The following is a 72,089-nucleotide window of genomic DNA, read 5'->3' as shown; positions in this document are numbered from 1 at the left end:
AGTTGACATGAAATTAAATAATGACATGAACTAGTGTACTGCACATCTTGTCTATATTTATATATATATATATAAAAGACCTTTTCTCGTCCAGTTCGCTATTGAGAAGGACTAGAAGTTTATGACTCGTGTTTGTAAACCCAATTTCCAATGACAGCGACACAGAGTTCCATAAGTTTTCCACAAACATTATTTATTTTAACGTTCTTCTTAAATTGGCTTATCCATTAATCCAAGTTTCTTATAAAAACAAAATAAAAACTCAATATGTTCGCAATTGGCGTATAACAAACAAAACTACGGTAAAAAATCTATTGCTCCGCGTCCTCTTTCTTTCCGTATATTTTATATATATTTTCCGTATATAGAGCCAATACAATTCTGCCCTCTTAAGGGCTAACCAAAGAGGACTAATGAATAACAGCATACATTGATTACCAGGAAAAATTATCAATAGTTAAAATACCAAGTCTCCACTTCAAATAAGTATTATTTAACCAAACAGGAAATATTTATGACAATAAACATAGAAAATTACAATTAGTGCAATATTGCTTTTACAATATATATAAAAAGGTTCAGAGGTTCAGCCTTATCTTATCTTATCATATCATAGTTGTTTGCGTTTGGACCCGGAAATGGTCCGAACGTCACGTGTGACGTCAGACTTAACAAGCCCATTGTAACCACAACAACTGAATGTAATACCTACCAGCCCCGACTTCTATACACACCCGTTATCGAGCACGCCAATCAACATGCCTAAACAGGGGTACCCGCCATGAATCTCAACTCAATAAAAGAGACTTGATATACAACACGATAAAAACCTACCTTATGACCAGCACTGCCCGCGACGACCCCAATTAGCCGCTCAGAGACCAGTGTACTGAGCATGGACTGTGGCTAATAAATAGCGGTGTGGCAACCAGGCACCGGAGCGAACAGACACCCGTATTCAGCGAACACGACTTCAACGAAATGTCCATGAGCACAAAACCCACGCCGTACAAACCCAGCACAGCGAAGAAAACCAGCACAAACACCAAACACCTGCCTTACCTTTATACTCACCTGCCTTACCTTTATACTCACCTGTGCCGATAAGCAACACCGCGGGGGGTGCTCTTCCACATACTATTAATGATAATGCCCAGCTGTTTTTATTAATATCATATTTTATTGCACATGTAACTGTTTTAGTAAGTAATTTATTTATGAAGCACATTTACATCCAAAGTGCTGTTTTGTATATACTTGTTCTTTCTTACTGTTATTTTCATTATTTCTCTGTAACTTGCTTTGGTAATACGAATGTCCTTATTTGTCATGCAAATAAAGCTTCTTTTGAGTTTGAGTTGAGAGAGCCGTAACCGAGCTACAGAGAGAACATGCAGAAAAGAAGCAGTGCTCTTAGTATAATGACAAATAATTGAGAAATAAACTATAAACTTGTTTAATTATGTTAAATCTGATTCGTTCATGGCGCTAACTGAGCTTTTCGAGCGTAACTTACATCAAGAACAAGTACAGGGAGCGACTGAGGGCTCTGGACCAGGACCAGGAGCTCCGCGTCTGCCTCTCATCCATCCCTGCCAGAATAGGGTGATTGTGTGCATCATCCCAGGCTCAGGTTTCCCAGTAAAAGTAAGTCACGTTTACCCCTCCCTCCCTAAATGACACCTTATGGTGTGTGTCCGTGTGTGTTAGCAGTCCGAGGGATGCAGAGTGTAAGTTTTTTAATACATTTAAGACTGGGGTGACTTGAGATTTTGCATACTTTTAAAATGTGCCGTGACTGAAAAAAGGTTGAGAAACACTGTTCTATATATATGGAACTATAGTATGCTGACCAACCTACAGGTAGTGCCAAACCCATTTAACAGGAATTTCATCCACTTCTAATAAAGCAACTATCCGCTTGTTAAGTGGTGACGTGTCGACCTTATGATACGTCACATCCGGGTCCAAGTTGGCTGAGTCCCTCGTATTTTCAATATGCCACAGCACTGTGTCCCGTACTGCTTCAACAGGGCCGAGTCGAAAAAAAAAAAAAAAGTTCTACCCAACTGTCTTTCTACCGCTTTCCTAGCGATTAGATATACTGAAGCAATATTTTTGTTCATAATTTATTGTAAAAAGGTAAACTGTAAAATTGTATATTCATTACACGTGTTTCAAGCTTTTTTTAAATTTCATATAATAATGTGAGATTCTGGATTTTTGATTTTCATAAGCTATAAGATATACTGATTAAAAGTAAAACCAAAGAGTTAGAAATGTCAGTTTTCATGTAAGGAATTAAAAATATGACCACTTACCTCTTGATGAGGTGACATGAAATGAAATAATGACATGAACTTCTCATGATATTCTGATTACCTGAAGTGCACTAGTGTACTGCACATCTTCTCTTATTTGTATCTTAATTAATGTTTATATAGACCTATAGACCGCTATTGAGAAGGACTAGACATTTATGACTCGTGTAATGTTTGTAAATCCAATTTCCAACGACAGCGACACAGAGTTCCTTAAGTTTTCCACAAACAAAACATAAGTCTGGAGCAATGATGTGGAAACAAGTCAACATTGATAATTCTTTCCTAGGAAGTGTGATAGAATGGGATGGTACCAGGTCCCATAACTAACACAGACAAAAAAAAGATGCCATTTACACCTTACACAAAATCACATAAGTCTACTTTCAGGACTACAATGGTCCAGAAATATTGCAAAATCACCAAATATTACAGTCAATACCTAAACACAAATGTTACTTTAATAAGTAATAAACTAAATCACCAGGGTACGCTTAATAAACCCAAAAACAGAACCAGTAACTGGTGGAGCATTACTCACAAGTCTTTGATCAGACAATTCACATATGAGTCACTGGGTTGGTTTTATTGGTCTCCCAAATCTAGAGAAGAGTGAAACTGCTTGGTTACTCTGAGTTTGTGTGCAAACCACCTCTTCAATCCTATCGCTGTTTAGAGATTCACTACAAGCTACAGTGTGTGTAGCAGCTAAGTGTGTAGTGTTGTGCATGGGGTCTTGAGTTGTGCACTCAGTTGGCACTGTTGCTGGCTGCAAATCACCACCCAAAGCATTAAACGCACTAACTCCATCAGGAGCGTCATGACTGTCCAGTTGATTATCATCAGACGACTGCATAAGCCAAGCCATAGTGCGGGCTTGAGAATCATCATTAACATGCACTGGAATAGAGTTTAAATCACAACCTGCAATGTCAAGCTGAGAAGCCACTGAACCAGACTCACTCCCATTCTGTCCATCCAGAGTCAAGAAACCAATAGGAAGTAACAAGTTTCTATGCACAACCTTCTCTCGGCCTGTGCAGATGTCTTTGATTCGGTACACATTGATCTTGGACCTCACTGACACAACATCGAACGGAGTTGAATTCCACCTGTCGGCAATCTTTTTCTTCCCTCTTTCAGCACGATTGGCTAATAACACTCGGTCACCCACAGCCAAAGGTGAACCCCTGACCTTGCGGTTGTAAAGCTTAGCATGGCGATTCTGTTCACCAACAGCGTGCTCCTGAGCAATTTTTGCAACTTCAGACAGGTCTTTCTTTAGCCGCTGGACAAACTCATGATGGCTGACTACACTGTCATTTTCAAGGACATGGTGAAACATGACATCAATCGGTAGACGAGGGACTCTGCCAAACATCAGATAAAAGGTATCTGTAGTCTCATGAACTGTGCAATTATAGCTGAAAGTCAACATTTGCAGCCTCTGAGGCCATTGAGACTTACATTTTGGAGGGAGAGCTCTTATCATACCTCCAAGGGTTCTGTTGAACCGTTCAGCAATTCCATTGCCCATAGGGTGATACGGGGTTGTGTGAGACTTGTGCACACCTGCCATTTCCAATAGATCCTTGATGAGCCTGCTCTCAAAGTTAGCCCCTTGATCTGAGTGGATCCTCCTAGGGAACCCGTAAATGCAGAAAAAGTCATTCCACAAGCGACGAGCAACCTGCTTGGCTGACTGGTTTCTACAAGGAAAGGCATGAGACAACTTGATCAAAAGGATCAGTGACCACAAGAACATCAATAGTTTTCTTGTCATTTAACACTGCAGTCCAAAAATCAATGCACACCAATTCCATTGACTCTGAGGTGCGAATGTTTTCCAGAGGGGCACGAGCATCTGGCTCAGGGGTCTTACCCAAAATGCATCTTTGACAGTGCTTGACATAATACTCTACATCTCTGGTCATGCCTGTCCAGAAGAACCTTTCGCTGGCCAGGGAAAGAGTTCTCGCACACCCCCGATGACCAGCTGCATCATGCACACCATGGAGTACTTGTCAAGTCAAGTCAACTTTATTTATATAGCGCTTTTTACAATAGACATTGTCTCAAAGCAACTTTACAAAATCCAGGACCAACAGATACAAAAAACCCCTGTTGAGCAAGCCGAGGGCGACTGTGGCAAGGAAAACCTCCCTGAAAATTACAGGAAGAAACCTTGAGAGGAACCAGACTCAGCAGGGCCCATCCTTCTTGGGTGGCCTGGAGGATACTTTAAATAAATACACGATTTACACAGAGCATACGAACACAGAATTAAATGATCTAAAAGTTATAACTGGTAATAAATAGATAAATAGATCAATAATAATAGAGTTGTTCTTCGCTGTAGTCTTCAATAATGTCTGTAGTGATTTCTTGTCATTCTTGGTGCAATTACTCCAGACCCGTTCACATCCGGCAGGAGCAGCATAGTTGTCACGGCAGTCTCGACTTTAATCCTTAACCTCTGCGGGTAAACAGGTTTCCATCAGAACACCTTTGGAGTAAAACAACAAAGAATGTAGTTAATAATGTACAATGCTAGTTGAGTAAAACAGTTTTACAGAGAGTTTTAGACTCCGGCAGCCCTAATTATTACAGCATAACTAAAAGGGAGAGCGAGCAGGTAACAAGGTCATGAAGGCTTTCACAGGACATCAGCGCCCACCTCTCCTACCCAAACCGGAGTGATCGGACAAGAGAGGCAGAACGACAGCAACCCAACATCCCTGATCACCACAAGTTTCTATGACCAAGAACCCCCAAGCTCTGCGCCTTTGTCTATACTAATCAAAAGCCTGAGAAAATAAATATGTTTTCAGTCTAGACTTAAACATTGAGACCGAATTGTCCGAATCCCGAATAGAGGCAGGAAGATTATTCCAAAGTTGTGGAGCTTTGTAAGAAAATGCTCTTCCACCAGCTGTGGTCTTTTTAATTTTAGGAACTATAAGTAACCCTGCATCTTGTTGCCGGTTCAAGCCCCGCCACCACCAAGTTGCCACTGTTGGGTCCCTGAGCAAGGCCCTTAACCCTCAATTGCTCATCGTGTTCAGCTCATTGTGTAAGTCGCTTTGGATAAAAGCGTCTGCTAAATGCTGAAAATGTAAATGTAAATCTTGTGAACGAAGTGGACGCGCTGGGCTGTATTGATTAATAAGTTCACTCAGATACTGTGGAGCCAGACCATGTAGCGCTTTATAGGTTAGTAAAAGTATTTTGTAATCAATGTGGAATTTAACTGGCAGCCAGTGTAGAGATGACAGAACAGGACTGATATGATCAAATTTTTTAGTTCTAGTTAGCACTCGAGCTGCTGCATTTTGAACTAACTGGAGTTTGTTTATGGATCTACCAGAGCATCCAGTTAGAAGAGCATTACAATAATCTAACCGAGAAGTTATAAAGCATGGATCAGTTTTTCAGCGTCATTAACAGATAGTATATTTCTTATTTTAGAGATATTACGCAAATGATAGAAAGCAACTCTAGTAATATTATTAATGTGTGTATCAAAGGAAAGATCTGAATCTATTGTGACACCCAAGTTTTTTACATCTGGGCTCGGAGTAACAGAGAAAGTGTTTAGGTTTAGCACCAGGTTAGACAACTTGTCTCTTGCAGCTTTAGAGACAACAAGTAAAACCTCTGTTTTATCTGAATTAAGTAAAAGAAAATTACACGACATCCAGTTTTTTATGTCGTTTACACAATCTTCTATCTTACTGATTGTGTCAGTATCATTTGGTTTGGCTGATATATACAGCTGTGTGTCATCTGCATAATAGTGAAATTTTATGCCATGTTTATGAATAATTTCACCTAGTGGAAGCATATAGAGTGTAAATAATAGCGGTCCAAGTACCGACCCCTGTGGAACACCACACTTGTTTTTTCAGGGATTCAGGGATGACAAATTGGAAAACTTTCCCGTTTGGGTGACGATGCCTCTTTACTCTGTACAATATTAAATTTCTGACCTTTATTTTTTACCAGTGCTTAAGGAGTCTAATAACACAGGCAGGTTCTGACTCTTTCTTGCGTCTAGAAGGTTTCTTTCGCCGGAGTACATAATGCAAAGCTCTGGCCACTGTGGTATCTTGTTTCTGCAAACTTAACAGTTGACTGTGTGGGATGACAATGGACGGATCTTCCTGGGGTAGTTGGAGTGATGTTGGACTCACGCAAGACAGCTGAGAAACACCACCATTGCAATAAGCATCGAGAACTGCCGACACTTCTTCAGCATTAATGGAGCCACCAGTAGGGTGAAGTGAATCTTGCTCCAAAACTGCTTCACACTCAGTGTGTTGACTCTCTACAACTAAACAGTTGTTGGTAAGGTGAAAAGCATCCTGCACTGTTGCTTTGACAACTCCGTTGGCTTCATCCAAGAGAGATGTGTAGTGCTGGCTAATACAGGACTGCACAAATGGTTCACGGCTCAGAGTGTCAGCAACAATGTTTTTCGTCCCTGGAACATACTTCAAGTCAAAATCATAAGCAGCAAGCTTGGCCACCCATCTCTGTTCACAAGCATCCAATTTAGGTTTCGTTAGGATGTAGGTCAGAGGGTTGTTATCCGACCATGCAGTGAAATGCCTCCCTTTTAACCAATGACTAAATTTTTCGCAAATGGTCCACTTCAAAGCTATGAATTCTAGCCTATGAGCTGGATAGTTTACTTGTGACTGTGACAGTGTCTTACTGGCAAAAGCCACTGGTCTCGCGACCAAGTGAAACCTGCGAAAGGACAGCACCAATCCCATCAAAGGATGCGTCCACGGCCAGAATAAAGGGTTCACTGAAATCAGGATGGGCCAGGGTGACACTATCTGTGAGGTCATGCTTCAGGGTGTCGAAAGCAACTTGACAATCAGAGGTCCAGTCCTCATCTGAAGGCTTTACAGGGACAGATCTTTTCTTAAATTTCTTTCCTCTATGAGCTTTATTCTGAACTTTCTGCTCCGAGGTCAGTTTGAAAAGTGGTTTGGCTTTGGCTGAACAATCTCCATTAAAATGCTGATAGTAAAGGACCATGCCCAAAAACGACCTAATTTTCTTTTGTGATGGTGTGACACCGTTGCTTTCCATCAGATAAATTTTCTGGACATTACTAATGGCTTCCACCTTTCCAGGATCAGTCTGGACTCCTAATTCACAAATGACATGGCCAAGAAACTTCACAGACCTTCTCAGGAAATTGCATTTCTTTGGTGCCAGCTTAAGATTGTGAATCTTCAGGCGAGAGAAAACCATCTCCAAACGTACCAAAGCCAGCTGTTCGGTGGGAGCAAACACCATAAGGTCATCCAAATAGCACAAAACACTGGTGAAGTTCTCATCTCCAAAAATAGTTAACATCATCCGCATGAATGTCGCAGGACTGTTCGATAGGCCTTGTGGCATGCGATTGTATTCATGAGGGCCAAAGGGTGAAGAGAAAGCTGTGTACTTCTTGTGCTCTTCATACAATGGAACATTATAAAACCCAGATGTCAGGTCCATAGTAGAAAAGAAAATATTACCTCCAAGAGCAGCAAGAGCGTCTGCCTGGTGAGGCAATGGGTGTGCGTCTTTGACCGTCCTTGCATTAAGCCATCTGAAGATTCGCAAATCACCATTTTTCTTCCATACTAGAACTAAAGGTGACGCATCTTCACTGTCAGATTTTCTGATGCCTTTCTCTTCCATCTCATTGAGAGCTGTTCTTAGCTTCTTATACTGACTTGGTGGCACTCGTCGATAGGGAAGGCAAAATGGCCTGTCGTCTGTGAGGTGTATCTTATGCACAAAGTCAGCAGCTTCTCCACAGTCCATGTTATCACTTGAAAAGATACAAACTTTTCAATGATTCGCAAAAGTCTGTCTTTCCACAGGTCAGATACTACACATGAGTCCAGGTCTAACTCCTGCAGTTCGAGCTTCTCCAACGCAACTTTTATATCTACACCAGACCTGACTGGGGAGGTATCAAGAAGACATTGAGAGTGGGTATGAATTTTATCAGAGCAAGACAGATCCTCCACAGCAACACATGGGAATACATCTGCAAGTTTTGTATTTCTCTTCAGCATTACAACTTCACTGGAAGGGTTAATACGTTTCATTGGTGGCCATCGATCTCCCCACATGGGTGTGATAACTCTACCAACCAAGACATTCCTCGGCCTACACCTTGCTTGGGTCGGCTCAACAACCACAGTGCTGCCCACTGATATGGTTGTAGATTCTGGTAGTTTGCCCCAGACAAGATGCTCGCATTTTTGCTGTAATGAAATGCATCGCTGTAGTCTCAATGTACCAACCTTGTCAGGCACAAACTCACCTCTCCACTTTTGAGTGTTAGAAATGAGAGATAGGAATTGATGAAAGTCATCATCATTGATGCCACTAGGTTCTGACATTAATCGCCAATAGCCGTCTGTCTTTCGCATCATGTGAATGAGGGCCTTATTTGCATTGCTTCCCAGTATCATTTCATCAGTCTGACCAGGGACAACAAGTACTGGGACAAGCATCTTGCAATCATATACAGTTAATTCAATATTATACAGCACTTTTGGGGCGACACTATGTCCACCACACCAAATTATCATGATGTCATCAGCTGAACATTTTTCTATATTTGGATTGTGTTGCAGAAGACGTGACTCAGCAGACTCACTCAATGTGCATGCCATGGAACCGCTATCAATCATAGCTTTAAACATGACTCCACCTGTTGCAGTGACTGTAGTATAAAACAAACTGTCTGATCTGTGAATCTTGAGTAAACTCTGAAATATGACTGTCTTATCTAAGGGTGCAACTGAAGTAAAAGACTTGTACACTGACTGATAGTCATCTGAAATGTCACTGGGAGGGTCACAATTAGGATCCGCACTGTCCTCCCCTGAATGCAGATCCATTAGTTTTCCATCTGTCTGGAGGAACTAGATAAAAATAAAATCTAAAAATAAAAATCTGCCAGAGGGAGCGGCGAACATGGGACAGAATCAAAGTGCTTGCGCAAAAGGCCATAAATGGCTTCTGGATTCTTAACTATATCAATGCCACTATTCCTAGTCCCAAACTTGACAATGTCTCTAGCCCTACCTCTAAGATGTAGACGTATCTCATCAGACTGCTGATCTATCGCAACATCCCCCTTTTTAATAATAGTTTCTCATTAAATCTTCCCGCTCACGCACTGTAACGGAATCTGAACTATCCCCTCTAAAGTTAGGAGGCGCTTTCACTTTCCTGTGTGTGACATGCTAAACTCTGTATAGAGTTCAAACTGCTGAATAAGTTCATGCTGGTTCTGATAGAAAGGTGTCAGACTCCATGACTTGACGGGTCAGGGCTGTTTTGGCAGCAAAAGGAGGACCAAAACAATATTAGGAAGGTGGTCATAATGTTATGCCTCATCGGTGTATGTATATATATATATATATATATATATATATATATATATATATATATATATATATACATATATATATATATATATATATACATATATATATATATATATATATATATATAACAATAAAAGTTTACATCTGCAAATTTAAAGCTTGGTTTTGTGGGACGATGTACTTGCATTTTCACAACGTGCAAATCAGTAATAAGCTAGTTTTAAAGCTATACTGGGAGTGACCACCCCTCCCACAACTCCAGACCACACCTCACACCACACACACCACCTCATACACAAACGCTGGGATTTTTTTTTTTTTTTAATTACGCAATTTTGTGACTCTTGGTCTTCACTAGAGTCGATGTACTGAATGTAACCCTTAATTGCTTACTGTCACAGAACTGTAAGTCACTTTGGATAGAAAGCATCTGCTAAATGCTGAAAATGTAAATATTGTTCTGTCTCTTTTTATTTGCTCAGTTTGTATATCTTTATAATAATTTAAAAACTCACTAGCAACATGATGAGCAACAGAACAGACTGGACAAGCAGATAAAGAATTGTTAGTAAACTCTATCTGTGTATATTCAGACATGTACACTAATGACACTCTGTGTTTTTGACCCGTTGGCTATTTAGATATTTTTAGTCTGTTTTTCTGTAAAATTGACTCAAGTTGTACAATAAACTATTTGGTGCCTTTTACTGGTTAATTAAAAAAAAAACTTCAGCACTGACAGACTTTGGTTGGACTATAAAGATACAGAAATAGACATTTGTTAGATTTGTAGCTTTAGGTTTGATGCTGCCACAATCTCATGTTAAAGCGTGATGAACAGCAGGATTTCTGAATCATGTTGTGCTGTAGATGATATTTCACTTTGTATCAGATCGATTTCTTATTTATGGGACTCTATAAGTAAAACTATTTCTTGTTCAGAACATTATCAAGATCTCAAATCTCTTTATTTTTATCGTTATATATCATATTCTATTTATTAACACTACAATAACTTAAAAAAAAAAATCAGCATTAATGATCATTTTACCAAGCATTCAGACTTTCATTCAAATTGCAACTTGGAATGAATAATCTTGTTGTACTGGGTACAAATTCATCATCAAGCTTTAACACTAACACTTTCCTTACTGACCTTAACTGCAGTAGATTTGTTTACATGTCAGTCATGAAAAAATCTTCAGTCTCTATCAGGAATTTCGATTGAATTTATTTTTATGTGTTAAGAGAAAAATAAAACATGTACATTCCATCACTGACTAAACCTTTTAGTGATTGAGTTTGCTAAAACACTAATGTAATCAGATCTTAACTTTGTTTTGGTTGATAAACTAAATAACACAATATAATTTTTATCTGTACTATATATTAAACAATAATATTTTACCACGTGTTAGTTACATTTTTGTATACATAATAAGTTCCACTTTCTGAATGCAATTCAAATTGGATGTTTAATAAATTAAAGATGATAATACGTGATTAAAATTGTGTATTTATTGCTTTATTTTAAGAAATATGCATTTCTGTATCTACCACCCCAGCAGTTCCTGTGTATCCACCAGGGGGAGCCACCCTACAGCCTGAACAACACTTGTGGAGCTCAATGCTGTTTTAAGTTCTTTATAAGACGTGCAGGAATATGTGGAACCCTTGGTGTGCGACCACTTTTCAGACAGGAGAGTGGGGGGCATTATAGGTAGTTAGATTCACAGATTTTCAATTTAAAAGAAATAGCAGGAGCACTAAAATGAACGTGGGAGATTTTCCTATTATCACTTGGGCATCAGGATCTCCTCAATTCCAGGTTCTGATGTGCTTTATTAGATCTTAATTAATATTGCTAATTAAAATCCTGATCCTCTGATTTATTTGTTGCATGAAACAGTGTTTGAAAGGTATCGAGCCCTGACACATATTAAAACCTCATCAGAAATAACACAAATGAGGAGAATATTAATGAAGAGAATGATGAGCTGATTTCTCCCACAGTTTAAACATGAGGAAGCAGAAGCAGCTGCACAAACAAGATCATAAACAAATCAGTCCAGAATAATAATAATAATAATAATACATTTTATTTATATAGCGCTTTTCAAGATACTCAAAGACGCTTTACATAAGACAAATAATCAAAACAAATACGTACATACACCATACAAATCATAGTACAAAATCAAAATAGTGCATCAACATCAAGAATAATTAAGATAAAAACAAAGAGAGCAGCATAAGACAGTTCATTAAAAATTAGCTAAATTATGAGAGAGAACAACAAATATAGAACAATTTCTTAAAATTAGACAGAAACAGGACAGATTCACATGCAATCAGGAAACTGAAAACTTTACAAGTTTTAGGATCTAGGACTTCACATTTCTGTCGTGATCTAAGTATAAAAACTATTAAAAAGAATAGCAAAAATAAAAGCATTTATTTCGTGTTGTTACAAGTTAAATGCCATTTTGAAAAGATGAGTTTTGAGAAGTGACATGAATTTGGACAGGTCAGGACAATCTCGTAGGTGTTTGGGGAGAGCATTCCATAAAGATGGAGCAGCTATGGAAAAGGCCCTGTCACCCCAGGTCCGGTGCTTGGTCCTAGAGGGTATGGACAGTAGGTTAGCCTCAGAAGAGCGAAGGCTACGGGAGGGAATGTGCTGATGGAGCAGGTCGGTGAGGTAGGATGGGGCCTGATTATGGAGAGCTTTGTGAGTGAATAGAAGAATTTTGAATTGAATGCGTTGAGCAACGGGAAGCCAATGAAGTTTTTGGAGAACAGGTGTAATATGATCACGGGAGCGAGTATGAGTAAGGAGGCGAGCAGCTGAATTCTGGATATACTGAAGTTTTTTTAGGATTTTGTTAGATGTACCATAAAGGATGCTATTGCAATAATCAATTCTGGATGTAATAAAAGCATGAATCAAGGTTTCGGCGGCAGAAAAGGAGAGTGATGGACGTAGACGTGCTATGTTTTTTAGATGAAAGAAAGCAGTTTTGGTGATGTGATTTACATGGCGGTCAAAAGAGAGGTTGCTATCAAAAATTACACCAAGATTTCGGATGTTAGAAGACGGAGACAAAGTGTCATTATCAATGGTAATTTGAAAATTTTTTGTGGTTTTTGCCAGGGTTGTAGGACCTACGATGATCATATCTGATTTTTCACAGTTTAATTTGAGGAAATTAGCTTTCATCCACAATTTCATTTCAGTGATGCAATTTGTCAGAGTGGAGTGAAGTTCAGTATTAATGGATTTGGAGGAGATGTAAAGCTGAATATCATCAGCATAGCAGTGGAAATGTAAACCATGCCGACGTATGATGTCACCAAGGGGGAGCATATAAAGAATAAACAAAAGGGGACCTAACACTGAGCCTTGGGGAACGCCTTGGGACAGTGCAGCAATGGCAGAACTACAATTGTTGATATTAACAAACTGTTGTCTGTTTACGAGATATGACCTTAACCACAAAAGGGCAGTACCAGTGATGTTGACAGAGGATTCAAGGCGGGACAGAAGAATGGAGTGATTAATGGTGTCAAAAGCTGCAGTAAGATCAAGGAGGACGAGAATATTAATTTGTCCAGAGTCTGAGGAAAGAAGAAGGTCATTTGTGACTTTGAGGAGGGCTGACTCAGTGCTGTGCTGGGGGCGGAAACCAGACTGAAATGATTCAAATAGATTATTGGAATTTAGGTGATCTTTGAGCTGTGAGGCAACAACACGTTCCAGTATTTTCGACAGAAATGGAAGATTGGAAATGGGCCGAAAGTTACTCATAATGTTAGAGTCAAGTCCAGGTTTTTTAAGTATGGGAGTAACAGCAGCCAATTTGAGTGATTGAGGGACTGAGCCAGAACTAAGAGAGGAATTGATTATCTCTGTGATAAGTGATGAGATAACTGGAAAACAACCCTTAACAAGTTTTGATGGAGCAGGATCCAAAACACAAGTGGAGCTTCGCATCCCTGTTAAGATCTCAGATAGGTTTAAATGAGACACAGGTGAGAACTGAGACAGAGGCTGGGTAATAAATTGAGGTGAGATAGGCGGAGAAACAGAGATGACAGGGGAAACTGTCAGAAAATTGTGGATATTCTCAACTTTTGTTTGAAAAAATGAGAGGTAAGAGTTACACTTGTCAACTGTAAAGGAATTGGTAGTATTGTCAACTGGTTTGAGAAGTTTATTTATTGTGGAAAAGAGAGTCTTAGGATTTGTTGATCCAGCATGTATGAGTTCGGAATAGTAAGTGGATCGGGCTGCCGTAAGAGCGTCTTTGTAATGTTGAAGATAATCAGAATAAATCTGATAATGTACTGTTAGACCGGTTTTCTTATAAAGTCTTTCAAGCTGGCGTTTACGGGATTTCATTTGGTGAAGCTCAATTGTGTACCATGGTGCAGAATGACTAAATGAAACAAATTTGGTTCTCAAAGGAGCCAGCTCATCAAGACATGAGGCGAGTATGTCATTATAGTAATCGACAAGGTCAGATGAATTACTAGACAGTACAGGACAGACAGACATCTTTTTAACAAGAGAATCTGAGAAAGCAGAGGGAGAGATATATTGAAGATTCCTGAAGGATATATTACGTTTAGCTCTAGTGATGGGCTTAGTGACCTCAATGTCCATGATGATTGTCAAATGATCAGAGACAGTAAGGTCATGGCTGGACGGCTGATGAACTAGGACACCAGTAGAGCAGACAAGGTCAAGAGTATGACCTTTTTTATGAGTTGGAAAATTTATATGTTGTGTGAAATTAAAACACTGTAACAATTCCAAAAATTCCCTGGCAAATTTACAGTTGTTGTCATCAATATGGATGTTAAAATCACCCATAAGCAGTACAGAGGATGAGAGGGCACTAAGCTGGGTTAAAAAATCTGAAAAATCAGAGAGAAAGGAAGCGTATGGCTTTGGCGGACGATAAACTACAGCAGTGACCAGAGGAGTAGGCCCTGACAACTTGAAAGCCAGGTGTTCAAAAGAAAGAGCAGCAGGAAAAGACAAAGTGGTTATTTTAATATCATCCCTATAGACTGCAGCAACACCACCACCTCGCCCTTCCATACGAGGTTCATCAATATACGAGTATCCCATTGGCGTGGTCTGATTTAACGTAAAATAATCCAAGGGTTTATGCCAAGTTTCAGTGAGACAGAAAAAGTCTAGTTCACTGTCAGATATAAATTCACTGAGTACAGTACTTTTTGTGTTGAGTGAACGAACATTAAGCAATGCCATTTTCAAGTGGTATTGTTGTGTAGTTGGCTGTGAGGAACGAGGAAGAGAACGGAGATTTGCTAAGTCCACTCCGCGTTTCCTATCCCACTCCGTGGACAGCGTTGTCATGGAGACTACACCGCTACTGGTGTGCAAGGCAGCAGCGCTCTGATGACGTGTTTGCGGAGCGACAGTGCGCACGGCTGACCAGAAGGATGGAATAGCGTTACCGTTTCGAAAGTAAACAAGCTTTCTCCGGGAGCCCCTGTGAATATAACGAGGCCGGCGAAGGAGTCCAAGCTGTTTGATGACTGAAATACACGATGGTAGAATATTTCTGGAGTAAAGATAATCTAATATATTTATAGTGAGATGTGCTTCATACTGAACCAGGAGTTTATATGATGTCTTAAACACACTTGACTGTATTAATAATAAAAAGCATTAAAGTAAACGCATGAGCTTTATAAGGTCTGTTCCTTTAATATATAATGAAAGTGAAGGTGAGTGCGTGTGGGCGGGGCGCGGGAGGGAGGGGGCGGGGCCAACGCGAGTGACGTCTTATAACCAAATGACGTAACGATGCGGGCCGGTTGGTATTGTGACGTCACTGGAGAGAGAGTATAAATACAGGCGCTTCACTTCAGCAGGTCAGAGCTCGGTGTGAGATTCTACTCAGCGCTTCTACTGCAGCTAATACAGGTGACGGGACCAACAGGACCGGGTACGAGCGCACTGGAAATCATGGAGCCTGACTGGGGAGAGCACCTGAACCACTGGGCTCAAAAGCAGCTAAGAAAAGAGAGAGATGTGATGGACATGATTGTTATTGAGATTGAGGAACTGGAAAGCCAGATGCAGGAGACTGGTGAAGATAGAGGACAGGGTCAGTGCATCCAGACTGACAGGGGAGAGAACCTGGAAAATTGGCCAAAAGAAATTGAGGACATGGAAAACACCATGCAAGTGTTTAATAAGGACATAGGGCAGGGTCAGTGCACACTGGACATCATAGATGAGTCCAAGATTAACTGGGGTGAGAGCACGACTTGTGGGCTAATGACAGAAAAAATAGAGGATATGGAAAAAAAGATACAGGACTATAATGAAGACATAGGACCGGGTCTGTGCACAGTGGACATCATTGATGAGACCAAGATAAACTGGGGAGAGCACATGACTTGTGGGCCTCCGAAGCAGCAGAACAAGCGCAGACTGATAAAAATGATGAGGAACGAGAATAAGGATTTGGCCAGAAAGATCCAAGAGCTTGAAACTGAAAAAAAGGAATTAGTAGAGCTGATGAGCATTGAGAGGAAGAGGGACAAGGCTATGAGAAAAACCCTGAGAAAGGGGATGGACCCAGCTATTAAAGAAGCTGAAAAAGAGGAAGAGAAGAAGCAGCGTTATCAGTTCCTGCTAATCAAATCATTAAGATCAAAGATTGAGAAGCTCACAGCTCGTCACAGTCCAGACCCAAAACCAGAGTCCCAGATAAAAATTACAAAGAAGCTGGGACCAGTCTGGACTTGGATGGTGGGTGAAACAATAAAGGCAGAAAAGAAAAACCAAGAGCTGCTTCAACAAATCAATGATCCCCAAGTGACCGCACAACTACAAAAAGAAAAGCAAGGCCAGACAGAAACGAAGAATGAGACTGAGGGAGGGAATAGAAACAAGTCGTGGTTCTCTAATCTAATCCGCAGAAAAGAGAGGAAATGGTCAGAGAAGAAAAAGAACCTGGAGCTAAACATGGAGATGGAGAGATCCTATCTAGAGCTGCAGCTTCAAACTAATGAAGAGCTGCATGTCTCCATGATGGTGAACCAGGCTGCTCTGAAGCAGAAGATGCTCCAGGAGCTGAAACAAAAACAGCTAAGGAACATGAGTGAGACAGAAATGAAAGAAAGAAAGAAGCAGGAGGAGAAAGAGTGGAAGGAAATAGAGAAGGAGTGTAAGAAAGCAGAGAAAAAGAAGGAGGCTCAGAATGAGAGGAAAAATAAAAAGTGGTGGAAGATAAGATGGTTCACCAAGAAGCTTTAAATTAAAAGAAATGTTGCTCCACATATTGGGAGACGTGGAGCTAAAAAATTGGCAACCACAAAAGTGGTGAAGTGGTCACAACACCGTGCAAAAGTGCTCGGGGAAACATTCATGTGCAACAATTGTGTGCAAAAAAAATTTAATATTGACCCCCAGAGCACAAAGTAGTGGAGTGGTCACTCTGCTATTGGCCACAGAGCACAAAAATAATTAAAATGTTGTGTACAAAGATAAAATTTGGTCGCCATAGTGGCGGGGTGGTGGAGTGGTCACATTGACCCGGGACCTAAATGATTAAAAACATAAAGTAACAACAATCATCAGTTTGTGACAACAGTGTGCAGAATAAAAGACTATAAATATTGTTTTATTTTAATTCATTTAAATGCTTCTCCAGGTCACCTGAGGAGGATGGAGGTTCCTGTCGAGTCTGGTTCCTCTCAAAGTTCCTTCCTGTAATTTTAGGCGAGTTTTTCTCTGTCACTGTCGCCCTCGGCAGATCAACAGGGGTGGTGGAGATATCCCACTGACCTGAAATAAATAAATCGAGTGTATAAACAGTACTGGTCCCCATAGTGGGGGGTGGAGGAGTGGTCACATTGACCCGGGACAGTAAAAACACAAAATATAACCTTAATAAGGTTGTAACCACACTCGATGCTAAAAGCTTTATAATAATAATAAAATGATTCTAACTGTGTTGAAACAGTTTCCAGCGTGATTGTTCACACAGGGACGTCCATGTAGACACAGCAGGACCAGTTTGGTGTAGAAAGTCCAGTGACCTGCAGTGACCCTGATCCCTTCATTAAACCTTGTTATGATTGAGGCATTAAAGAAAATGTTTTAATAAAATGTTAAAAATGCATCGACTTCGTGTTGTGGATTTTTTACAGACTGCATGTGTGTGTGTGTGTGTGTGTGTGTGTGTGTGTGTGTGTGTGTGTGTGTGTGTGTATGATGTAGATATGAACCCTATTCCTTCACACACACATAAATTCCTTACACGTCCAGTACACAAGTGAAACACTGTACACACACACACACACATGTACAACAGCTACACAAGCATCGAAACTGGACCACAGAGCGATGGAAGTAGGTGGCCTGGTCTGATGGATCAGGTTTTCTTTTATACATCACGTGGATGGTCGAGTGTGTGGTCGCTTACCTTGATGTTAGAAGCAGAAAAAATGGGCGAGTGTAAGAATCTGAGTGAGTTTGACGAGGGACAGATTGTGATGGCTAGACGACTGGGTCAGAGCATCTCCAAGACTGCAGCTCTTGTGGGGTGTTCCCGGTCTGCAGTGGTCAGTACCTATCAAAAGTGGTCCAAGGAAGGTCCAAGGCTCACTGGTGCACTTGGGGGCTGACAGACGAGCTACTGTAGCTCAAACTGCTGAATAAGTTCATGCTGGTTCTGATAGAAAGGTGTCAGACTCCATGACTTGACAGGTCAGGGCTGTTTTGCCAGCAAAAAAAGGGACCAACACAATATTAAGACTTGGGCTGTAAATGATGATATTTCTCAAGTCCATAAAAACCAGAATCAGAATATTTTATTGATCCCAGAGGGAAATTGCAGTTTTTTACAGTAGCACCCATTTATGTTAAAAGAATAAACACTCTACTTGCTTAAAACAAAGAAAAAAGAAGAAAAATTGAAAGTTAAAAAGTTATATACACACAATTAAATAGTTTAAATGCTTACGTTATTATTATTGCACATATGAAAATGAATAAAACTGAATATTGCACGTATGAAAACTGAATATTGCACAGATAAACCATAGTGTCACACATTAAGGGAGGAATTATAGAGTTTGATGGCCACAGGTAGAAAAGACTTCCTGTGGCGCTCTGTGGTGCATTTTGGGAGAATGAGTCTTGCACTGAATGTGCTCCTGTGTCTCATCACTGTGTTATAAAGTGGGTGGGAGCCATTGTTCATGATAACCTGCAGCTTAGACAGCGTCCTCCTCTCCGACACTGCCTTCAGAGAGTCCAGCTCCACACCAACAACATCACCGGCCTTGCGGATCAATTTGTTGAGTCTGTTGGCATCTGCCACCCTCAGCCTGCTTCCCCAGCATGCAACAGCATAGAGGATAGCACTCGCTACCACAGACTCATAGAAGATCTTGAGCATAGTCCGGCAGATGTTGAAGGACCTCAGGCGCCTCAAAAAATAGAGCCGACTTTGGCCCTTCCTGTATAGGGCATCAGTGTTCTTGCAAAAATGCAAGTACAAAGAAGAGAACAGATTGAGGAAACAACCAATAGCAGATCTGTTGCTGCACAAGTTTGTGTTAGTCGTCCTCTAGTCCTTCATCAGTGCAAAAACAGATTTTTATTCATAACTTTAATAGCATTGAAAGTATTCAGCATATTAGTAACTTCAATAGCTTTTAAAATATTCATCAAATTTCTCCACAAGTTGTATTTTATTGAGTGTAACCCACATTACATACTACAACTCTTAAACTGACACTTTTACCCTTTATTACATAATAAAAAACTGTTTTTTTTTTATTAATAACTTCAATAGCTTTTAAAACATGCATCAAATTACTCCAAAACAAGTTGTATTTTATCAAGTCAGTCAGAGTCAGAGTCAGAGAGAGTCAGAGAGGTTTTATTGTCATTTCAGCTACATACAAGTACATATTGAAACGAAACAGCGTTCCTCTAGGATCACGGTGTAACACGGTACAAAAAGTGCAAGACAAAACACTGTAAATACAACAATAAATACAAAAAATCCTATAATAAATAACTACAAAAGATATTCCTAATTATCCCTAATCTAAACAAGTAATTAGAAGACTGGACTAAAGACAAGTGTTAGTACATGATGGTGAATAGATGGTACAATGGTTCATGAGGTAGTGACGTTGTACATTAGCAGCGTAAAATTGGCAATGCCGATAAGGTGCCTAAAAAGTAAATAAGGTGCAAAAATACAAGTAAGGTGCAGAAATTACTTGTGCAGTTCCAGGAGGTGTGCAAAAAATGCAAGTAACATAGTCAATACAGTTCAGTGTGTGGCAGCAGAAAATTTCCGGAGGAAATTGTTATAGTACTGAATTGAGGAGTCTGATTGCCTGAGGGATAAAACTGTTACACAGTCTGGTTGTGTTAGTCCGGATGCTGCGGTATCGTCTCCCAGACGGGAGCAGAGTAAAAAGTCCATGTGATGGATGGGTTGGATCGTCCACAATGCTGAGAGCTTTGCGGATGCAGCGGGTGTTAAAAATGTCCGTGAGAGATGGAAGAGCGACCCCGATGATCTTTTCAGCTGTCCTCACTACTCGCTGGAGAGTCCTGCGGTCCGACGCAGTACAATTTCCGAACCAGACAGTGATGCAGCCGCTCAGGATGCTCTCGATTGTTCCTCTGTAGAACGTGGTGAGAATGGGGGGTAGCAGATGAGCTTTCCTCAGTCTTCTCAAAAAGTAGAGACGCTGCTGGGCTTTCTTGGTGATAGAACTGGTGTTGAGGGTCCAGGTGAGATTCTCCTCCAGATGAACACCGAGAAATTTGGTGCTCTTGACGATCTCAACAGATGAGCCGTCGATGTGCAGTGGGGAGTGGTCCCTTAGTGTCTTTCTAAAGTCAATGACCATCTCTTTGGTTTTATCCACGTTCAGAGACAGGTTGTTGACTTGGCACCAGTCCGTTAGATGTTGTATCTCCTCTCTGTACGCTGACTCATCGTTGTTGCTGATGAGTCCCACCACAGTTGTGTCGTCTGCAAACTTAACGATGGAATTCGAGCTGTGCATTGCTGTACAGTCGTGCGTAAGCAGAGTAAACAGCAGTGGACTGAGCACACAGCCTTGGGGAGCGCCGGTGCTCAGTGTGGTGGTGCTGGAGGTTTTCTTACCGATCCGGACGGACTGAGGTCTCTCAGTCAAGAAATCCAGGATCCAGTTGCAGAGAGAGGTGTTCAGACCCAGCGTGCTCAGCTTTCCAATTAGATGCTGAGGAATGATGGTGTTGAATGCTGAGCTAAAGTCTATGAACAGCATCCTGACGTAAGTGTTCTTTCTGTCCAGGTGTGTAGAAGCCAGGTGAAGCGTAGTGGATATGGCGTCGTCCGTTGAGCGGTTAGGACGGTACGCAAACTGCAGTGGGTCCATGGTGGGAGGCAGTAGGGTCTTAATATGCCTCATGACTAGTTTCTCGAAGCACTTCATGATGATAGGCGTGAGTGCTACGGGACGATAGTCATTGAAGCATGACACAGATGACTTCTTTGGCACGGGTACGATGGTGGTCATCTTGAGGCACGTTGGAACGATGGCGCTGCTCAGGGAGAGGTTGAAGATGTCAGTGAATACATCTGCCAGCTGTTCTGCACATCCTTTGTGTAACCCACATTACATACTACAACTCTTATACTGACACTTTTACCCAGTTTTACATAATAAAAAACATTGACGTAAACCTTTTAGTGATTGAGTTTGCTAAAACACTAATGTAATCAGATCTTAACTTTGTTTTGGTTAGGAAATAGAGAAGGAGTGTAAGAAAGCAGAGAAAAAGAAGGAGGCTCAGAATGAGAGGAAAACTAAAAAGTGGTGGAATATAAGATGGTTCACCAAGAAGCTTTAAATCAAAAGAAATGTTGCTCCACATATTGGAGCTAAAAAATTGGCAACAAAAAACAAGGTTACCCTTTATTACATAATAAAAAAACATTCCATCACTGACGTAAACCTTTTAGTGATTGAGTTTGCTAAAACACTAATGTAATCAGATCTTAACTTTGTTTTGGTTGATAAACTAAATAACACAATATAATTTTTATCTGTACTATATCCTAAACAATAATGTTAAGTTTTACCACGTGTTAGTTACATTTTTGTATACATAATAAGTTCCACTTTCTGAATGCAATTCAAAATAAATGTTTGATGAATTAAAGATGATAATACGTGATTAAAAGTGTGTATTTATTGCTTTATTTTAAGAAATATGCATTTCTGTATCTACCACCCCAGCAGTTCCTGTGTATCCACCAAGGGGAGCCACCCTACAGTCTGAACAACACTTGTGGAGCTCAATGCTGTTTAAGTTCTTTATAAGACGTGCAGGAATATGTGGAACCCTTGGTGTGCGACCACTTTTCAGACAGGAGAGTGGGGGGCATTATGGGTAGTTAGATTCACAGCTTTTCTATTTAAAAGAAATAGCAGGAGCACTAAAATGAACGTGGGAGATTTTCCTATTATCACTTGGGCATCAGGATCTCCTCAATTCCAGGTTCTGATGTGCTTTATTAGATCTTATTTAATATTGCTAATTAAAATCCTGATCCTCTGATTTATTTGTTGCATGAAACAGTGTTTGAAAGGTATCGAGCCCTGACACATATTAAAACCTCTTCAGAAATAACACAAATGAGGGGAATATTAATAAAGAGAATGATGAGCTGATTTCTCCCACAGTTTAAACATGAGGAAGCAGAAGCAGCTGCACAAACAAGATCATAAACAAATCAGTCCAGAATATTTCTGGAGTAAAGATAATCTAATATATTTATAGTGAGATTTGCTTCATACTGAACCAGGAGTTTATATGATGTCTTAAACACACTTGACTGTATTAATAATAAAAAGCATTAAAGTAAACGCATCAGCTTTATAAGGTCTGTTCCTTTAATATATAATGAAAGTGAACGTGAGTGCGTGTGGGCGGGGCGCGGGAGGGAGGGGGCGGGGCAAACGCGAGTGACGTCTTATAACCAAATGACGTAACGATGCGGGCCGGTTGGTATTGTGACGTCACTGGAGAGAGAGTATAAATACAGGCGCTTCACTTCAGCAGGTCAGAGCTCGGTGTGAGATTCTACTCAGCGCTTCTACTGCAGCTAATACAGGTGACGGGACCAACAGGACCGGGTACGAGCGCACTGGAAATCATGGAGCCTGACTGGGGAGAGCACCTGAACCACTGGGCTCAAAAGCAGCTGAGAAAAGAGAGAGATGTGACGGACATGATTGTTATTGAGATTGAGGAACTGGAAAGCCAGATGCAGGAGACTGGTGAAGATAGAGGACAGGGTCAGTGCATCCAGACTGACAGGGGAGAGAACCTGGAAAATTGGCCAAAAGAAATTGAGGACATGGAAAACACCATGCAAGTGTTTAATAAGGACATAGGGCAGGGTCAGTGCACACTGGACATCATAGATGAGTCCAAGATTAACTGGGGTGAGAGCACGACTTGTGGGCTAATGTCAGAAAAAATAGAGGATATGGAAAACACGATACAGGACTATAATGAAGACATAGGACAGAGTCTGTGCACAGTGGACATCATTGATGAGACCAAGATAAACTGGGGAGAGCACATGACTTGTGGGCCTCCGAAGCAGCAGAACAAGCGCAGACTGATAAAAATGATGAGGAACGAGAATAAGGATTTGGCCAGAAAGATCCAAGAGCTTGAAACTGAAAAAGAGGAATTAGAAGAGCTGATGAGCATTGAGAGGAAGAGGGACAAGGCTATGAGAAAAACCCTGAGAAAGGGGATGGACCCAGCTATTAAAGAAGCTGAAAAAGAGGAAGAGAAGAAGCAGCGTGATCAGTTCCTGCTAATCAAATCATTAAGATCAAAGATTGAGAAGATCACCGCCTGTCACAGTCCAGACCCAAAACCAGAGTCCCAGATAAAAATTATAAAGAAGCTGGGACCAGTCTGGACTTGGATGGTGGGTGAAAAAATAAAAGCAGAAAAGAAAAACCAAGAGCTGCTTCAACAAATCAATGATCCCCAAGTGACCGCACAACTACAAAAAGAAAAGCAAGGCCAGACAGAAACGAAGAATGAGACTGAGGGAGGGAATAGAAACAAGTCGTGGTTCTCCAACCTAATCCACAGAAAAGAGAGGAAATGGTCAGAGAAGAAAAAGAACCTGGAGCTAAACAGGGAGATGGAGAGATCCTATCTAGAGCTGCAGCTTCAAACTAATGAAGAGCTGCATGTCTCCATGATGGTGAACCAGGCTGCTCTGAAGCAGAAGATGCTCCAGGAGCTGAAACAAAAACAGCTAAGGAACATGAGTGAGACAGAAATGAAAGAAAGAAAGAAGCAGGAGGAGAAAGAGTGGAAGGAAATAGAGAAGGAGTGTAAGAAAGCAGAGAAAAAGAAGGAGGCTCAGAATGAGAGGAAAAATAAAAAGTGGTGGAAGATAAGATGGTTCACCAAGAAGCTTTAAATTAAAAGAAATGTTGCTCCACATATTGGGAAACGTGGAGCTAAAAAATTGGCAACAATTCTGCACAAAAGTGGTGAAGTGGTCACAACACTGTGCAAAAGTGCTCGGGGAAACATTCATGTGCAACAATTGTGTGCAAAAAAATTCAATATTGGTCCCCAGAGCACAAAGTAGTGGAGTGGTCACTCTGCTATTGGCCACAGAGCACAAAAATAATTAAAATGTTGTGTACAAAGATAAAATTTGGTCGCCATAGTGGCGGGGTGGTGGAGTGGTCACATTGACCCGGGACCTAAATTATTAAAAACATAAATCTTACCACAATTGTGTACAAAAAAATGAAATATAGAGCACAAAGCGGTGGAGTGGTCACTGTGCTCTGGACAAAAAACAACAAAACATAAACCTATGACAATTGTGTGCAAAAAAAATAATAAAATATTGATCCCTGGAGCACAAAGCGGTGGAGTGGTCACTTTGCTCGGGGCCAAAAACAATTAAAATTATATCTAAACTTACATTTTTGAAAATGTTGTGAGCAAAGATAAATATCGGTCGCCATAGTGGCGGGGTGGTGGAGTGGTCACACTGACCCGGGACCTAAATGATTAAAAACATAAAGTAACAACAATCATCAGTTTGTGACAACAGTGTGCAGAATAAAAGACTATAAATATTGTTTCATTTTAATTTATTTAAATGCTTCTCCAGGCCACCTGAGGAGGATGGAGGTTCCTGTCGAGTCTGGTTCCTCTCAAAGTTCCTTCCTGTAATTTTAGGAGAGTTTTTCTCTGTCACTGTCGCCCTCGGCAGATCAACAGGGGTGGTGGAGATATCCCACTGACCTGAAATAAATAAATACTTCATTTAGTTTGAGGAAATCGAGTGTATAAACAGTACTGGTCCCCATAGTGGGGGATGGAGGAGTGGTCACATTGACCTGGGACAGTAAAAATACAAAATATAACCTTAATAAGGTTGTAACCACACTCGATGCTAAAAGATTTATAAAAATAATAATAATAAAATTATACTGTGTTGCAACAGTTTCCAGCGTGATTGTTCACACAGGGACGTCCATGTAGACACAGTAGGACCAGTTTGGTGTAGAAACTCCAGTGACCTGCAGTGACCCTGATCCCTTCATTAAACCTGGTTATGATTGAGGCATTAAAGAAAATGTTTTAATAAAATGTTAAAAATGCATCGACTTCGTGTTGTGGATTTTTTCCAGACTGCGTGTGTGTGTGTGTGTATGAACCCTATTCCTTCACACACCCGTAAATTCCTTACATGTTCAGTACACCAGTGGTGTATAAAGTACCTGAAATCCAGGCTTGAGTAAAAGTACAGGTATCTTATCTACATTTACTCTGATAGTCACCTGTTAGAAAATTACTTGAGTAAAAGTCTAAAAGTATCTGATGCTTAATGTACTTAAGTATCAAAAGTGATTTTCTGATATTAAATGTACTTAAATATTAAAAGTAGAAGTAAAAGTAAATGCTGTTAGTACAAACGGATTCGGTCATTTTGAAAAATATGAAAAATGTTCTTTTAAGCCTGAAAACCACCTTAACAATCCACCTATTTTCTTCCTTCCATCTGAACATGATTTGTGCCCATTCATGATTATAATCAGCTATTAAATCATGTAATTATTTAGTTTTTATTTTTACCTTATTACTAGCCCTGTTCACACTTGTTTAAGAATGTGTTGTAGGCTTAAAATACGTGTTTGTGTATGTATTGAAATAAAGTTGACCAGACAAAACATGAAATATTTTGGGTTTGTATAAGATGAAATAAGAGTCGGGGTAAATGTAAGAAACTCTGCGTTTTGTTTATTTGCATTTTCTATACTGTCTAATTTTTTTGAGTTGGGTTGTTTGTTTGTTTTATTAGGGTTTTAACGTCATGTTTTACACTGTGGTTACATTCATGACAGAAACGGTAGTTACTCATCACACAAGATTCATCAGTTCACAAGGTTATATCGAACACAGTCATGGACAATTTAGTATCTCCAATTCACCTCACTTGCACGTCTTTGGACTGTGGGAGGAAACCGGAGCACCCGGAGGAAAACCCACGCAGACACGGGGAGAACATGCAAACTCCACACAGCAAGGACTCAACCGCCCCACCTAGGGATCGAACCCAGGACCTTCTTGCTGTGAGGCGACAGTGTTACCCACTTAGCCACCGTGCCGCCCAAGTCATAAATACTGTACACTAAATTGCCCTATGGGAGAACAGGTGTGTTCATGTGTGTCTGCCCTGCGATGAGCTGACGCCCAGTCAAGGGTGTTACTGTGTGCCGTGCGCCCATTGAGGGCCTGGGATGGGCTCCAGTATCCCCTCTCAACCCTAATTTGTATATGTGGTTAAGAAAGTGAGTGAGTGAGTAACAGAAGTTAAGAAATATTGCACAAACTTTTGTTTTATAAAGGTACGTTCACATCCAGCCTCATTTTAAAGTCTAAACGAACAATTTACTGTTATAAGTGCAACGTTTAACATTATATTCATATGTCATATTTTTCTAGTCAGAGTGGAAAACCACATTCTGTTTGCTCTTCAGTTTCATGGTGGTTTGGTATTGCGTTACTAAATTCAGTACAGTGAGTTGTGGAGTTGAGGTTGGACAGTGATTTGTGCTCCTTTTACATTTACATTTTCAGCATTTAGCGGACACCTTTAACCAAATCAACTTACAGTACTGTGACAGTATACAGTCTGAGCAACTAAGGGTGGTGGGGTTTTGTGTTTCTATTTGCACAAGGGTCCTACATGTTAGTTTTATACATGTTTTACAGATCATAGCTTGGTTTTACAGGCTTGTGCAATAAACAGGACACAAACACAGCGAATACACTAGTACAGCGGTTCTCAAACTGTGGTACGAAGCAGCACAAGGTGGCACGCCAGAAAATCTCGGGAAAAATAATTACATGCACCGAAAAAAATAAACAATTTAATAATTATAAATTTAAAAAAAAATGAAACAAAATGTGTAAATGTGTACTAATAAAATCTGTTTCAAAGTTTTAATAACATCAGTTTAATTAAAACAAATACTTTAATACTTCATGTTCGCGGTTCCCATCTTGAAATTTCTGAAACATTATCAGTAGGTCTCTCTTTTGTCAGAATCGATGGTTAAAAATGAGTGCTTCCAATAAGACTAAACAGGCGCACCCCTCTCACTGAAATGGTAAGTGGTAACTGCATATAAACACACGCACACCTAATTAATGTGTGCCATATGTGGTTCTGTGATGAGAAACATAGGTGGTACTTGGTCTAAAAAGTTTGAGAACCACTGCACTAGTAAAATGGTAAATTTAAGTTCAAGCAATTAATCCATTATGTCACAGAGAAATGAACCCTGTGCTTTGATGGATGGTATTTCTTCCTTCGGACAAAATAACCTCAATTAGACGTTACAGTAACAGCGACTGGGTGAAGGTTATTCCCTTTTCCTCCAAGCAGCTGCGTGACGTTTGAAAGATTTGGCAATGACGGACCGTTTCAAATCACCATGCAGCATCTTAATAGGATTAAAATTCAGGCTTTGACTTCCAGAACTCTGTTCCTTGGTGGATTTACTAGAATGTTTTGTGGGTCGTTGTTGGCTGCATTTTTCTCCCGATTTAGCACACTCAATTTCGTCTTCCGCTGCCGAGAGATACCAGATTGCATCTGAGGAGAGCACGTCTACACGGGCGTCTCTTCCGCCAATCAGGGTCCTTAGACAGCATATGAAGACCCACCCACCCACACATAGTCCGGTCCCCACCCTGCAGATACGGTGGCCAATTAGTATCCACTGCAGGCACTGCCAATTATGCCCGCCAGATGGCGCCTAGTCGACCGGTGGCAGCACCGAGTTTCGAAACGAGAGTTCAGAATCCTGGTGCTGGTGTGCTAGTGGAATATCCCGCTGTGCCACCTGGGAGTCTCACTTTTTCCATGAGAACTTTGTAACAAAGAATTCATAATGGATTTAATCATGGTGAGCTTGTCACGCCCTGATGCTGCAAACCAGCACAGACCCGGAACATTTCCACCCCTGAGCTTTACAGTTAGTATGAAGTTCTTGTGCTTGAATGCTGTTTGGTCTGTTACTGCCACCAAATAACTTAAGATTCCTAAATTCATCAGACCAAAGCACATAGTTCCAGATGCTCTGGCCTTTTTCGTGATGTTCTCTGGCAACCTTTAGCTTTTATAGTTGTAAAAATGATTGTAAGTCATTTCTTTAGTTTTATTTCCTCCATCTATCAATATTGTTCAAATAAAACATCCAATGTCCATGTATGTGTGTATATACATACACCAATCAGCCATAACATTACGTTTCTACACTCACGGTCCATTTTATCAGCTCCACTTACCATATAGAAGCACATTGTAGTTCTACAATCACTGACTGTACTCCATCTGTTTCTCTACATGCTTTGTTAGCCTCCTTTCATGCTGTTCTTCAATGATCAGGACCCCCACAGGACCACCACAGAGCAGGTATTATTTAGGTGGTGGATCATTCTCAGCACTGCAGTGACACTGACATGGTGGTGGTGTGTTAGTGTGTGTTGTGCTGGTATGAGTGGATCAGACACAGCAGCGCTGCTGGAGTTTTTAAACACCGTGTCCACTCGCTGTCCACTCTATTAGACACTCCTACCTAGTCGGTCCACCTTGTAGATGTAAAGTCAGAGACGATCGCTCATCTATTGCTGCCGTTTGAGTCGGTCATCTTCTAGACCTTCATCAGTGGTCACAGGACGCTGCCCACGGGGCGCTGTTGGCTGGATATTTTTGGTTGGTGGACTATTCTCAGCAGTGATCCACCACCTAAATAATACCTGCTCTGTGGGGGTCCTGACCATTGAAGAACAGGGTGAAAGGGGGTTAACAAAGCATGTATAGAAACAGATGGACTACAGTCAGTAATTGTAGAACTACAAAGTGCCTCTATATGGTAAGTGGAGCTGATAAATTGGACAGTGAGTGAAGAAACGAGGAGGATCGGTGTATAATAAGTATGCAGTATTAAATTAACGACTCAAACAGCAGGTTCTCACTCCACCGAGTTTATTTACAGTATAAAAATTCAACTCCCGGATGGCCGACTACAGGATATGATACTAGGAATATAATCCACTAATCATGTACATCATGAACTCAGGTCTATTTAAAATACAGTTATGCCGAGTGGCTATCAAAAACAAATGTAGGAAGCGGGGCAAAAACATTCTCCAACAAAACAAATCGTGTGGACACTAACGAACACCAGGACCGGTCAGGCGCAGTATCATGAAGAGGAAGAGAAAAGGAAACGAAGGAAGATCCATGCCAGTAATGGACATTAGTAATGTAGAGCTAAAACAGCAGAGTCGAGAGCACGAGAGCCTCTCTGATTGGTCAACGTTTGACCAAATGAACACGTGAGCATCCTTCCCTCTTAAGGCAAATGCAAAGAATTTAAGCGACTCAAAAGCAGAAGGAAACGCAGCCGTCCAGAAAAACAAAAACAAGAATCCAATCCGGTCTAGTGGAGTAAAGCGGAAGGGAGAGAGAGCGCGACACCGAATTCAGAGGTTAGTAAAGAACAAACACGGCCAGAAGGGCGAAAGCAATCGGAAAATCTCTCATTCAAATGTCCGTTCCACCGCGCGGCGACGTGGGCGCGGCCTCAGTCGCTGACGTCCATGTCCTGCTCTTCGTGGTGCTCGTCTCCGTTCTGTTTGGGCTGCTTCGGGCTGTGCTTGGCCGAGTCGCCCTCGGCCTCGCCTTCGTAGCGCGCTGGAGACGAGCCCGAATCTTCCGAGTCCTTGGCCCGCCGCTCCTTCTCGCTGTCGTATCCTTGCTCCTCTTCGTCGTAGTCACGGGTCACCTGGACAGAGCGCATGCATGAGCTACGTGTGTTCATCTTATAAAACCACAACATTAAAACCACCTCCTTGTTTCTACACTCACTGTCCATTTTATCAGCTCCACTTACCATATAGAAGCACTTTGTAGTTCTACAATTACTGACTGTAGTCCATCTGTTTCTCTGCATGCTTTGTTAGCCCTCTTTCATGCTGTTCTTCAATGGTCAGGACCCACACAGGACCACCACAAAGCAGATATTATTTAGGTGGTGGATCATTCTCAGCACTGCAGTGACACTGACCATCATGGTGGTGGTGTGTTAGTGTGTGTTGTGCTGGTATGAGTGGATCAGACACAGCAGCGCTGCTGGAGTTTTCAAACACCTCACAGTCACTGCTGGACTGAGAATAGTCCACCAACCAAAAACATCCAGCCAACAGCATCCTTTGACCACCGATGAAGATCTAGAAGATGAGCGACTCAAACAGCAGCAATAGATGAGCGATCGTCTCTGACTTTACATCTACAAGGTGGACCGACTAGGTAGGAGTGTCTAATAGAGTGGACAGTGAGTGGACACGGTATTTAAAAACTCCAGCAGCGCTGCTGTGTCTGATCCACTCATACCAGCACAACACACACTAACACACCACCACCATGTCAGTGTCACTGCAGTGCTGAGAATGATCCACCACCTAAATAATACCTGCTCTGTGGTGGTCCTGACCATTGAAGAACAGCATGAAAGGGGGTAACAAAGCATGTAGAGAAACAGATGGACTACAGTCAGTGATTGTAGAACTACAAAGTGCTTCTATATGGTAAGTGGAGCTGATAAAATGCACAGTGAGTTTAAATGTTATGGCTGATGACTCTCACTGCTGCTGCAATTGCAGCCTCTGCTGGTTACATATAAAACACTGATCCCTGTGTGAACCCCCTTGTACAGGTGACCAGGAGCGGTCGCTACTGCACACGGATTAGAAGGGGCGCGTTACATACTGCCCTCCTCGGTCAGGGTCAGGTACTGCAGCACATTATTATTTATTAGCCGTTTAACGTCGTGCTCACACGGCGGTAATCATTTAAAGCTGCTCCGCCGGAGTTGGTCCCCTCCCATAAGGCAGTAGAAGTAACTTAGTACCTTCACATCTCGTTTCTCACTGTCGGGTGTTCTCTCTCGTTCCTTCTCTTTGGTCTTCTTCTTCTTGCTGGAGGAGCGCTCGGCGACCTCGCGACTGCGCTCTCGTTCAGTCCTCCTGTCGCGGTCGCGCTCTCGGTCCTTCTCCCGTTCACGATCCCTCTTCTTCTCCTTCTTGTGCCTGCGTGAGTGGAATTGAAGTGGGACAGCGATTAAACAGAGTTCATGAACCGTACGGCGACACGCTTTAACGCTCGGTACAGTTTCATTCCAGTCAAGACTCACCTTTTTGGTGACGGTGACCTGGACACCTTTCTCTTGGGAGACCTCCGGGGAGAGCGGCTAATGCTCTTTCTACGCCTTCTGCAAAAACACACACAAAAAGGTGACGGAACAACGTGGCATAAATTCTCACAGACGTTTAATCTGTATAAAGGTGCACAAGCCAAAGTCGCTTTATTGTCAATACTGCAATATGTACAATTGCGTTACTCTCAGACCCGTGGTGCAACACTAAACATTAATTAAACAATGAACCTAGAATATATAAAGAATATAAAAATAAATAAACACCAAAGTGCAAATATATTTACACTGACAGTATGAAAAATATAGTACTAAAATATTAAAATGTAAAAAAATAAAAGGTCCCAATATTAACAGCCTAGACAGTAAAGTGACAAATGCAGATTAAAGGTTTACGTGTCAAACCAGTGCAATTATAACGGCAGTGCAATTTGGATGATCTATAGACAGTTCAAAGTGACGAGTGTGCATTTTTTTTTTTTACATTTTCAGCATTTAGCAGACGCTTTTATCCAAAGCGACTTACAATACAGTTGCAGTATACAGTCTGAGCAACTGAGGGTTAAAAGCCTTGCTCAGGGGCCCAACAGCAGCAACCTGGCATTGGTGGGGATTGAACCAGCGACCCTCTGATCACTGGTCCAGTATCTTAACCGCTAGGCTACAGCTGGCCCTGCATTAAATAGATCCTGGGGATGTAAGGTTCGGTATCGATGTGGGGGGGCTGGTGGTTCAGGTTCCTGAGATGTGTGTGCAGGATCCAAAGTTAGCGAATACAGGGGGCAAGAAGGGGGAAGGGGGCAGAACAGGAAGAGAGTTGCGCATCCCGACAGCCTGGTGGATGGTGCCGTCCCTCAGTCGACTGGTCTCGGCCCGGAGACTCCACAGTCTCCTTCCTGATGGGAGTTCATTTGTCAATTCGGGCTGGTCAGGGACAGTTTAACTACTTTCGGTGCACGGAGGGAGACGTTAGCTGGCGCTCTAGCGGGTTGCGCCACCTCAGCCCATTGGTTTGAGAGGCCTGAGGCTAACTGTGTTAGCTAATGCCAAGTTCACAATACACGACTTTCTGATTTGTCGGGTTGCTGTACAGTTCACACTACACGACTGATCGGCGATAGGGGGGTTTCACACTACACCATCTATCACCAACTGAAATCACAGGCGAGCTTCTCTGGTCTCACAAACTACGTGTTTTTTTTTTTGTTTTTTTTTTCACACACACACGTGAGAAGTGACGAGGGGTTTAATGATACCACGTCCAAAAATGCACGTCAACAAGTAGCGAGCGATCAAAGTTGTTTGTGTGCTGATGTGCAGCGTAAAATCAAGGAGGAAAAATAAATGAATCTGAGTGGATTTGGCAACATGAACAGTTTGGATTGTTCTGTAGTAAATTGGAGGTTAATTAATATTGTTTGCAATGCAGCGTGGGTATTTTGTAGAGAACGATCAGGTCAGAAATACTGTAAAACTTGTGTGTGCTGATGTATTCTGATATAAACTATATTATCCCCCTGTCCCACCTGTTTACACTCCTCTCCTGCGTTTCCCCTCACACCGTATCCTGCGTTCTCATTGGCTGTTCGACACAGCACTCACTGCCAGTCGCACATCTCAGATCAGATATCTGACGTGCTAGAAAACTCGATCCGGTCGGATCGAGTTGTTGGATGGTTCACACTTAGCGATCGAGAGCCGAGTTTTGATCGCCGGGCGAACGCCGAGTCGCTCCCGAGTCGGAAAATCAAGCGCCGTCCAGCCGCCGAGCGGAAATCAGGGCAGAAATCGTGTAGTGTGAACCGGGCATAAGTAAGCGAAAACTGGACCCGGACCGGACCGCCCCACCCGGGGATCGAACCCAGGACCTTCTTGCTGCGAGTTGACAGTGCTACCCACTTAGCCACCGTGCCGCCCTCACCAGGTTTTGAACAGACCCAACGTCTGGGTTGGTTGGAAACCAGACGGGCAGCTGCATTCTGAATGAGTTGCAGGGGTTTAATAGTGGACGGAGGGAGGTGCAGTAGTCCAGCCTCGAGATGACTGGACAACAATCTGAGGGGCTTTCACAGAGAGAATCGTTTAGATGTTGTCATGATCCTGCCATGTTACCTAGGCAGGTTGTTATTTAAACAGTAACGAAACACACAACCTGCCCCCCTCTTCGGGCAAGGGTTTGAACTTTAAACCCGAGCAGTAGCAGGTCTTCTCATAGCGCAATTTCTTACAGATACACATCATTAGATGGTAAAATCAGACAGATGGATGGCTGGATTGAATTTAATATGTAGTTGTTGTGTTTTATCGCCATTATAAGCTCTGTATTTAGAGCCATCTCTATGGCGCGATTGGTTGCGATTACGACAGATGTTTTCAGAATTTTTAAAATCTTAAAAGGAGCCGTTTTTCTAAAAATGTCTTTTATGTCCGATCCCATCAGGTACAGATTTCCGTCCTGGGTAAAAACCTCGCATTCACATAAAATATGTTTCATTGTTATGGTAATTGAGCAATGAAAGCACTTCGGGGCCTGTTCTCCTTTTATTTAGTAGGTGTCCGCGTGTAAGTCTTGAGTAGGGATGTCCCGATCCGATCTCAAAGATCGGGGCCGATCAAGGCATTTTTTTTAATTGATCGGAATCGGCTTTACTAAACCCGATCTTAATCCCGATCTTTTGTTTTACATCAGCATGTCCGCTGTGTGGAAATACTTTCAATTGGAAAGTGAAACGAGTCCAACAGCGGTGTAACGTCTGCAGTGTGAGCGCTTCACGAGGCGGTGGGAGCAGAGCTGCGTTCATTACTGTAGAATTTTACTGTTTATATGGTGTGTGAGTCGAGGATCACTCCGGTTTACAAAACAACGTAGTGATGCACTCGCTTAATAAAGAAATAAAATACACGGTATATTCACATAGTCGGGAGCGGAACACTTTATTAACTTCTTCTGTTACGGGACCGAATAGCCGACAGCTGAGTCAAGCACGCTATTTCATGCACTATGGAAGCCCCAAAGGGTCAAAACACACTCACTTCACATAGAAACGTCCATCAAACCATTGAAACAATACAAGCACTTTAAAAACTGGCTTTCCTTCATAAAAAAAGAGCCTTTCCATTTTATTTTGGTCTTCAGGTTTTACTGTAATGCTGTTAAGTAACTTTTTTTTCTTATATTCAAGTTAAGCTGCTACACAGATTTCTGTTCATTTTTAGTGCATCACTGCATTAAACAGATTTTTTTTTCATCGAATGTAAAGTTTAAAGTAAAACTGTAAATATCTCACTCATTTTGATTGATTTTGTAAAAATACAAAAACATTAAGCAATAGCTTGGATGCAGCATTTTTCCCTTCAGCACTGCAGAGCTATTCAGTTGTTAAACATATACGTTGGATTAATGTGAATAACTGTAATGTACTTGAAGTGTGCACTGTGTGAACAGTATTATCCAGTTCTTATCTAGACAATATCTAGAAAATACAAGTATCGGTTTGAGACTCGGTATCGGATCGGGATCAAAATTAATGATCGGTATCGGGAACAAAAAACGTGATCGGGACATCCCTAGTCCTGAGTGTCCTATTCTGCATCGTGTGAGGGCTACTTGGTCCCCCCCTCTTCGGGGTATAGTTCATTTTGTATGGTTGTACGCTTTGTTAAATTCCCCCGAGTTTGTTATTTTCTTGTAAGTCCCAGTTCTCCTGCCATTTTTCTTGTACATAGCTCTTTATGAGGGGTCTTAAGTCTGTTGGTGGTATGTACATTGGTGTGACTGGTTCTTCTGCTTAATATGTAGTATACTGAGTTTTAGCTAGAGCATGGGAAAGAGGGTTTAGGTTAAAACATTTACCGGCTGTTGCTTCTAGATCTCCTGGTGGTGCTGTAGCTCTTCGGAGGGGTTTTGGAGCGCTTTTTGTCCTTCTCTTCCTTCTTCCTATCCCTAAGAATGAAAGAAAGGCATTTTATTGAGGACTGATGCATCCTAGATCTAACTAAACTCGAACATAGATGGGTAAGAGACAGAATGAGACACACATGCTTTAATGTTCATTATTTAGCAGAATCTTTTATCCACTGTGACTTACAATTATGACTAAATGTAATATGCAACTGAATATTAAGGACTTTAATCAGGAATCCAATGGTGGAAACTTGAACCAGTGACGTTCTGATCACTAATCCAGTACCTTGGCTACAGAGCTGCCACAGTACAGTGAGTGAGCTATGTGGCGACTATGTATCAGAGAGGAACTGACCTGGACTTGCTTGCGGAGCGTCGGCCCCTGTCCCTGGAGCGGGATCTCCTCCTCCTGGGGCTGCGGGAGCGTCTGCGGCTCCTGGAGCGAGAGCGCCTGCGGTTCCTGCTGTTCGACCTCCTATAAACCGAAGACCAAACCAAAGTTAGACTGGTGGAATCGGTCTCGCAACACACGTCTGTATGAAGATGCCATTGTCCCTTTGCATATAAGAACCATAAAATTGAACTGAGTGCGGAGTAGATGCGGACGCTGCTCTACCTTCATAATCTTCATAATTCTTTAACTTTTGCTTTGCAATGTGGTCGGTTTCATCTACGTAACATCAACCGTCTCCGCCCATCCCTCTCCCCAAGACGCCCCGGTCACATCCCGTATCGATTATTGTAGTTCTCTTCTCTTTGGTGTACCACAAAAAACTCCAAAAACTACAATTGGCTTAGACCATCACTACCTTTCATCGAACACATCGCTCCGGTTCTCAAGCGGCTTCATTGTCCAGTCCAGTACCGTATACATTTAAGGCTCTCCATGGTCCAGCACCGCCACATTTTACTGACCTTATCCTAATCTACACACCCTCCCATACGCTCAGATCTTCTTCTGCTTTTCAGCTTTCTAGTCCCTCTATACGTCTGTCCACTATTACCCCTTTCCCAGCTTCACGCTTTATTTTTCACGTTAAGCGTTTTCCGTTCTGTCCGGGTCACTTTCACCACGTCATATCACGCAGTTCATCTCTTTAAAGGCGCTTTGAAAATATCAGCAGCAAACTGCCTCAAATTTGTAATCAGGTGAACTTTAAAAGATAAAAATGCAGCATTAAGCTGACGCCACTGTCGCTAACGCGCCTTGCTGTACAACATGACGCGCCCACGGTTCGGGCCGAAAAACCCAGTACTCTGTGGTGCCAGATTGACCCGCTAGTTCACTGTCTGGAACCTCTTTTTTTCGGTGGAAACACGCGAACCAGAACGGCCCCCGTTCCGCGTCGGTGGAAAAGGGGTATATGGGGGCCAGAGCTTTTAGCAACTCGGCCCCTTATCTTTGAAACGCTCCTCCGCTTGAAATTCGAACTATCGAGTCCCTCTCCACCTTCAAATCCCACCTAAAAAATTCACGTATTTAACTAGCCTACCATTAATTCACTTGATTGTTCAGTGTTAAATGTATGTCTTGTCTTATATGTACAGAGTTTAACTGCTCTGTAAGATGTAAGGTGCCTTTGAGTGCTTTGAAAAGCACCTATAAATAAAATGCATTATTATTATTATTATATATTAACTATTTCATAGAGCGTTCACTCTTTAAACCAGCCAATGAGCTGCACACAGCTACAAAGACGTGTGGCATTCGGTACAGAGAGCACAATAAATATAGGTAAGAGCATACCTGTGTCGAGAGCGAGAACGGGACCTCCTGCGTCTGGATCTAGACCTGGATCTGGAGCGGGAGTGCTTACGCTTGCTGTCTTTTTTACCTGAAACAAGTGTAGGAAAATAAGGACGATTAAATCATACAATCTGCATTTTGCATTCTAGTTTTTGACATCAGGTTTAAGATGTATTTAAATTTTAAAAAACAAAGAACCAAAATCTCCATATTAAAATGCTCAGTGTTCCCTGCACACAATCGTTCCTGTATGATTATCAGGTGCTACTTGGAAGCTCTTTGATTAATGATAGGTTATTAAATGCTGTCAGGCTTCTTTAACTGTATCCATCCATCTGGTTGCTGGCCATCCTCTCTTCCTCTAAGTATTTTAAATATAATAATCTTATGCAATGAACTGGTTCCTCTCAGTGTTTAAAAAAAGGCCTCTAGTGAGTAGAACACATTAGCAACGCTACTGATGGCTACAGATAAAAAGAAATGTGCAGTAAAGACCTCCTCTATTCAAATGCACAAAGGCTTTGGCTCACATTGGTCTCATAAAAAGGAAGAGAGTAACCACTTCCTCTTACTGAATCCGATTTAGCGCTACAGCTCTCGTTCTAAATCGATCTCTCACAGTCCAGGAGCCAAAACGAGAGCAATACAACTTTTAGTCGATTACCAATTATCTCTGCGTGCGGATGCGTAATTAGAGCCGCATCATGACTAATTGTAGACTACTGTTCTTGCACAACCCCCGATTATCATATTTACTTATTAGGATTTTAACGTCATGTTTTACACTTTGGTTACATTCATGACAGGAACGGTAGTCACTCATTACACAAGATTCATCAGTTCACAAGGTTATATCGAACACAGTCATGGACAATTCAGTGTCTTCATTTCACCTCACTTGCACGTCTTTGGACTGTGGGAGGAAACCGGAGCTCCCGGAGGAAACCCACGCAGACATGGGGAGAACATGCAAACTCCACACAGAAAGGACCCGGACCGCCCCGCCTGGGGATCGAGCCCAGGACCTTCTTGCTGTGAGGCCACAGTGCCGCCCCCGGATTATCATACTTAAACAGCACCGTGATAAAAAATAGATAATCCAGGGCAGATGGAATGCCTGTCATATATACGTACAGACTACAATGACGTATCCCAGCTTGTTTGGTCTGCCATCGTATGGTGCCCTTGAAGCTAAGAGGGTAATTTATTTATTTATTTAGTTGTTTTATGCCATGCCAACACCACGCAGAAGAACAGCAGGAAGATAATTCTCATGCCAGTCAGAAATTAAAGATTGTTTTCATTTCGGCTCGATTTAAGACGCGTGTCATAGTCTTTTGGTACTGCAGAATGTGTTTACGCAGAGAGGGTTTAGGCCTTGCTCGAAAGCCCAACAGTGGTGGCATGGCAGAGCCAGGATTTAAACACACAGCTCTACCCACTCCACTAGGTCACCCCGTCACTATAGAATAACCGTCACGGTTTAGTACTAGGATAAACATTAGAACTAACGATGCTTAATCCTGTGGTTTGGACTGTGCTTCATACTCACTGCTGGGTTCAATAGCGGCAGAGATCAGCGACTGGGCCTCACGCACTCTCTTCATGGCCTCCTCGATCTCCTTGGAAGATGCGTCTGCCTTCAGGCCCATGCCCATCGGATTAAGCCTTCAGGAGACAAGCAAATGTAATCAGCTCCAGCAAGTTCAGACTAGGGTTGGGCGATATTGACGATTTTCGTGCGCGTTTGTCTCTCTGTTAGTAACGGGTCGTTCGCGAGCGATCCGATTCTATTGAACGGCTCTTTCAAATGAACCGAGTCGCATCTCTGGGAACCGTTATATATATGTTTTATATGTTCTTTTCATTTTTGCGCCGTACTTATCGGCTGTAATACACCCATTCTGCTTCACATCAGTACGGGGAATTAATCAGTCATAATAAAAGCTGTTTATTGTGGGAATTCAAATCCGAAATCCGAGTATCGCGAAGAGTGAGCGCGACACACACACACACACACAAATAATATTAGATTGTATAAACTTGCACAAGCGTGTTTTTTTAGCAAGTTCGGGCTTGTCAGTGAATGTAACCGTATTCGGTACACAGAGATATTAAGTTGACATGCCAGCGCGTTGTGCCACCCCATCCCATCCCATCGGTTTTGAATGGCAAGATACTAACCGTTAGCTTAGCAAGCAAAACCCGATGGAATCGCTGTCTAAGTAGCGCGTTCGAATAACCTGCCTTATAATAAGTCATTGACTTATTAGAATCCTCTCTACTGAGGCAGCTGCCTGTGCAGGCAGTAAGACAGCTCACTAGGTGTTTGAACACACCCCATGTAGGGCGCTCCCTAGCTTTTGTGTCATCACCTCAAACAGTGAGCACCTCCACAACCAATCAGTGAGCTCCAACCGCCTACAACTCCCGCCCCTCCCTCATTGCGGATGCGCGCCGGTCCTAAAGTCTCCGTTTTCAAGGTGGACCTTAAGCAGAAATTTGGCGCTTCGCATTTTTAAATACCGCGGTATACCGCAATACCGTCATACCGCCCAGCCCTTGTTCGGACAGAATTATAACGTAATTTAGCTGTCATGATTCATCTCTTTGTGTTTCAGTGAAACGTTCGCAGACAAGCGTTTAGACAAGTACTCACTTTGGATCCATCGTCATTAACTTCAGAATCTGATCAGCCGAGAGAGCCTGAAAGAAAACGACAACTTTCATTAATACAAGAAAAGCAGAAACTAAAAGCACAGTTCTAGTGCGTTCGTCCCTTCTCACGATCACAAAAGCTGTTCCTAATTCAGGCTAGGCCGTGGATATATCGAATATGTCGATATATTCGATATTATTTTTTACACAATGTTAAAAACGGCCATATTCGATATACCGAGTATGTCTAGGATACACAGGTTACCATTTGAGAGCGTTTTAAACAGAATACAAAGGCGCTGTTCAGCACACGCTGCACACACACACGCAAACTGAATCACTGTCCGAAATGACTCTTTTCAAACGAATCATTCATTGAAATCGAATCAGGGAGCTGTGCTCGTATCTATGGTAAAGATTTATTCGTTCTGCACACACAAATTAATCAGTTTATTTGTGACAGAGATTCATTCATGGTTCAAGCCTTGATAAACACATTTGTAAACCAATCAGCGCTTCCGAATTCAGATTCTGGGCGGAATTTCAATCTCTCTCTTGATTGGTTGTTGGGGCATAAGTGACGGTTTAGTGAACGAATGACCAGTTCCGCTTTTTACCGGGGAAAGCCCAGAGAATAAACAATCTAAGACGGTTTTCATTAGTTTGGTGGACAGAGAGTTGGAAATGGATTTATATATTCTGGAAATATTCTGGAAACATATACGGTGGCCTTCAGGTACGCAGCGGTTATGATTTGATGCTGCTGTGTGGTTGATCTGGGTCGCGGTGCTGTTGGTTAACGTGCGCTTTCACTCTGCAGTAATCGCAAAGCATCATCAAATATTCAACTTTCTTGGGATATTTTTGATGCTGATTAATTTGAATAAAAACGGAGCAGAAATGTGATTGTGAGATTCTGCTGGTTTGTTTAATATAAATGTCAATATTAATACAAATACAGCTTATAATAATACACAATATAATCACAGTAATCAGTCAGAATGTATCAGAACTACAGTATTTTGTGTTTTTAAGAGAACGTATTAACAGTATAAGCTAAAATGCGGGCGGTGGCCTGCCATGGTTGAGTTTTTTAGGCATATCGCCCCGCCCTAACTCAGGCTGGATAAAACGATTGAGGTTTTAAAATCTATCTGACTGGCTCGTGTTACACGGCAATAGTAAGTAAGAAGAATAAATAATGCACCTGATTCATGCCGGCTCCCGATAACATACCAGGACCACCAAGGCCACCCATAACTCCGGCGCCAATCTAGAAAGCAAACAAACGTTTTGTTTGAATTAAGACACGGCTGACGGAAAACACTCGGTACACGTGTAGATATTACAGCTAGTGATCGACCGATTAATCGGGCCGATTTTTGGCATTTTTTAGATAATCGGCATCGGCCGATATATGTGCGCACAAGGCCGATATTTAAACATTGCCTCCGTCAGCTCAGTGACTGTATACAGTCATTGGTCTGGCTGTTAGAGCGCCCCGTGTGTCCATTTTGCCACTCTCCAGGCAGACATCAGTGAATGCACAAGAACAAGGATTGTACAATTTGGTTTCCTACAATTTGCTGCTCTTGACTTGGACAGGGTTTAAAACCTTTTTTTTCCCAAATATTTCACTTTAACTTCATTATTTTTTATTCACAAATATTTTATTTATATTTTGATTACTTATCTAAATGCTCAAACACAATGCACACACAGTTTGGTGCTTAAATAATGGCTCCTTAAAAGAAGTTCTTCTATGTGCAACTGTCTTCACTAAGCATGTTTGTTCATTCTTAAAAACAAAAAGATACTGCTATCTGCTTGTGTATGTTAAGTGCACTGAAACCTTTGAAATAATTTGTATTTTATTTAAAGTTTTTATTTTTTATTTAATTTTTTGAACGGCCAAAAGAGCAAACAAGAATATACAGTGATAAATAAATGTTTATTTAAGATCATTAATTCTGTTTTGTTGTATTATTATTATTATTATTATTATTATTATTATTATTATTGTATTTTTTAGTTGTAAAAAAATGGTATTATCGGCTTTATATATCGGCCATCGGCCACTTCTTTCGTCCAAATATCGGTATCGGCATCGGCCATTAAAAAACCCATATCGGTCGATCACTAATTACAGCACGACGTATTATTATACATTTCATCTGCCTGCACTTTCACTGCGTGTTATTTTTTCATCTTTTAAGACTTTCAGGATGTTTCATGCTGGTTTGCAGATAAAAATCTGTTATTATGGCTGCTGTGTAGATTTTACTTGAATTGTTGTACAGGGGCATCCCAGAAGTACGTGCTTGATGGTTAGAATGGTGTTGCAGGTTTGACATTTTAACACTTAAAATAAACTTTGAACCAGAGGTTGAGGAATTGGGGCATTTTTTAACACCTTGATGTCAGTTTTAGCTGGCAATGTGACCACTGAAAAGATTTAGTGCACTAATTTATTTGTTAAACACTAATTTGTGTTTTATGCTGCGTCACCCTTCAGACCTGCTTGTGCTCCACTGTGTAAAACTCCTGACTGTAAGCATGCAGCATTAAACAGCAAAGCAGTGACACTGTGCTTCTCTGCTCTCCCGAACAACGTTCATCACGAAAACACACACGAGAAGTGACGAGAGGTTTAATGATACCGCGTCCAAAAATTCACGTCAATAACTAGCGAGCGATCAAAGTTTGTGCGCCGATGTGCAGCGTTAAAATAAGTAGATAAAAATAATTGAACCGGAGTGGATTTGGCAACACGAACAGCAGGGATTGTTCTGTAGTGAGTTGGAGGTTAATAAATATTTTTTTGCAATGCAGCGTGGGTGTTTTGTTGTAGAGAAATACAGTAAAACTTGTGTGTGTCCCTGTCCCACCTTTTTACACTCCTCCCCTGCGTTTCCGCTCACCCCATATCTTGCATTCTCATTGGCAGTCAGCCTACTCATATCCAGATATTTAGCAAGGTAGAAAATTATCTTCAGTCGCCGAGTCACTCGGATCAAGTCGTTGTGTAGTTCACAGTCATTGACTGTCGAGTTTCGATCGCCAAGCCAACGCAGAGTTGCTCACGAGCCGGCAAATCTAGCGCCGACCAGTCGGTGAGTGAAAATCAGGGCAAAAATCGTGTAGTGTGAACCAGGCATTACTGAACTACTAACAAAAAGCCCAGTGCTGTAATGAAATGCCTGTTCTGTCTCTAAATCTACAGGCTTTCAATTTTCCAATCCCATGCATGTAAAACACTAACACGATATAACACGCTAACCCACCGACATCTCGAGATAAGAGTTCGAATCTCAGCTCCGCTATCGACTGGCACGATTGGCTGTGACTGAGGGTGGTTGAAGAAATCCCTTATTGCTGCTGCAATTGCGACCTCTGCTGGCTGGAGACAGTGATAATTGGAGCAATGCATAACCTAATGCAGGTAAAAAGTGGGTGGCTCTTACACACCTTAGAGGGAATGTTTATTTAGTACAGCCCTCCTGCATCATAGTAGCAGAATGTCAGCTGCTATGGCTATTATCATGGCTACATAATACGTACAGTTCTTTATTGTGTATACAGAGATTGAGGTTTATCTGAAAATGTATATTTATTTATGTATTTATTAGGATTTTAAGGTGATCTTTTTTATTTTGGTTTCATTTATGACAGGACAGGTAGTTATATGTTACTTATGATTCACCAGATCTAGTTAATTGTCAAATACAGCCATGACTAATTGTGTCTCCAATTCACCCAAGTTATGCCTACTTCACACTACACAATTTGTGCCGTGATTCCTGCTCGCCTCACAGCAAGAAGGTCCTGGGGTCGATCCCCAGGTGGGGCGGTCCTCGTGTCTGCGTGGGTTTCATCCGGGAGCTCCGGTTTCGTGCAAGTGAGGTGAACTGGAGATACTAAATTGTCCATGACTGTGTTCGATATAACCTTGTGAACTGATGAATCTTGTGTGATGAGTAACTACCGCTCCTGTCACGAATGTAGCCGTTAAACTCCTAATAAACAAACAGTGTGAACTTGGCATTACACGCCTTTGTACTGCGGAAGGAAACTGGGACTCTCAGATCGAAAGCATACATAGAACTTAAAAAAAATGTGAATTTACCGATGCGAGAGGGTTGGGTGTTGGCAGCAGTCCTCCTCCTGGAAGAAGGCCGGCGACAGCATTGGCAGGAGCCATCAGCGACAAAGCTTTAGACTCGTCAGGAATTACACCTTTGGGATTAAAAACGATTGAATTAAAACCCAAGAAACATAATCCACGAGATGTTTAAGAAGGGGAGACAGCAAACAATCAGATTTCAAGCATTTAATATACTTGCCTCAAATCATTACCACCTGCGTCTCTTTTTTAATTAGGTATTTGTTTATTATTAAAAAAAAAAAAAAGCTGTCCAAGTTATCACTGTGAGAAACTAAGATGGGGAAAGTCATAAAAACACACTACTGCAGTTGAAACTGCCAAGATGTGATCACCTGGACGAGCGCTATTTAAGTCATGAACCAAACGTGAGCGAGCACAGAGGCTTCTCCGGGTGATGTGCTTTCAACTTTTCATTTAGACGTTTTATGAACAATCGACTCACGTTGGCAGCTTCGCTAAAAGCACAGAGAAAGATCGAGATACACAACACAAAACACGTTGAGAAATTGTGGCCATAAAACAGTCATAAGGTTCAGATTTACAATGGATTCATTCATTTTAAAAAAAGAACACACACATTGTCAGCTTTAATTCTGGGGCTTTTGCTGGAGACTGTCCTTACCTGCTGTCCTTACCTGACCACAGCACGTTTAACAAGAGCTCGTACACATGAGCACACATATACACACAATAATAATAATAATAATAACAACAACAACAACTAGCCCTGTCTTCAGTCCCAACAAAAGCCCTAGAAACACGTCAGAGCCGAATTTTCTGAACAGGTGGAACAGTTCACACTTCCACTGATTTAATGCTTATTAAACAAGGTTGTGATACAAAAAAAAAACAAAAAGAAACAGTAAACATTAAAACAAGCACAAGAGAAAGAGGGCTGCAGGAGACAAAACTGTAGGGCTGTATTTTCGGCAGGGCCTGGTAAACAGGACTGGCAGAGCCAGGAAAAAGAACTGTAAAACACAACAACAAAAACAAGAGACCACTGTTAAAGAGATGGCATGAAACCTGACTTTTACATCATGTGGATTTCACCCAGTCATAACAAACCACATAACTAAATGTGAAATGACTAACTCTTGTCGATGAGGCGGTCCTCAGAGGTCACTCCCGGCCTGATTTAGCATGTGGAAGCTTAGGAATGAGAGTCGTAGTTCATATGTGCATGTGTGGATCAGTTCCTAATGGCAGAGAACCACAATGTATAAGGTGACAACTGTGTTGGCAAAACTACAGGGGGGGGGGGGGGGGGGGGGAATAGCATGTTATACCCATAGAGAGAGGAGAGAGCAAAGAAAGAGGGGAGAGGGGGGGGGGGGGGGGGGGGAACACGTGTGGCGGCTGGAGTTTTGCATTTGCCTACAGTCGCCTGTTGGCAGAGAGAGAGAGGACCACTTTCAGCCTTCAGGGAGGGGGGCTCTGCATTTGCCTTCTCCACTACAAAAACCACACACAAAACAAACAAGAGAACATTTTAATAGGAGACAGTCTAAATGATGAGCAAATCCGAGGCCCGCGCAAGCCTCAGGGAAGCTTAAAACCCTTATATTCTAAATCCGTCCCTGTATCAGCGACACAGCAAAATCCCTGGTTGTGTGATGTTACTCAGATGTCAGGATTTCTAAGCGATTTGGATTTGCACGTGAGCCGTGACTCCTTTGCTATGTCCTTCCCTATCAAAGTAAACTTAAAATGAATACTTGGGGAGGAGGGGGGACAAAAATAATAATGATAATAATAATGCCGGCGCACCTTGAGGATCCGATGCAGGGCTATTCAACTGCTTCAGAGTGGAAACCAGTATGCTGCGACATTTTGACAGTGAGCATCAGAGCCCAGTCTCAAAGCGTGCGTGTTATCTTTACATGCCGGCGCAGACGATACTTAATGCATGATTTGCACCAAAAAGCACCTCACAGTAGGTTTTTAATGATTTTTAAAATTGTGCATACATTACTGACAGACTGGCTACACAGCAAGTAGCTTAAAGAGCCAGCTGAGCATGCCAGACATAATACGGATAATAAAAATAATAAAAATCTGGCTAACTAGAACTGGATGTTGGCATTAAAAATGAGCGACATATGAACGTACATCTAATTTGTTAATAAGAACCGATTAAAGGGCTTGTGAACGTCCAGCAAGGTGCTAATTAAATAGCCCTGACACGAGACCCGAAAAAAAGATCAAATAAATAAACAAAAAAATTATCCATCTTAAAAAAAAGGCGGCTATTGTTTTTTTTTTTTTTATTTCAACCAGCTAGCACACCTGACTCCCCTTTTATACTTAGTTGTTCCTGGTCGTTGAATGACTCGTCAGGTGAAGCTCCTGCTGGGGTGGTACGGAAACCCGAAGCCACGCTTTAAGGCTTAAACAGAAGACGCAGAGACTCACAGAAATACCGGCTGAGCTTCGAGGGGCAAAACCAGCTTCCAAAGTGGAGAAGATCGTTTATTTAAAAAAAAAAAGAAGTGCAAAACCTTTGTAATGTAAGAGCTACATATAAAACAGGGGCGGTTTCATTCTACAGGTTTACCGCACAACACACTGTGTCAGGCTGCCCTTCGAGAATGCTTTACGTTACACTACTGGGAGGCATATTTCATAACATTACTTACAGTTTAACCTGAACGCAGATACACAAAGTGCTGAGCTGTGATTAATTCATTCTGAACTAAAACAGTCTAAGGTGGCTTTCACACTGAGGCTCACATGATACGCGGCAAAATCTGAACTGAAGCGCCAAGCACCACAGAACTGCACCGTTGTGACGGAGACGTGGCGTGTTTGCACCAAGAATGTCAAGAACTCACTACAGACTTTATCACAGACTGGACTGAATAATAACTATTATTTAAAATTATGCGTGTATGATAGTGTGTAAATCCTATTTATTCAAAGTATCCTCCAGGCCACCCAAGAAGGATGGGGGTCCCTGTCGAGTCTGGTTCCTCTCAAGGTTAGAGTTTTTCCTGCCACTGTCGCCCTCGGCTTGCTCAGCAGGGGTTTTGGTCTGTCGGTCCTGGATCCTGTAAAATTGCTTTGAGACGATGTCTATTGTAAAAAGTTGACTTGACTTAGTATTGCCTGACGGTACTGACGGTTTATTGACATGCAGATTATACAGGAAGCTCTGCTGTATCATTTAGAGACGTGAGAAAGCTACGAAGCCACAAGCAACCCCAGAGTTAGTAACGTATTTATTTATTTGGGTTTAAACATGTCATTTATTTATTTTTATTAGGATTTTAACGTCATGTTTTTACAAACTTTGGTTACATTTGGTGGCGACTACAGCCTGAGCCACGTGTGGAAACCTGACTCCTGTTCTGAACAAATAAAAACCCATTATATAATATGAATGTATTTGAACGAGCTGGTTACTGTGCGGTTTGATTGTCGGGTTGCGCAGTGGTCAGACGGCGACGTCTTAGTTCGGAGCTCCAGCGTGCAGCCCTTAGCGGAACCCCTTTTCACCCATGCGTTCTGCACATGCGCCTCTCTATCTGTTAATCAGGGTCCTTACACAGCATTTGAAGACCTCACCCATCTAATCCAGTGCTGCAGGCACTGCCGATCATGCCCGCTAGGTGGCGCCCAGCCGACCGGTGGCGAAGCCGAGTTTCGAACCGAGTTCTGAATCTCGGTGCTGGTGTGATAGTGGAAAATCCCGCTGCGCCACCTGGGCGCCTTTCAGTTTAATGTCAAACACGGTCACGGACAATTTGGTATCTCTAGTTCACCTCGCTTGCACGTCTTGGTACCGTGGGAGGAAACCCACGCAGACACGGGGAGAACATACAAACTCCACACAGAAAGGACGTGGACCGCGCCACCTGGGGATGGAACCCTGGACCTTCTTGCTGCGAGGTGACCGTGCTACCATTTAAGCCACCGTGCCGCCTCATAAGAATCATTTAAGGTCTGTTTGTTTTATCTTGTCTTTATATTTTGAGCTGCAAGGTTAGTAAACGTGGACTTGCCAGCTAAAACGCAAACCCGGTCTCATCACTTCACAGCTCAATAGTCACCATGCTGCATTTTATCTACAGTATAATTCCATGCCTAGAATCTGAAGTGTAATGAAACAGTTCATGGCTCTGTTAAACCGTGAGGATTAGTTATAGATATGACGTGTAGAAATCTGTGCATATCTGTGTTATACTATAAACACATCGTCACACTGCCCGTGCTTTAAAACAGCGAGCAGCAAATAGGGTAGAAGTTCAATAAGCGATTAATCTGTGCGTCCCTCTAATCGGTTTTGCCGCGTATCATGATCATGCGACTTCAGCCTGAGCCACGTGTGGAAACCTGACTCCTGTTCTGAACAAATAAAAACCCATTATATAATATGAATGTATTTGTATGAGCTGGTTACTGTGCGGTTTGATTGTCGGGTTGCGCAGTGGTCAGACGGCGACGTCTTTGTTGGGAGCTCCAGCTGTAAGGACCTCTGCTATGTGCTTGAGAAGTTTAGGTTACGGTTATGAGAGCCAGAGCTACAAAGCCTTTCGTGTCGTTTGCAAACACGACTATTGGGCAAAAACACAGATAGATCATGGAGAGCTACTAGACAGCCAAAAACGTCTTTTTTACACCTTTAGAACTAAATTTGTGACTAGGAAGAATAGGAATATCATAAAATACCAACCTTCCGCATAGGGCACAACTATAAGAGCTCTGTCCACAAAGACTGTGTTTGTGAGATGCTGGGAAACGCCAACAGACTCCTGCTCCTTAAATCTCACAAAACACACACGGGACGTCACTGGCATGGTGGAGTCACTGCAGAAAAGAAAGAAACGGAGTTAAATCCGGGATTTCAGCAAAGTAAAAGCGCATTCACATGAAAAGCATCCTGTGTGCAAACTGCGCATATGAGACACGAATCTGCATGTGTGGAATAACCATCAGATTCACTCTGAAAGCTCCACATGTATCTGTGTTTATCTGGATTTTACTCACTTGTTCCCCAATTTGTGTCCAATTACCCTGATTGCTGACTGAGGACAACTGACATACTGTGTACGGAGGGCCACACCCCCACCAGCGTCATTCCTCAGCCCTGTGCAGGCGCCAACAGGGGCCGCAGTCGCACCAGTGACGAGGACCTGTGATCCGACTTTCTTACCCTCTAACCCTGAACGACAGCCGATCGCTGTTCATGCAGCCGCCCAGCCCAGTCGGAGAGGCAGAGCTGAGATTCGATACGATGTATTCGAAACCCCAACTCTGGTGAGCTAGCGTACTTTACCGCTGCGCCACCCGAGCGGCCACCGTTTCACTTTTAAACTGGAGTTACAGCTCGAGGTTCTGAGAAATTGTAAGAATCGAAATCAGCTTTTCTGAGAGTCTAAAAAAAAAGCTTCACGTGGTTTAATGTATTAAAAGAAGGAGACAGGACACTAAACTTCTCTTCATTATTACCGCTCATAAATATTCTCCACTACCGAAATTCCTCACTTGTTGTTTTAGTACAATAAGTCACGTTAAGTTTTGTTCGTGTTAAGTGTCGAGTCGCTTTTACTGTATCATATCAAACAGTTTGTCTCATTGGATGGGCTTTACAAGGTCAGAGGCAAACTGGGTCAAAGTTTAATCATGTTCATCACATGAATCATGTGTAGGGCTGGACGATATGGCTAAAATTTATATCACGATATAACTCCTAATTTCGGTCGATACGATATAATTCCGATATCGATATGAATAATACAAATGTCAGAAAAACTGCCAAAAACATGAACCCCAGAACATGCCAGTGTGAATGCATGGAAAACAAATTTTAATTTTCTCTCAAGAATATGATACAGACTGACCAACACTATTAAGCCAAATCAGCATTGAAAATTCATTTTACTTTTAATAGCCTTTTACAATGCTGGGGCTTCTTAAAACGGAATATTCTCCTTTCAATAGAAGTGTTATTTAAATGCTATTAAATTGTTTTTAAAAAAAAAAACGCCCAATTAAGAGGAAAACCGCCCAATCTGGCAACAGTGGAACGCGAATATCCCGTTGGTGCCTTTATTCGTAGCGCGCCACAACTAATAAGAAGTAATATTAATAACTGGTATTAGTACTCAGTAGTATTAGTACTCAGTAGTAGTACTTTTTCTGTAATTGTGTTGGTGGTTGACATTTATGTTGAGTGTGTAACTGCACTGTTTTGATGGAGAACTACTCGCTTGAGGTGCGCTGTTGAATTGCGTCCCTGTGGGAACCTGTGTGCAGAAATGCTTCCGCAAAAAAGTAACACGGGCAAAGCGCGCTGACGTAAAGCATATCGATCGAATTTGTTTAAAGATCATATCACCGTTATTGAAACATTTTCTATCGCGATATATATCGATATCGAATTATTGTCCAGCACTAATCATGTGATATATAAAGTAGCAATCTATTATGTAGCTCTGTGTTGTAAAAAACTGCATTTTTCTCTTTTCTCATGCTCTGCTGCATGTTTAGTGTGAATTTTGTGAATCCTATGGATATAGGGATGTAACGATACGCTCTACCCATTACGCGATACGATTCAGGATACACTTTTTTCCAGATTTTTTTAAAACGAAATGAAATTGAAGACAAATGATGAAGTTTCCTTATAAAAAATAAAATAAAATCTTTTATCTAAATAATGAATGCCCTTTTATTTCTGAGGCAGGTACAAACTATGCAAAACAATGCTGCACATTTCCCTTTTTGTGTAAAAAACAAATGAAATAAATCCCACATGATATAAATAAATAAGTAATACAAATAAAGAGTGGAGAAGTATCCTTACATAAATAAATTTGGCTGGAAAATCCTGCACAACTCTGTGTAGTGACGTCAACCAGGCAAGATGAATAGCACCCGTGCCCTCTGCTGTTTAAAGTGAATATCGGTTCACTTTACATCGAGTCAGATTCGAATCGTGGCACATCTGCACCGATTTTTAACTGCCTTGTGGTGCAGTTACATCGCTATATGTATATGAAGCGTTTTTGTGCAAAAGAGTCTCAAAACTTTGTTTACTCAGGAGACAAGCTTCTCGCACTTCGAGCACTGGGTCGTGTCAGCATAATATACACAGTTCCTACTTTTAGTGCAGGTACCTGAGTTTTTATGAGCTGTTGTATCTTGTAGGCTGTAAGGTGCAGCATCAGAATCAAAGAATCGATCTGGTTGTCTATCTGATCTGTGTGTACCAAACGCTCGGAATTTTCCCAAGTTCTGCTCTTGGTGCCTGACGACTGCACACACTGGCACATTCATCAGGCTGTAAGGGCCGCGTGTATATCACCAAACAGGGTGGGGTAAACCTACACTGCCCAAATGAGCAACTACCAACCTAAAAAGTAAACACACCTGTGTACACCTGATTAAAAGAGTGAATCTTATCGCACTGCTCATCAGAGCGGCTACACGGTTTTGCGCACTAGGGGCTTGGTCTTCAATCTGCTCATTGTATTAGGCGACGCTTCTGCTCTGGAGTCACTGAAACTCTGAATAAGATCAGTTGTGATGAACCGTCTGCTACACACTCTGTATAAATCCTCATTCAGGATGCTGAACTGGTTCTGCTCTCGATGTCTCTGTTTATCTTACTGTTACATCACTGCTACCTTCACTACCTTACACTGTTTGCATTACATAAAGCAGGAAGATGTGCAGATAGGAAGCCCAGTGATGGGTTTACTTTCATTGGAAGCTAAGAGCTTGTCCGTCACCAGTTAAAATAAATCAGCATCAATACTTTAAATCAGTGTGGTCTGATTCTAACCCTAATTATGATCTTTAGCAAGGAATTAAGAAGACATGCAACAGTATTAATCAAATCCTACAACACAAAATGGGCAGTGATAGATCTGGGGTTAGGATACTGGACTAGTAATCAGATGTTGCCGGTTTAAGTCCCACCACCACCAAGTTAGGCCCCTGAGCAAGGACCTCTACCCTCAACTGCTTGATGCATGCAGTCACAACTGTAAATTGCTTTAGATAAAAAAATATATAACAATTACAAACTGCAATAAATGTAAAATGTAAACTTGATGGGATTTTGGACAAAGAAGGATGTTTATATTTACATGATTTAGCAAATAAAAGCAACTTACAGCAGTGCTTAGTAGTTCCCTTATACTGGTAGAAACAGATAACAGTCTTATTTAATTATTTATTAGAATTTTACGTCGTTTTTTTGCACACTTTGGTTACATTTACGACAGAACAGAAGGTTACGCAAGATTCATCAGTTCAAGTGTTAATATCAAACACAGTCAAGGACAATTTAGTGTCTCCTGTTCACCTCACTTGCACGTCTTTGGACTGTGGGAGGAAACCGGAGCACCCGGAGGAAACCCACACTGGGAGAACATGTAAACTCCACCCCACCTGGGAATCAAACCCAGGACCTTCTCGCTGTGAGGCGACAGTGCTACCCACCAAACCTGGACTACTAATTTAGAAGGTTGCCAGTTTAAGCCCCACCACCACCAAGTTGGACCCCTGAGCAAGGCCCTTAACCCTCAACTGCTTGGATACATCCAGTCACAATTGTAAGTTGCTTTGGATTAAAAAGAAAAACATTTTAAAAATGCAGTAAAAGAAACAAATTAACTTATTGTATGTATAATTTTGCAGAATTGCTCTTATATATGTTATATTTACATAATTCAGCAGATAACAGCGACTTACAGCAGTGCTTAATAGTTTCCTTACACTGGTACAAACAGATACCAGCCTTAAGTTACTTTTTTTGTTTCTTTGTTTATAACCTGTAACGTTTCCATTGAAGGTCTGACTCAAGAAAAGACCTTCAGTTCAGAACATGATCAGTTTCACTAGATGGATAGGGTAGGGGCGGCACGGTGGCTCTGTAGGGGTAGCACTGTCGCCTCACAGCAAGAAGGTCCTGGGTTCGATCCCCAGGTGGGGAAGTTCGGGTCCTTTCTGTGTGGAGTTTGCATGTTCTCCCCGTGCCCGTGTGGGTTTCCTCCGGGTGCACCGGTTTCCTCCCACAGTCCAAAGACGTGCAAGTGAGGTGAATTGGAGACACTAAATTGTCCATGACTGTGTTAGATATAACCTTGTGACCTGATGAATCTTGTGTAATGAGTAACTACTAGATAAACAGATCATTTGTTTATCCTGAAGGAAATTACTGATGTGCTCTTAAAGAGGGCCACAGAAATTCGTGGGATTTTTCCACAACAATGTACGTTATGGTCGAATTATAATGCAAAATAGAAGCAATAAGTCTGAAGACTCTTGTGTTATCTCAATCATTAAGCCAGAGAGAAAGTGGGGTTGCAGAAAGCATTGATTTCAAGTTACAAGCACATTTTAGCTGGGGTGGGTTAGTGTGGAACATTACTATCAAGTGGCGCAATTTACAAGCACATTGCACAGCAATCACCAAACAAAACACATTCACAATAATTAAAATAAAAACCGAAGCTATTATGCACAGACATCACAGGAGTAGTGCAAGTATTTCAATGCGTCATCACATTTAGTACCAATCTGAGTTAAAACTGTCTGATCACTTACAATTTAAAAGGGAAATAAAACAGAACAAATAATTCTGTATTTATAGCTGCATATCGTTCATACAAAACTCCACAAAGGAGCCAAACGCCGTTACGTTGTTAGCACGCTAGCACGTTCTCTATGCTAAGCTAACAGAGCTAACCGCGCGGCCTGCTCTCGTTAACGGCAGCTCCGGACACACCACAGCAGACCAGTTCACTACAAATAGCTATTTTCTCACTACACGACGAGACGATAGATCTGTATAGAGTTCTACTTACTCCGGAGGGAAGAGTTTGAGCTCCTCGACGGTTCCGAGGAAGCCGAACAGAGTGCGCATCTGCTCGGAGCTCGCGCTCGGAGACACGTTCGTTACCTGCACTACATTAGTGCTCGAAGTCATGTTTAAAACGATGTTTAAAACCCCCCCAAAACAGTCCGAATTGTTTCACTGAGACTTTAACAAACGCCTTAGAAACACAGAGAGAATCAGAAATTAATCACAATCTCAGAACACTGCTGTGAACGGCGAGAGCCACAACGCGGCCATTTACCGATCCTGTAATGGCTGATCCTCTCAGGTTTAGAGAAACCGGAAATACGTCATCACCACCACACGATTCAAATAGTAACGGTCTTCAGTCACCACAAAGACGAGTTTACCCAAAATACAGCAAATAAACACCGAAATACCACCAAAGTACATCAAAAATATACTAATAACACTGAATATAGAGTCATTTTTCAAAATAATATATTAATAAAGTGTTACTGTTCCGAAGAAAAAGTAAAATTCTGATATTATGAGAAGAACTACAGCGTTCTGAGGGTGGAAGTGTGTAAAACTAACATCCACCAACTGTACTGTATTAGTGTCAGAGAAAAGTGGTAATAAAAAAAGTAAATAAATAAAAATAAGTAATAAATAAAAAAAAAAAGAATAAAGTTGTATGTTCTGACCAGAATGTTTTTGAGATAAAGTTACAGCAAAATTACAGCTGCTACATCTTAAGTTTCAAACTTTCACAATAAAAAGTAATAAATGAAGAATAAAGTTCTAATATTTAGAGTTGTAATAAATAAAGTTGTAATATTTAGGGGAAAAAAAGAATACAATTCAAATATTTTGAAAAGAAATACATCGTTTTGAGGGTGGAAGTCTGTAAAACTAACATTTCACCAAATACGTATATTGTATTAGTTTCAGAGAAATAAAAGAAGAATAAAGTCGTATGTTCTGACCAGAATAATGTTTTGAAGATAATTTTTAAAGATAAATTTATAGCAAAATGTGAGAATAAAGTTGTAATAGTCAGAGAATCTGATTAAAATTCTGATATTATGAGAAGAAAGTTTGGGGGTGGAAGTCTAACATTCCAATATGTAGATTTATTAGTTTTAGAAAAAAAAATTAATACATGAAGAATAAAGTCGTACAGTGTATCACAAAAGTGAGTACACCCCTCACATTTCTGCTAATATTTTATTATATCTTTTCATGGGACAACACTATAGACATGAAACTTGGATATAACTTAGAGTAGTCAGTGTACAACTTGTATAGCAGTGTAGATTTACTGTCTTCTGAAAATAACTCAACACACAGCCATTAATGTCTAAATAGCTGGCAACATAAGTGAGTACACCCCACAGTGAACATGTCCAAATTGTGCCCAAAGTGTCAATATTTTGTGTGACCACCATTATTATCCAGCACTGCCTTAACCCTCCTGGGCATGGAATTCACCAGAGCTGCACAGGTTGCTACTGGAATCCTCTTCCACTCCTCCATGATGACATCACGGAGCTGGTGGATGTTAGACACCTTGAACTCCTCCACCTTCCACTTGAGGATGCGCCACAGGTGCTCAATTGGGTTTAGTCCATCACCTTTACCTTCAGCTTCCTCAGCAAGGCAGTTGTCATCTTGGAGGTTGTGTTTGGGGTCGTTATCCTGTTGGAAAACTGCCATGAGGCCCAGTTTTCGAAGGGAGGGGATCATGCTCTGTTTCAGAATGTCACAGTACATGTTGGAATTCATGTTTCCCTCAATGAACTGCAGCTCCCCAGTGCCAGCAACACTCATGCAGCCCAAGACCATGATGCTACCACCACCATGCTTGACTGTAGGCAAGATACAGTTGTCTTAGTACTTCTCACCAGGGCGCCGCCACACATGCTGGACACCATCTGAGCCAAACAAGTTTATCTTGGTCTCGTCAGACCACAGGGCATTCCAGTAATCCATGTTCTTGGACTGCTTGTCTTCAGCAAACTGTTTGCGGGCTTTCTTGTGCGTCAGCTTCCTTCTGGGATGACGACCATGCAGACCGAGTTGATGCAGTGTGCGGCGTATGGTCTGAGCACTGACAGGCTGACCTCCCACGTCTTCAACCTCTGCAGCAATGCTGGCAGCACTCATGTGTCTATTTTTTAAAGCCAACCTCTGGATATGACGCCGAACACGTGGACTCGACTTCTTTGGTCGACCCTGGCGAAACCTGTTCCGAGTGGAACCTGTCCTGGAAAACCGCTGTATGACCTTGGCCACCATGCTGTAGCTCAGTTTCAGGGTGTTAGCAATCTTCTTATAGCCCAGGCCATCTTTGTGGAGAGCAACAATTCTATTTCTCACATCCTCAGAGAGTTCTTTGCCATGAGGTGCCATGTTGAATATCCAGTGGCCAGTATGAGAGAATTGTACCCAAAACACCAAATTTAACAGCCCTGCTCCCCATTTACACCTGGGACCTTGACACATGACACCAGGGAGGGACAACGACACATTTGGGCACAATTTGGACATGTTCACTGTGGGGTGTACTCACTTATGTTGCCAGCTATTTAGACATTAATGGCTGTGTGTTGAGTTATTTTCAGAAAACAGTAAATCTACACTGCTATACAAGCTGTACACTGACTACTCTAAGTTATATCCAAGTTTCATGTCTATAGTGTTGTCCCATGAAAAGATATAATGAAATATTTGCAGAAATGTGAGGGGTGTACTCACTTTTGTGATACACTGTATGTTCTGACCAGAATAATGTTTTTAAGATAAAGTTGTAATATGTGAGATTTTTTAAGATAAGTTTTTTCAAAATAAAGTTACAGCAAAATTTAAGACTGTTACATCTTAAGTTTCAAACTTTAAGAATAAAGTTGTAATATTTAGAGAAAAAATGTAAAATTCTGATATTATGAGAAGAAAGACGTAGTTTTGAGGATGTAAGTCTAAGATTACAATAGATAGATTTATTAGTTTCAGAAAAAAAGTAATAAATTAAAAATAAAGTCTATACAAAATAAATAAATGTTCTGACCAGAATGTTTTTTTAAAGATAAATCTATAAGATGTGAGATTTTTAAAGATAAAGTTACAGCAAAATTAATAACTTACATCTTAGGTTTCGAAAATTCTGATATTATGAGAAAAAAGACATTGTCTTGTGAGTGTAAGTTTGTAAAACTAACATTTTAATAAGTAGATTGTATTAGTAAAAGTGTAATATATGAAGAATAAAGTCGTGTGTTCTGACCAGAATAATGTTTTAAGATCAAGTTATAAGAAGTGAAATTTTTTAAGATGAAGTTACAGCAAAATTTATGACTGTTACGTCTTGGGTTACATTTCGAACTTTGAGAATAATGAAGGTAAAGAAGGGTAAAATTTTTTTAAATAAAGTAATATTTTAAGTATTAATTAGTAAAGAACAGTAGTAACAGCATGTGAGAATTATAATTGTATTTTTTTATTTTTTATTTAATTGAATAAACTTGTTGCACGTTGAAAGTTGCAAACTTTCTGGACAGTTCTTCTTCTCTGGCCTGGTGAACACAACATCCATTTTCTATAAACAATTTAAAACCCTGGCAGGGTTTTAAGACCACTTTTGTACCTACAGACAATTATTTGTACAGAGTATCTGGGAAGCTAAAGTATGTTAGAGATATGTTAGAGAGTATGTTAGCCTGGTACAAACAGCATCTGGACTTATATGATTTCCAGAGCTTTTTAGACTTTTCTAATGTAAAGCTTGTGGTTTGGTCTAGCAAGTGCGCTTATTATTTATATGAACACACCAGCTGCAGTTATTCATTTTCACTAATAAGGAATTTGAAAGCCATGCTATGCATTTTTTACCCAGCATATTTTCAAAAAATCCATAGTTAAACTAAGACAAAGTTATACTAAAATTTCTTTTGGCAAAAGAAAAAGAAAAACAAGTATGTGTTCCAATCATTCAGTCACAAGAAAATAAACCTTTGACTTTTGACTTTAATTGTATGAGGCATTCAGTGCACATGATATGAAATAACCTGTTTAAAAATCATTTTATTTAAGCTTTTCCCAGTCAAACTAGCATGTTTTTTTCTCACATGTTCAAAAGCAGCTTACTGGTCATGAATCATTATAAAACTGCTGAGAAAGACACAGAGTCGGCCTGGGTAAATAATACAAATCTGTTCAGGAATGTTGTGTTAAAGTAAAGCTTCCCTTTAACAAGCTTAAACAACAGCAGCTTTCATGTCGGGAAAGCCTCGGCTGTACCGAGCTTAAGAAAACTAACCACAATGAGTCTAAAGTTAGAGGAAAGATTATTTCACACTGTTCTGTTTCATTTATATGGTATATGGTATCACATTTAGCAACATTTAGGGACAAATCCCCCAGTTTCATATACAATACTGGTACATTGTAAAAAACATACCAAAAGTAAATAAAAAATACAATGAAGCAAAAAAAATCTTTCAAAAACACATTTATGCACTCAACAGTTTAATACATCACAACGATTTAAAACATTACAAACTATTGTTGGGTGTTTAGGTGCTATTGTATTCCAGGTACTTGCTAGAGCGTTGTCAAGCAGTTGCTCTGATTGATTGATTGATTGATTGATTACTTTATTGATCCCCGAAGGGAAATATGGGACAGTGGTAGCCTAGTGGGTGGAGCTTTGATCTATCAACCGGAAGATTGTCGGTTCAAATCCAGGCTCTGCTATGCAGCCACTGTCCTGGAGCAAGACCCTTAACCCTGTCTGCTCCAGGGGCGCCGTACGATGGCTGACCCTGCGCTCTGACCCCCGCTTCCAAACAAGCTGGGATATACAAAGAAAGAATTTCATTGTACTGTACATATATATGTATAAATGACAAATAAAGAATATCTTATCTCTTAAATTGCAGTGTTACAGCAGCAATTTACAATTATCACACAACGACACGTCAGTGTAGCACAGGAAAGAATAAAAAAGAAACAAAGTAATGTAATGCAAAGAATAAGATGTAAAAATCTAAAAAATATATTTACAAAATATAATAATATAAAAGTAAGAATATAAGACACCTAACACAGAACAAAAACTAAAAAAGGGGGGGGTAAGCCTAAAGTGTGCAGTTAGTATATACATTATGTGTGCAATTATAAGCTGTGCAAATAAAACAGTACCATGTGCAAATCTGCAAATCAAGTAGTACCATTTGTAAGGTTTATTGTCTTTCGTGAGTACTATTGGTTCTGCGTCCTCCTCTTCAGTCATTATAGACGTCCCAAGTGATTGCAAGTTGGTTGTTATGGTACTTTAGGTGATTGCTATGCTTTTTCAGGTGGTTTCTAGGGTGTTGTTAGATATTTAATATGACATTCCAGATATCCAAAGTTGCTGTGACTGTGTTGCTGTGAGGGAGAGGGGTGGTATTGAGTGTTGAGTAAGGGGGTTGTTAGGGTAATCCAGTTGATTCCTTAAATAGTCGCCAATTGTTTTTATGCTATTAAATACACTCACTTGGGTGTTGCTAGCGTACTTGTTTCATTAGGACATCAAATGAGTGTGTTAACATATGCACTCTGTTTACAGTTGCAGTAACACATCCAATTTTTAGCAGTTGCTGTGCAGAAATTGTACATCCAGTCATAAAGCTGTATTCAAGCACACATCAGGAAACATTACAAAACATGGTCTGTGGGCACTAGGGCGGCACAACAGTCTAATACACCAGGCCAGTACTGTGAGAATTCACATCTCAGAGATGGTCAGGCACATAACAGACACCGCTGGCCTTGGTTGAAGGAGGGAAGGTTAGATGGGGAATCACCTCCTTGTTGCTGCAACAGCGACTCCTTCTGTCCGCTCTAGATGCCTAACAGGGTTCTCCAGGCTTGTGAGGTCTTTTTGTATCTCTTTATCCATCAACAGCTGGTAAAAGGAAGTGTCTGATGGCTTCACGTGTCAAAGGTTGCGTGTGCTAGTGTCAATCAATTGGCAGGGGTTGGCAGAGTGCACATGAGAACTGGAGAGATCTAAATTGAGACTCTGAGACCCAGGTTTGACTTTCAGGGATGCTATCGGCTGACCACAAAGACCTGATCGGCTATGTTTGGGCGGTAATGGCTGGGGGGTAAAGTCCAGGGTATTCCTGCCTTACGCCCGGTGTTTCCTGGTGGACCGGACCCGCAGCGACTCTGACCAAGTTAAAAGGTGTTGATGAAAATGGAACAAAATAATGAAATGCTACTGCAATAAAGAGAAAACATGGACTGTTGCCAAAATGGGTGAAAGTTTTCCTGTCATGTGCGTAAGCTTGTCCCTGTTGTGTAATCTAGTCTTGTGTTTATGGTCCAGCATTTAGTTCAGCTTGGGAAAGCAAATCCTCTTTGACATCATGGCTATTGTAAGCAGTGGCTCAGCATCTTGATACAAAGAAACTGTTGTTCGGCCAGCAGTTTAATTGGCTGGAACATGTGAAAGAAGGACGAGGTATAAAGGGTCCAAGCTGGAACCCTGTGAAACATCCACCAAAGGATTTTTTTTCGGCTTCTGTAATACTGACCACAGCTGCACCACAAGCAAGCATGGTTAGCCGGTGAGTCTGAAGTTTCATTTCTTACAGCTTGAGTCAAAAGTTTACTTACACTTTCAAATGACATGTACAGTGTATCACAAAAGTGAGTACACCCCTCACATTTCTGCAGATATTTAAGTATATCTTTTCATGGGACAACACTGACAAAATGACACTTTGACACAATGAAAAGTAGTCTGTGTGCAGCTTATATAACAGTGTAAATTTATTCTTCCCTCAAAATAACTCAATATACAGCCATTAATGTCGAAACCACCGGCAACAAAAGTGAGTACACCCCTAAGAGACTACACCCCTAAATGTCCAAATTGAGCACTGCTTGTCATTTTCCCTCCAAAATGTCATGTGACTCGTTAGTGTTACTAGGTCTCAGGTGTGCATAGGGAGCAGGTGTGTTCAATTTAGTAGTACAGCTCTCACACTCTCTCATACTGGTCACTGAAAGTTCCAACATGGCACCTCATGGCAAAGAACTCGCTGAGGATCTTAAAAGACGAATTGTTGCGCTACATGAAGATGGCCAAGGCTACAAGAAGATTGCCAACACCCTGAAACTGAGCTGCAGCACAGTGGCCAAGATCATCCAGCGTTTTAAAAGAGCAGGGTCCACTCAGAACAGACCTCGCGTTGGTCGTCCAAAGAAGCTGAGTGCACGTGCTCAGCGTCACATCCAACTGCTGTCTTTGAAAGATAGGCGCAGGAGTGCTGTCAGCATTGCTGCAGAGATTGAAAAGGTGGGGGGTCAGCCTGTCAGTGCTCAGACCATACGCTGCACACTACATCAAATTAGTCTTCATGGCTGTCACCCCAGAAGGAAGCCTCTTCTGAAGTCTCTACACAAGAAAGCCCGCAAACAGTTTGCTGAAGACATGTCAACAAAGGGCATGGATTACTGGAACCATGTCCTATGGTCTGATGAGACCAAGATTAATTTGTTTGGTTCAGATGGTCTCAAGCATGTGTGGCGGCAATCAGGTGAGGAGTACAAAGATAAGTGTGTCATGCCTACAGTCAAGCATGGTGGTGGGAATGCCATGGTCTGGGGCTGCATGAGTGCAGCAGGTGTTGGGGAGTTACATTTCATTGAGGGACACATGAACTCCAATATGTACTGTGAAATACTGAAGCAGAGCATGATCCCCTCCCTCCGGAAACTGGGTCACAGGGCAGTGTTCCAGCATGATAATGACCCCAAACACACCTCTAAGACGACCACTGCTTTATTGAAGAGGCTGAGGGTAAAGGTGATGGACTGGCCAAGCATGTCTCCAGACCTAAACCCAATAGAACATCTTTGGGGCATCCTCAAGCGGAAGGTGGAGGAGCGCAAAGTCTCGAATATCCGCCAGCTCCGTGGTGTCGTCATGGAGGAGTGGAAAAGCATTCCAGTGGCAACCTGTGAAGCTCTGGTAAACTCCATGCCCAGGAGAGTTAAGGCAGTTTTGGGAAATAATGGTGGCCACACAAAATATTGACACTTCAGGAACTTTCACTAAGGGGTGTACTCACTTTTGTTGCCGGTGGTTTAGACATTAATGGCTGTATATTGAGTTATTTTGAGGGAAGAATAAATTTACACTGTTATATAAGCTGCACACAGACTACTTTTCATTGTGTCAAAGTGTCATTTTGTCAGTGTTGTCCCATGAAAAGATATACTTAAATATCTGCAGAAATGTGAGGGGTGTACTCACTTTTGTGATACACTGTATGTCATGTTAATTTTGGCATTTATTTATTACTATTGTTATTATTATTGTTGTTGTGTTCTTTTGTGACCGAATGATCAGAATATATCATTCTTTGTCCTTAAAACTTTCACAAATTTGACTTCACTGTGTATATAAATATACACACAGCAACTTAAATGATTATTTTTCATAATAGGTAGGTATAATGACAATTTGTGCCATGGCCCCTAATTCCTTGATTGTTCATTTGTTACTTTGTTTCTGTTATTTTGGCCACCACTTTCACTCTGATTATCCTCTTTTTGTTAGTGGCTTTTTAGCCCATGTATTGTTCTACATTTGTCAAGCATCTTGCACTTGGGTTCATTTTCAATTTTACAGGTTCGGGGCTTCACGTTACTCTTCACTCGCAAAGCACGACCCGCCCCATTACAGTCTGTAGTGTCTGAACATTTTTTCCCCTATTAGTTTGTTATTTAAACATGTCTATGTTCATTAACTTTATTAAATATGAACTAATGATGAAATAATGATTTTCTTTTTAGTTTTGAACACCCGGCTGGAGACTACAAGAAGATCTTTGAGACAGTAGAAGAGCTGAGTGAGCCAGTCCCAGCAACAGTCACTGGTATGTTGTTCATGGTTTTATGTGTTAATCTAACTAAACATCTTCATCACCATTTTATGTCTTACCACAACTTCCGGTTTCCCCTGGAATCACTAGGCACAATGCATTAACACACACTAGATGGGACTCCAATCCATAGTGGGGCCTCAACCATTCCCTTCCTCAGACACAGCCAATCATGTCTGTATGTAGATGCCCAACCAGCCGATAGCATTGCTGTGGATTTGAACCCTGGATCTCAGTTGTAGCGGGCTAGTGTGATTTGCCGATGCGCCACTGGGACGTCTGCAGACTAAAATGTCACCCATAATGTGATTGTTTAACTGAGTAATACTAACATAATTAATATACAGGATCAGAAGTGCCAACAATGCTACCCTAATCAAGAAAAGTCTATTATTTATAACTGTTTATATTAAGTCTATAAATAGTTTTTAATATTGAGCTACCACTTTGCAACTATAACAGCCTCCAATTTTCTGAGAAAGCTTTCCACATGATTTTAAAGAGTGTTTGTGGGTCTGGCTTACAATTAACGATGCAATTCATTCAACGATACAATCCAACTGTTGTTACAAAGTTAAAAGCACAAAGTACACTTTATGACCAAAAGTATTCGGACACCTGACCGTGAGCTTGTTGGATGGCCCATTAAAAAAAACAAATGGTATTAAAATAGAGAGACCTTTATGCGATCTTTTCAGCAAGAACAACAGCCACTCTTCTGAGAAGGCTTCTCACAAGATTTAAAGTATGTCTGTGGGAATTTGTGCCCATTTAGTCAAAAGATGAAAGCATGGCTGGGCGCTGCTGTTGGTCAAGAATGTCTCAATTGATGTTGCAGTTAATTCCAGAGCTGTTCAGTAGAGCTTGCTTTGTGCACAGGAGCAAAGAGCACAGCTGGAACAGGAAAGGGTTCTCTAAACTCTTATTACACCTGTTAGAAGGGGTGTCTTAATACTTTTGTCCATATAGTGTATGTTATAAACAATTAAAATACATTTAATACAATTGCTGTCAATAAGTATGAACTCAGTAGTCAGGATTGGTGTAGGGTGTTCTAATACTTTTGACCATGTATTTTACATTACATGATGAATATTACACTGCATGATGCTGCTTTATCGTTTAGGTCGAATCCCGGTTTTCATAAGAGGCAGTCTGCTGTTAGGGTTAGTTAATAACCCACCAAGGACTAGGGGGGAACCCAAAGGCGAGTGCACAAACAACAAAACCCAGAAGTGATAATACGATATTTATTTAAACAAAAAATAAACGACCAAAACAAACAACCAAAAAGATAACAGAAAACGAGAGGGGAGCGGCAGGAGCGGTACTGGAAGCGCCGGGGAACTGCAGGGCGGACTGATGACCAGGAGTGATGAACCGGAATGCAGGATGACCAGGAATGGCAGGAGAACCAGGAATGGCAGGAACGCAGGAGAACCAAGAACGGCAGGAATACCGTATGGCAAGCAGACAATCTGGCGACGAGTGAGAGAAAAGCCGGCGTTTAAATGCAGGAGTTGATGAGATGAGGAATGAGGCGCAGGTGTGTGTGGGGTCCGCCCTCCAGCGATCTATTGGCTGGAACCGCAGCAACCTCCGAAAACAGTACCGCTCCAGGCCGCTAGGGGGAGAAGGGAGCAAAACGGGAAAACAAACGCAAACCACCACCAGGAACAAAAGCGATCGGGGAAACTAAAGAAAACGGAGAAAAACAAAATACAAACCGGAATGAAAACAAAACGCTGGGAAACCCTGAAAATGAAAGGTAAGTGCTGGCGGAACCTAACAGTACCCCCCCCTCAACGGCCACCTCTAGGTGGCCTACCGGGTCTATCGGGATGTAGACGGTGGAACTCACGGACCAGGTTGGAGTCAAGGATGGCAACCCGGGGAACCCACGACCGCTCCTCAGGCCCATAACCCTCCCAATCTACCAGGTATTGGAGGCCCCGACCACGTCTACGGACATCCAGCAACCGGCGAACCGTGTATGCCGGATGCCCATCGATGAGCCGGGGGGGTGGTGGGGGTTCGGTCGGAGGGTTCAAGGGTGAGGAAACCACGGGCTTGAGCTGGGAGACGTGGAATGTGGGGTGGATCCGCATGTGGCGGGGAAGTTTCAGTCGTACCGACGTGGGGTTGATGATCTTCTCGACGGTGTAGGGGCCGATGAAGCGGGGGGAGAGTTTCCGAGACTCGACACGCAAGGGGATGTGAAGGGTGGACAACCAGACAGCTTGACCAGGAGCATAGGGGGGGGCCGGTCTTCTACGACGATCGGCCGACTGCTGGTTGGCGTCCCGAGTGCGCAGGAGGGTGGTCCTGGTGGAGCGCCAGAGTCTTCGGCACCTGCGAAGGTGGTGCCCAACAGAGGGGACTGCCACATCGGCTTCTTGTTCGGGGAACAGTGGTGGCTGGTAGCCTAAGGAGGCCTCGAAGGGGGACAATCCTGTGGCAGATGACACCAGAGAGTTGTGGGCATACTCGACCCAGGCCAGGTGGGAGCTCCAGGCCTTGGGGTTGCGAGCAGCCATGCACCGTAAGGCCGACTCCAGGCCCTGGTTGGTCCTCTCCGCCTGACCGTTGGACTGTGGGTGGAAGCCGGAGGAAAGGCTGACTGTGGCGCCCAGCGCCCCGCAGAAGGCCTTCCAAACCTGGGAGGTGAATTGGGGTCCTCGGTCTGACACAATGTCCAATGGTATTCCATGAACGCGAAAAACTAGATTAACTAAAAGTTCTGCTGTTTGGAAGGCTGTGGGGAGCTTCGGCAGAGCAGCAAAATGTACGGCCTTGGAAAACCGGTCAACGATGGTGAGGATGACTGTGTTCCCGTTGGAATCCGGAAGGCCCGTGACGAAGTCCAAGGCAATATGGGACCATGGGCGACTCGGGATAGGGAGAGGCTGAAGTAGCCCCGCAGGAGATTGATGGGATGCTTTGCTGCGTGCACAGGTGGTACAGGCCGCCACAAATTCCCCAACATCCTTCTCCAAGGATGGCCACCAGAAATGCCTCTTTAGGAAGGATAAGGTACGACTAGTCCCGGGATGGCAGGCGACGCGGGACTCATGGGCCCATTGAAGGACCGGCGAGCGAGCTGTGGCCGGGACGAAGAGACGGGTTTGGGTTCCTGTCCTGGGGTCTGGTTCCTGGGCCTGGGCTTCGGTGACTAGACGACGAACGTCCCAAGTGAGGAGCCCAACAAGTCGACTCGGCGGGAGGATAGTCTCGGAAGAGGTGAGGGCTTCCTTCGGGGCAAACTGGCGAGAGAGGGCGTCCGGTTTGATGTTCCGGGATCCAGGCCGGTAGGTCAAAGTAAAATCAAAACGGGCGAAGAACAGTGCCCATCTGGCTTGCCTGGCGTTCAGCCTCTTTGCCGTCTGGACGTAAGACAAATTCTTGTGGTCCGTCCAGACGACAAAGGGCTGAGCGGCCCCCTCCAGCCAGTGCCTCCACTCCTCCAAGGCCAGTTTCACCGCCAGTAGCTCACGGTCCCCGACATCGTAATTGGCCTCAGCTGAAGAAAGGCGACGTGAAAAAAACGCACAAGGGTGCAGAGGGTTCTCGGGACTCACCCGCTGGGAGAGCACAGCCCCTACCCCAGTATCGGATGCATCCACCTCCACCACGAACTGCTTGTCGGGGTCGGGCTGGATGAGGATGGGGGCGGAAGTGAACAAAGTCTTGAGCCGGAGGAAAGCTTCCTCTGCCTCCCGGGGCCAGGTGAAGGAAATCTTAGTCGAGGTGAGGCGAGTGAGGGGTGCTGCCACGTGGCTGTAGTTTCGGATGAATCGTCGGTAGAAGTTAGCGAAACCCAGGAAGCGTTGGAGCTCCTTCCGAGTGGTAGGGGTAGGCCACTCTGTGACCGCTCGGATCTTGTGGGGGTCGGCTCTAACCTGGCCGCTCTCCAGAACGACCCCGAGGAATTCCACAGAGTCGACGTGGAACTCACACTTCTCGACCTTGACGAACAATCTGTTCTCTAATAACCGAGAGAGGACCCTCCGGACATGCGCTCCGTGTTCTTCCCGGGACTTGGAAAAAATCAAAATGTCGTCAAGGTAGACGAACACGAACCGGTTGAGGAAGTCTCTGAGCACATCGTTGACCAAGGCTTGGAAGACTGCTGGGGCGTTACAAAGCCCGAAGGGCATTACGAGGTACTCGAAGTGGCCGAGCGGGGTGTTGAACGCCGTCTTCCACTCGTCGCCTTCTCGGATCCGCACCAGGTGATACGCGTTACGCAGGTCCAACTTTGTGAAGATGGTAGCACTGTGCAGGGGTTCAAAGGCCGACGACATCAACGGCAGGGGATACCGGTTCTTGACCGTGATCTGGTTGAGGCCCCGGTAGTCGATGCATGGCCGCAGGGTCTTATCCTTCTTTTCGACAAAAAAGAAACCAGCTCCTAAGGGAGATGATGAGGGGCGGATGATTCCGGCGGCCAGAGACTCCGAGATGTAGCTCTCCATCGTGCTCCTCTCAGCACGAGAGAGGTTATAGAGCCGACTGGTAGGCAGTGGGGCACCAGGCAGCAAGTCGATGGCACAATCGTAGGGTCGGTGAGGGGGTAGAGACTGGGCCCGGTACTTGCTGAACACCTCGCGGAGGAAGTGGTACTCCCGGGGCACCTTGGACAGGTCAGGGGATGCTGCAGAGGGGGTGGTGCTTGTCCCGTTCCCCGGCTGAGGGATGGCGGAGACCAGACAATTGGCGTGGCAAAAGTCGCTCCAAGCCACAACTCGTCCACGAGCCCAGTCGATGTGGGGGTTGTGACGTGCCAACCAGGGGTAGCCTAGGACCAGGGGGGTCTGAGGAGCTTTGATAACTACGAAGGAGAGGGTCTCCCGGTGGTTTCCTGAGAGGATCAGGGACAAAGGCGCGGTACGGTGGGTCACCCGGGCAATGATCCGTCCATCCAGGGCTCGCGCAGTGATAGGAGGGTCCAGGGGCTCCAGGGTCCCCCCCAGCTGACTTGCCAGCCCTTCGTCTAACAGGTTGTCCTCCGCACCCGAGTCCACCAAGGCCTGGAGAGGGACCGAGCAGCCATGGCAACAAAGGGTTGCCTGCATGCGGAGGTGGCGTTGCTGGGAGGATTGGGATAATTGTGGGAGGGGGGATAGCTGAGAGTCGCCCGCCAGTACCCCCACGGCTACTGACGGGCGCCCTCTTTTGGCCGGACAGGGCATGCCCGGAGAATATGGCCTGCCTGACCACAATAAAGGCATTGCCCGGCCCTGAAGCGGTTAGCCCGCTCCTGGGGGGTTAACCGGGCACGCCCCAACTGCATGGGTTCAGGCATTGGTACTAAGGGTATAGGGGCAACACTGGAGGCACCTGAGGGGCTCGAACAGGTCAAAGGGGAAGGTAGCCTGGAACCGGTTCTGGCCGCCCTTTCATGGCGGCGGCTGCGGAGGCGGTTATCCAAGCGGATGGCCAGAGCTACCAGGGAGTGGAGGTCGGGGCTCTCGTCCCTTGCCGCCAACTCATCCCTCAGGGAGTCGATGAGACCTTGCCGGAAAGCCTCCCGGAGGGCCTCGTCGTTCCACCCCGAGTCGGCGGCCAAGGTCCAGAACTCAATAGAATAATCAGCCACGGACCGGGAACCTTGGCGCAGGGAAAATAGTCGGGAAGAGGCACTCCCCGAATAATCCGGGTGGTCAAACACTGTCCTGAACCGGGCGAGGAAGTCAACAAACGAGCCCTCTCGAGGGTCCGTCTGTGACTGTACCGCTTCGGCCCAGGTCAGGGCCCTGCCTCTCAGGTGACCAATAATAAAGGCCACCTTACTGGCCTCGGTGGCAAAGGTAGTGGGACGCTGACGGAAAATGGATTCGCATTGGAACAAAAACCCTCTGCACCTCTCCAGGTCTCCACAGAAGGGCTCGGGGTTGGGGACAGGTGTTTCCACGGAGGACCCTGGAACCACGGGACCCGTCGGAGGTACGACCGGAACCTGGGAAGGAGCAAGAGGTACAGGATTAGGAGGTATTAGACGTACTACCTGCTGGGTCAAGTCAGCGAGCTGCTGGCTGAGTGTCCCCAGCATCTGGTTATGGCGGATAAGGATCCCCTCAACCGTTTGTGCACCCGTGGGTTCCATGTTGGCCAGATTGTACTGTTAGGGTTAGTTAATAACCCACCAAGGACTAGGGGGGAACCCAAAGGCGAGTGCACAAACAACAAAACCCAGAAGTGATAATACGATATTTATTTAAACAAAAAATAAACGACCAAAACAAACAACCAAAAAGATAACAGAAAACGAGAGGGGAGCGGCAGGAGCGGTACTGGAAGCGCCGGGGAACTGCAGGGCGGACTGATGACCAGGAGTGATGAACCGGAATGCAGGATGACCAGGAATGGCAGGAGAACCAGGAATGGCAGGAACGCAGGAGAACCAAGAACGGCAGGAATACCGTATGGCAAGCAGACAATCTGGCGACGAGTGAGAGAAAAGCCGGCGTTTAAATGCAGGAGTTGATGAGATGAGGAATGAGGCGCAGGTGTGTGTGGGGTCCGCCCTCCAGCGATCTATTGGCTGGAACCGCAGCAACCTCCGAAAACAGTACCGCTCCAGGCCGCTAGGGGGAGAAGGGAGCAAAACGGGAAAACAAACGCAAACCACCACCAGGAACAAAAGCGATCGGGGAAACTAAAGAAAACGGAGAAAAACAAAATACAAACCGGAATGAAAACAAAACGCTGGGAAACCCTGAAAATGAAAGGTAAGTGCTGGCGGAACCTAACAGTCTGCTGCGCCTGGGCCCTGGCCTGTTCGAGGTCGGATCTGAACCCTTCTACCACCTCTTCGATGGACAAGCCCTGATGCACAAGTTTGATTTCAGCAACGGCCAGGTCACTTATTTCCGCAAGTAGGTTTACACTCGACATACAATTAATGACACATGGAATATTAACAACACGGTCCGAAATTTATTTAGGACACAGTATTTTCCTACACAGACACATGATTGGCTGTGTGTCTGTTGGGGGAGGGACAATTTCTGAAACAGGGTTCCTCTTCGCTGGGTAATTACTACCTCTGTTGACCAGTTGAAGTGGCCACTTGGGGGGCGGCTGATCACGGATAGCGTACGGCTCTCAGGACACGATATACAGGTGAAACCCTAACCTGGCAGGTGAAAAGAAGAGATCGCCGTTTGCTTGCGTGTCTTAGCATTCCTTATTTAGGGTTGGGAGAGATAAACACCAATTGGCCACGATTGGATTGAGTTAAAAAGCAAAAACATTGAACATCAATAATAAATATAAATATATTTAAAAAGTGATGAAGATTTAGACTACATGATAAATATGTAAGCTGAAACTCTCTCTGTGTTACAGTATAGTTAAAGTTGGTTCTGGGAAGTCCACATTGTGTCAACAAATATTTTAAAAAGTTTAAGATATACACTAACAAGCCAAAACATTAGAACCACCTGAGAAATGTGCATGCCAGTGACTATTTTTTAGCAATGTTGCATGTAAAGATGCATGGTGGTTCCCTGTAGTTCATGCATTGAATGCAGCAGATCTGATCAGCATAAAGATCTGAGTGACTTTGATAAGGGTCAATGTTTGTTTAAACAAGGTTCTTGTGTCTTGTGCTGGTATCTTCCATTTGTGTACATTTCTACTCTTGGTTGAGGTAGGTTGAGGTAGGCACAGGTTTTTAACCTGTGCTAGAATCTATCTTTGTAACTTGTAACTTTGTTTGATTGTAACTTTGTTTGACTTTTTATTTGTAAGAAACTAAAGCTAGTCTTAAATTAGGCCACTTGCTGTAGTGATTTGTGTGGTTTGCTGATTGGTCGGTTTCAGCTGTCTATTGTTAGAGCTAGTTTCTAATCCCAAGGTGTCAGTTGGGGGCAGGGCTAAGTGTAGGATAACACTGATGCTCGCCTACAAAGCCAAAATTGGACCAGCTCTAAGCTACCTTTGCGGTCTAATCAAACCCTGCTCTGTATCATGCAACCTTTGAGCCACTAGTCTCACCCGACTTGATCCTCCACCCAGAACTCAAGGAAGACGAGCATCAAGGCTTTTCTCTGTATTGGCACCCAAGTGGTGGAAAAAAACTTCCTCTGTCTGTGCGAACATCTGAGTCTCTCGCTGTCTTTAAAACGATTAAAAACCTTCATCAGCTCTTTACTAAACACTTAAGCTAACTTGTACTTTCTGTACAAGTTTCTGGGTCCTGTCTGTGTGGAGTTTGCACGTTCTCCCTGTGTCTGTGTGGATTTCCTTTTGTTTCCTCCCACAAGTCCAAACTAAAATGTCCCTGTGTGTGTTTGGTCTGTGATGGACTGGTGACCTGTTCAAAGTGTTTCCTACCTTCTGCTCAATGAATCAGACCCACTGCGACCTGGACCAGGATAAAGCGGTGGTAAAACAGACAATAAATGAATAAAAAAAGCAATTCTTTTTTTTAATGCATTTTCTCCCCATTTTTCCTCCCGATTTAGCGCACTCAATTCTTGTCTTCCGCTGCTGAGATACCAGATTGCATCCGAGGAGAGCACGTCGCTGTGCACGCCTCTTCCGACACGTGCACAGCCTTCCTCTTCTCACCTGTGCTTTCTGCACAGGCGTCTCTTCCGCCAATCAGGGTCCTTACACAGCGTATGAAGACCCACCCTCCCACACATAGTCTGGCCCCCACCCTGCAGATACATTTACATTTTACATTTTTACATTTTCATTTATCCAAAGCGACTTACATTATACAGTCTAAGCTAATTGAGGATTAAGGGCCTTGCTCAAAAGCCCAACAGTGGCAACCTGGCAGTGGTGGGTTTGAACCAACAACCTTCTGCTTACTAGCCCAGTACTCTAACCGCTAGGCTACAACTGGCCAACTGGCCAGATACGGTTGCCAATTAGTATCTGCTGCAGGCACTGCCAATTATGCCCGCCAGATGGCGCACTGCCGACCGGTGGCAACACTGAGTTTTGAACCGGAGAGTTCTGTTGCCGGTGAGCTAGTGGAATATCCCGCTGCGCCACCTGGGCGCCCCAAATAAAGCAGTTCTAATGAATGTATTCCATCGTTGGTGCACGACGTTATCTGTGACAGTGAATTTGTGCTGTACTGATCAGAGAATTTTTTTTCCCTCTCCAGGTTCATTAAAACAGATGCTTATGTACGGGCCATAACAGAGAACAGAGTCGTGATCACTGAATTTGGGACGTGCGCCTATCCAGACCCCTGCAAGAACATCTTCTCCAGGTTTGTTCTGATTTTGTCTCCCTGATTTGCTCCATGCCCTTCCTCCCAGTAGAGAGA

General features: G+C 42.7%; 2 protein-coding genes across 3 annotated transcripts in view; one reads left to right on the top strand and one right to left on the bottom strand.

Moving 5' to 3' along the window:
• Window positions 1–29,344: 29,344 nt before the first annotated feature.
• srsf11 (serine and arginine rich splicing factor 11) lies at window positions 29,345–54,188 on the bottom strand. 2 transcript variants are annotated; one of them, XM_062994425.1, is made up of 12 exons: window positions 53,884–54,188; window positions 48,741–48,874; window positions 44,027–44,136; window positions 41,108–41,173; window positions 39,902–39,948; window positions 38,795–38,910; window positions 37,243–37,330; window positions 35,851–35,970; window positions 35,445–35,534; window positions 31,571–31,648; window positions 31,289–31,466; window positions 29,345–30,163 (listed from the first exon to the last, which is right to left on the bottom strand). In XM_062994425.1, exons 1-12 carry the CDS (start codon window positions 54,003–54,005, stop codon window positions 29,963–29,965), a joined length of 1,350 nt encoding a protein of 449 aa, XP_062850495.1. In that variant the 5' UTR covers window positions 54,006–54,188; the 3' UTR covers window positions 29,345–29,962. The 2 variants fall into 2 exon arrangements, with proteins under 2 accessions (XP_062850495.1, XP_062850496.1); XM_062994426.1 differs by lacking the exons at window positions 48,741–48,874; window positions 53,884–54,188 and adding an exon at window positions 44,398–45,125.
• A 15,108-nt stretch (window positions 54,189–69,296) lies between these two features.
• The window catches only part of rpe65a (retinoid isomerohydrolase RPE65 a), a 16,133-nt gene continuing 13,340 nt past the window's right edge, over window positions 69,297–72,089 (top strand). The window contains exons 1-2 of the mRNA XM_062994424.1: window positions 69,297–69,675; window positions 71,925–72,032. Of these exons, the coding sequence (XP_062850494.1) occupies window positions 69,629–69,675; window positions 71,925–72,032 (155 nt within the window). The 5' untranslated portion in view covers window positions 69,297–69,628. The remainder of the gene's footprint in view (window positions 69,676–71,924; window positions 72,033–72,089) is intronic.

The sequence above is a fragment of the Trichomycterus rosablanca genome, chromosome 4, assembly GCF_030014385.1.
Source record: "Trichomycterus rosablanca isolate fTriRos1 chromosome 4, fTriRos1.hap1, whole genome shotgun sequence".
NCBI classification, from domain to species: Eukaryota; Metazoa; Chordata; class Actinopteri; order Siluriformes; family Trichomycteridae; genus Trichomycterus; species Trichomycterus rosablanca.
This window is presented reverse-complemented; position numbering and strand designations above follow the sequence as displayed.

Bases quoted from the DNA above. Each gene is read 5' to 3' on its own strand.
- srsf11 (XM_062994425.1), bottom strand. From the start codon at position 54,005: ATGACTTCGAGCACTAATGTAGTGCAGGTAACGAACGTGTCTCCGAGC. The intron at 44,137-48,740 runs GTTGGTATTTTA...TTAATCCCAAAG, and splicing joins AGTTGTGCCCTATGCGGAAG to GTGTAATTCCTGACGAGTCT. The intron at 31,649-35,444 runs GTAAATGTTTTA...GTGTTTTTGCAG, and splicing joins AGATCTAGAAGCAACAGCCG to AAGGCGTAGAAAGAGCATTA.